The following is a 72,089-nucleotide window of genomic DNA, read 5'->3' as shown; positions in this document are numbered from 1 at the left end:
TTTCTTTGTTATTTGATTCTATGTCTTCTCTGTTACATTCCTTTTCTAAGTGAATGGTGAAAGAAGTAGAAAGAAAGAGAGACACATTCAAAATCTGTACACAAGCAAATAGAATTCATTGGGGTAGCTCATCAAACTGAGTATTCTACTTATTGTTTGACTCTGAATAGGGAAAAAATTGAATGTCATCATTGACTATGAGTTATATTTTATATTTTGACATAATACAAAATATGATATGATATAAAATAACCCAATTAATATAATGTAATGTAATAATATGATAATTTATAGGACAAGATTATTGCAATTTTAAGTCTATGAACACATTTAATGTTACGTGTGTGTAAAAATAAAACAAAACAACAATTAAACTAAATCTATATGACTAGACTACAGAGTGATGACTGGATATTATCTTGTGAGGGGCTTTAAATACCAAACAGAGGAGTTCTTGTTTGATCTTAGAATATGTAGTTATTCAAGAGCCCTTAGCAAAAAGCACAATGATACATGTTAATAATAGTTATACTAAAGGGAAGGCGAGGGTGTGCAGTGCAACTTTGGTAAAAGAGAAGAAAGGGGAAAAAAGTATGAAGAATGTGAACAGAGAGGTAAATGTTATAAAATCAAAGATTTTTGAAAATATGGATATTCTAAGATCAAATTTATCAACATTGTAGAAGGTAATTAAACTTGAATTGAAGGCAGTTACAATGAGAAAGGCACAATTTGAATAAGCTCATCAGAGAAAGTATGAAATTACCGATAACAAAGTAAATTCCAAGTGAAATTGGCCTAGTAGAGTATTGATGCTGATGTGATCAAAATGACTCATTCATCATTAAACAAATAAAAAGAAGAATATTCAATACCTTCCTTTAAATTTGTTTGCAATGGAAAGGATCAAAATAAGTTAAAATAAAGATTTCTTTTTTCCCTTAGAGTTTTGATTGACTTTGAACCATTTGATTTTTTAAGATAAATTTTGATTCATTTTTAAGCAAGATAAAGCTTAGATTATTTTGTTTAAGTTCATTTATTTTTTCTAATTCTCCTTAAAAGTCTCTATGTTAATGAGATTTTTGTCTTTCAAATTTTTTGTTGTCAATAAGAAGTCAATTTAATTGTTTATTCTTTGATTTTGCAAAGTTAATAAATTATGTAAATAACTGCTTCAGCAGAAAAGCTAGTACCTAAATTGTATCATTTGAGTCGTACAATTATTCTCAAGAACCAGAGTTTTCTTCAGGGGCACTCTCAATAACTAATATTTTATTTAGTGCTTTTTCCTTTTTTTTTTTTTTTTTTTTTGTTAAATTTCAGCTTGTATTTACTACTTTCCATTCAGGTTTTGTTCTATTAAATTGGAAGTTTTCATAGTGCTTGTCCCCACCTAGATTTCTCCTGAGACTATTCAAATTTATCCAATATATAAAAGATCCTTCAATTCTTATGAAAACATTCACAGTAAAGAAAAGGGATTATAGGAGAGGTTTTATTTAAAAGTAGACCGCATTGTGTAGTTTAAGAAGGATCAAATCTGATATCAGGTAAACTGATTACCTGAAATTTCTTGATTATGAGAAAGCCAAAATTTCTCATCTTTAGCTACATCAGCTGTCATCTCTTTTGTAATTTTTTGAACATCCAATAAAAATATAAACCTGTGTGTATATTATGTGTATATATATATAATACAATATATACATATATTATATGATACAATAAAACAATTATACTATATATATAATACATATTTACTCATATATGTGTGCATGTGTGCATGTATACATATACATGTGTGTATATATAACACAGAGAATACATTTGTTTGTATATATGCATATGTTTATATATACACACTGTATATATTTTATATGTATATGTATATTTATATATAATTTTTAAAATTGTATACAAATGTCAAACGATTCAACTCTGAAATCAGTCTCAAATCCAAGAATACCTCTTCATCTCTAGGAGGATCTTTATTGCTTTTTCCTCTGTTTCCTGTCAGATTTCTACCTGGAAATCAGCTTTCCCCCACCCTTTCATATCCTTAACTCTATCAGTTTTTATCACTATGCTCATTCTCTGTCCATAGCCTCCTACTTTGGGTAGCCATAGCATGTGTGTGTGTGTGTACATTTTCCCATCCATATTTATGTGACATTGGTGCCATTTTTCTCCAACACACAAGTCTATGTTCATTTGTAATTCCTTTCTCCCTTCTCAGAAATACCTCTTCTAAGCGCTCCCCGAGTAATTTTATATATGCTCAGGGGAATAGCTCAAGTGTGTAAATATATTCTTAATGTAAGTCAGTGCTAGATGAAAGACCCCATCAGTGGGGCAATGAGGACTCATGACAGAAGAAGCTGATTTACTGCCTGAGGCAGTTATACCTTGTCAAGGAGGCAGAATAAGGTAAGAAGAGTTTGCCCTGTGAGGGCAAGCTTAAGTTCACTTGCAACACATAGAAGCCATTTTCTAGTGATTCACTGCCATTAGAATGATGTTCTCCCATGGGCATATTATTGTGTAGCTAAAAATAAAAATATAATGGTGTGTTTCAATTTTTTTTTAATCCTCTAAGATTTCATGTATTTATTAATAGATCAGGGCAAATGGCCTGGGTCTTTATGTTTTTTGGAGAGCAGTGATCTATATCCAAATATATGACTTGCAATTAAGCTTAAGATGTTTGTGCCAGCCTAAAAAAAGCCACCATCATACCTGTTTCCTTGCAATAGAGCAAAAGTCTGAACCTGCAGAATCTAACAATTAAACCTAATAGTGCCATTAAAGTGAATGGGAGACTGGAGAAGCATATTACCTAAGAATAACACATGACAGGAAATAAATTATGTTGCACTAACTCATGCTTGATGGGTTAAGCAAATGGCACCGTGCCAACTGGGCAACCTTGGGTGCCCGAGAATGGAGTCTGCCTTCCACAGGGTCTGCTGATTTCACTAGCTTGAAAATTGAAAGGCACGCCGGAGCCCTCACTCCCCCAAATGACTCCCCTGAGACCACTGTGCCAAAGAAAAAGCATGGAAAATGAGTTTCCTCCCTGCTTCCCACATAAGAATGATGAATCTAGTAGAGAGGGAAGTAGAGAAGGTAAAGAGATGTGGGAAGTGATCTCACAGCCTCCCAGCTTTTTAGTGTTTCTACAAGGAACTCGGGGGAATATCTTGGTAGAAGCTCCAAAGTACCTTTATGCTTTAAATCCGTGGGGATAGCTGAATGGTTCTGAGGTCTGATAATGAGAATAGACTTTCATCTCCTTGTGTCATTTCAGCAGAGGGTTTAGAACATTTTTTGCCGGCTCTAAGTGCCAAGGACCATTGCTACGGATGGTAGATGAGGCCTCGGGAGCATGAACAAATTCAATGATGCTCAGGGACTGTGAACAATGTCACTGACAGGCAAGCATGAAAAAGGCACTATTAGGGGAAAGAAATTGAAAAATGTTAGAAGCAGGAAATGTATGAACTTAGTCTTTAGAAAAACAGTTTCTCAAAAAAGAATGAAGAAAAATGTCAAGATATCAGAGAAGAAAGTGAAAAGTAGGAAGAAGGGGAAAAAAGGGAAAAAAAAAAAAAAACTCTTTTAAATGGTACTGATAAAAAGTTTTTTTCCAGAATTTTTGCTCTCTACAAAAATCATATGTGTTGTTTTATTTAATTTGTTTCGCACTCCGTTGTCCTTCATGGATAGGTTGGATGTCCATTTAATCATCTGGTTCACAAATGTTTGAATTGTAGCATTGAACTGATTATCATGTGCTAGTGTCTAAACAAAACAAATGAACAAACAAAAAAGCTGACGTTGAATAAATATCCTGAAAATTTTGCTTTTTTTTTCTTTTTAAATCCTGTTTTATAACAATATGCTGCTTCCCAATAAGCCCATAGAAAACCCCCTTTTTTTCCACTACACAAAACAATAAACAAATATATCTAATCCAGTTGTTCTGACTGAGATATAAGCCACTTTCCATTGTTATTATTTAAGGAGGTATGGTATAGCATTGGTAATTTGGTACCAACGTTAGCCATTCACATGGGCTTATTTGTCTCAGTTTTCTCAAATGTAAAGAATAATAACACTTACCATCCAGGGTTTTTGGAACCATGAAATAGGATACTTGTGAAGAACTAAGCACAGTATCTAGAACATATTAAATGCTTAATCAATGTTTATTTTTTTCCTTCACTCTCCATCTTTATGGACATATACTCCCATGTTGTTATTTGTTATCTTTACCATGTATTTGAATTTGTTTTTTTTTTTCTGTCTCTATATTTTATTTCCTTATTATTCATTATGGATTTCTATTTTTTTATATTTGATCATAGAAATTTGTTAACTATTAGGATTTGAAATAAATTAGTTATAAATTTATTCGTTTTCTGTATTAATCACTTCAATATAATTTCTCTTCATTGTTTATCATTTGATTATCTTTTCCTTTAACTTTAGTTTATCTTCCTTTAGATTTTGAAAATGGAAGCTTTTGGACTTTTATAGAAGTATTAAATTTTTGGTTTTCTAAATTTTAAAATTCATTTGTCATACTTTGTTGCATCAGTTCTGGATATTTCTCTTCTTTTCTCAAACTCCGCAGCATTTATTCCTTTTATTAGGGGCTCCTTTTGTTTTATTCTCTATAAGTTTTTTAATCTTTTTTTTTTTTAGAAAGGATTTATTTTTTATCTTCCTATGTTGATGCTTTATTTTATTTTACTGTTTGTCATGGTGAAGGATAACTGGACTTAGAAATACGTACTTATTTATCTTCCAAAAAGAGGTATGATTAGCGATTCTATTCCAAACACATGTAGCCACTTATGCCCTTTACCTTCTCATCTACTAGGCTTTTATGTATAGATATAGATTTAAATGACTTAGAGATATAGGAGCTATAATTAGTTACATAAAGATTCTGCCTTTGTCTCCTATGATTCACTCCCATTTGAAGAAAAACATTTAAATACCCTAAGGGTTTAAATCTCAAATTTCTAATGACAAACTCATTATCACCCAAGACCCCCAATAAATTCTTCAGTATAGTCCAGGGTAACATGATATTCTCAACCATTCAGGTTCATATTGTAGATTTCATGTTTTAAATATTAACCCCCATATATAAATATATATTCATATATCAATTTGTAACTTATTTTTCTACTTCCATAACATTTCTCACATTCATTCCTTTCTCTATTCTCATATAGCTACTATACAAGTTCAGATTCTGATTATCTTTTAGTAGAGTAATTGAAGAGGCCTTTTTCTTGGTCTGCCCACCTCAAAACACTTTTCAATGCACGTTCCAGAGCTGCCAAAGCAATTTTCTTACAGAGCAGATCTGATGACGTCATTCTCCTGAATTCAATTAGTTCAGAGGCTCCCTAGTTACTTCTAGAGCACACAATAAATTCCTCTTTTTGGTGATCCAAATTCTTCAAAATCTGGATCCAACTGTTTCTTTTTTTTTGTTTTTTTCCTTGTAGCTTCATTATATACACAGAGCTCCTTTTATGTATTCTGTAGGTAAGACAACCAGGTCTTTTCCTAGTTCCTCACACTCACACAAGACACTTCTAATTCTGTACCCATATTTTGGCATTTGCCCATGTTTGGGATATACTGCCTTCTGAACTCTGCCTCTCAGAATCCCAACTTTTCTTCAAAAAAGATCAAGTGGCACCTTCTATATGAATGCTCTCCTGACCTCTCCAGCTACCAGTGTCCATCCCACTACCTCATATCTCTGTTGTATTTGCTTTCTGCATGTGTATTTTCATGTTTTTTCGCATTCTAAACAACACAAGTTCCTTGAGAATTGGTCCAAATTCACATTTTTGGCATTGTATTCAAAATACTATCAGAAAGTTTGGAGCATAGTAAATATTTAATAAAAGCCTGTTGAGTAATCTTTAGTTTTGAGTAAGGCTATCTGAAAGGATGTTTGTGTCCAGAAATCTTCCAAGACTGCACATCAGAGATTTTTAATCTAAGCTTCCTAGATGCCTCCATTTTATCAATTGGTAGACTTAAAGTGGTTTGTTCATTTGCACAAAAATCCATTTTTATTTTTACTATCCACCACCCAAAATTTAACATTTTTTGTAATAACGAAGCAACAAAATATTATGCTGAGGTGTCTATAGGCTTTACCAGACTGCAGTATATGAAGGATGTTATCCGTAGAAATCATTAAGAAGGGGAAAAGTATTTAAAAATACATAAGCATCGATTTAGGAATAGATCTACAAAATTCTTTAAAACTGGCCCCCTCCTTTTAAAGATAAGGACCCTGAAGCATAGAGAGATGAAGGATTGTTGTTCTCACACATGCCTCCCTCCCCATCCATAATTCAGGACTGAACATAAGGTGATCTTGGTTCAGTGTTGGGAAGAAATGAAGTACTTTCAGGTTAAGAATTAACAACAAAAAAGTTGATTTGCCTCAAAAGTGCAAGATTTGTAATAAAAATATAGTGTCACTCAGATTCTCTAGGTCCTCTCCTCCCATTCTCATTTTTACCTTGGATTACAAACAAAAAGATTCTCCAGGTCTTGATTGGTCTATATCTCATTGTACAGCTTCTTGGGCACCCAAGGTTATAAAAAAGTAGAATTGACATGAATTAGGTTGATTCTCCAATGACACATAATTTACTTTGCTATAGTTTGTATACTATATAAAGGCATATATAGTGTTTCCAGTTTTTCTTTTCCATTTTTTTCTCAATAGTATTTTATTTTTTCCAAATACATGTAAAGAAGGTTTTCAACGTTCATTTTTGTAATATTTAGTGTTTTAATTTTTTCTCCCTCCCTCCCTTAGTTCCTCTCTCCCTAAGAGCAAGCAATCTGACATAGGTTAATTATATGAAATCCTTTCAAACATATTTTAATATTTGTCATATTGTACAAGAAAAATCAGAACAAAAAATGAAAAATGCAAGAAAAACAAACAAACAAAAATGGTGAAAATACTATGTTTCTATCTTCATTCAGTCTCCATAATTTTCTCTCTGAATGTGATCAGCCTTTTTCATCCTAACTCCATTAGATTTGCCTTGAATCACCAAAATACCCAATTTCTCAAGAAGTAGAAAGTTAATTCTATAATTCTGTATAAAGAAATATAATTTAATCTCTAATGTATGAGCAAATCTCTCTATACAAACTCTAGAATTCTTTATGAAACAGATGACTGATCAAATCAATTAAGAAAATATAGCAATTTCCAAGTGGTAACATGGTTTTACTAAGGAGCTATGCTAAATTATCTTTATTTCCTTTTTTGATGCTATTCCCAAACTGGTAGGTCAGGAAAATATCAAATACATAAAATATCTTGAGTGGACCACAATGATTCACTAAAATTTCTCCTCATATTTTTTTTATTTTCTTAATTTTTTAAAATAACTTTTTTTATTGACAGAACCCATGCCAGGGTAATTTTTTACAACATTATCCCTTGCACTCACTTCTGTTCCGATTTTTCCCCTCCCTCCCTCTACCCCCTCCCCCAGATGGCAAGCAGTCCTATACATGTTAAATAGGTTACAGTATATCCTAGATACAATATATGTTTGCAGAACTGAACAGTTCTCTTGTTGCACAAGGAGAATTGGATTCAGAAGGTAGAAATAACCTGGGAAGAAAAACAAAAATGCAAGCAGTTTATATTCATTTCCCCGTGTTCTTTCTTTGGGTGTAGTTGCTTCTGTTCATCCTTGATCAATTGAAACTGAATTAGATCTTCTCTTTATCGAAGAGATCCACTTCCATCAGAATACATCCTCAAACAGTATCATTGTTGAAGTATATTATGATCTCCTGGTTCTGCTCATTTCATTCAGCATCAGTTCATGTAAATCTCGCCAGTCCTCTCTGTATTCATCCTGTTGGTCATTCCTTACAGAACAATAATATTCCATAACGTTCATATACCACAATTTACCCAGCCATTCTCCAATTGATGGGCATCCATTCAATTTCTAGCTTCTAGTCACTACAAACAGGGTTGCCACAAACATTTTGGCACATACAGGTCCCTTTCCCTTCTTTAGTATCTCTTTGGGGTTCATCATATTCTCTTAGACAAGATAGAGAAATTTGGGATGGATGGCAGAACAATTACATAGCTGCAATGTAGTTAGCTGAACATTCATAACCAAAATGTGTTGTTAAATTAATTCCAGGAAGGGGGTCTTTAATGACATGACACATAGTTCTTATTCTCGGCCCTGTCCTTTTCTGTATTGTATCAATTGTGTGGATGAGAACATAGAAGATGAAAATAATTTTTAAGATAATACAGTTTTATTCTCTCTCAGCTAGATCAAGTCCATATCTTTTTTATCTTTTTTTTTCCCCCGAGGTAATGGGAGTTAAGTGACTCGCCCAGGATCACACAGCTAGGAAGTATAAGTCCATATCTTTTTAAACCACCCTGGTTTGGTGTTGTATAGCATATTTAAACTGATTTTAAATATTATTGTTTCCTTCTTTTTTATTTTTTTATTAAATGTCTATTACATGTCAGTTACTATACTAAGCACTTTACAAATATCTCATTTCATCCTCACAATGACCATGGGAGATAATACTATTAAATTTCTCCATTTTATATTAAAAATACACACACACACATACACACACACACACACACACAGCACTTGATGAAGAATGTAGGAAGAGGAAAATCAGAACAAAAGGAAAAAAACATGGGAGAAAAAATAGAAGAAGAAAAAAAAAAAGAAGTGAACGTAGAATATGTTCTCCACAGTTCTTTTTCTGGATGCAGATGGCATTTTCTCTCCGAAGTCTATTGAGATTGACACTGAGAAGAACCAAAACATTTATAATTAATCATCACACATTCTTCTTGTTGTTGTGTATAATATATTCCTTGTTTCCTTCAGCATCAGTTTGTGTAAATCTTTCCAGCCTTTTTATATCATCAGCTTATTCATCATCTTTTATAAACCATAATATTTCTTTACCTTCATGTACCACAACTTGTTCAGCCATTTCCCATTTGATGGCCATCTATTCATTTTCCAATTTTTTGTTATCGCAAAAAGGGCTGCCACAAACATTTTTGCACATGTGGGAACTTTTCCCTCCTTTATGATTTCTTTGGGATGCAGACCCAATAATAGTACTGCTGGGTCAAAGGGTATGCACAATTTGATAGCCCTTCCAGCATAGTTCCAGATTACTCTCCAGAATGATTGGATCATTTCACAATTCCACCAATAATGCATTAGTGTCCCAGTTTTCCCACATCCTCTCCATCCTTCATCGTTATCTTTTCTTGTCATCTTTGCCAATTTGAGAGGTGTGAGGTGGTACCTCAGAGGGCTTTTAATTTACATTTCTCTAATCATTAGTGATTTAGAGCATGTTTTCATATCACTATAGATGAATTTCATCATCCGAAAATTGTCTGTTTATATCCTTTGACCATTTATCAATTAGGGATTGACTTGTAATCTTATAAATTTCATGGAATTGATTCTATATTTAAAAATGACTCCTTTATCAGAGACACTGCTGCAAAATTTTTCTCAAATTTATACTTTCCTTTTAATCTTGACTTTGTTGGTGTTGTTTGTGCAAAACTGTTTTAATTTTATGAAATCAAAGTTGTCCATTTCCCTTTCATAATATGCTCTAGTTCTTCTTTGATCATAAATTCTCTCCATCTCCAAAGATCTGATTGGTAAATTATCCATTGTTCTCCTAATTTGTTTATGGTATCAAACATTATGTGTAAATAGTGTGCCCATTTTGACCTTATTTTGGTATGGGATGTGAGCTGTAGGTCCATGCTGGGCTTCTGACATATTATTTTTCAGTTTTCCCAGCTATTTTTGCCAAATATTCTTATTCTAGTAGCTGAGTCTGAGGGTTTATCAAATATTAGATTGCTATAGACCTTGAATATTGTATCATGTGTATCCAATCTATTCCACTGATCCACCACTTTGTTTCTTAGCCAGTACCAAATGGTTTTAATAACTGCTGCTTTATAATATAGTTTTAGGTTTGGTATTGCTAAGTCATCATCCTTTGGATTTTTTTCATTAATTCCTTTGGTATTCTTGACCTTTTATTGTTCTAGATGAATTTTGTTATTATTTTTTTAGTTCTATAAAATAATGTTCTGGCAGTTCGATTGGTATGACACTGAACAAGTAGACCAATTTAAACAGAATTGTTGTTTTTATTCAGTCATTTCAGTTATGTGTTACTCTTTGCGATACCATTTGAGTTTTTCTTAGAAGAGACAGTGGAATGGTTTTGCCATTTCATTCTCCAGTTAATCTTACAGATGAGGGAATATGGCAGACAGAGTTAAGTGACTTTCACAGATAGTTAGTCTGAGGCTTGATTCGATTCAGGTCTTCCTAATCAGGTAAATAGTTGCTCTTTCTCTCCCACTTAATTTAAATAAAAAGCTCAGACAAGCTCAGATTTGTCTAATAAAATTGACATGAGGATATATTTAGACATTTGTTGTAGGTTAAAAATGCTACTTACAACTCAGTTTGGGTTCAAATCTTTTCTCTGCTATTTACTAGCTGGGTGACCCTGGAGATATCTCTTTAATTCTTAGGGTCTTCATTTTTTCATTTGTAAAATAAAAGAGTTCAAAGTAGATGTCCTCTAACATTTCTGCTTAATCAAAAACATTCTAGTATTCTATTTAATTCAAGTAATATAAATGAAACAGCTCAAAAATGAACAATTCATCCTCATAAGTATGTAACATTTGGATGGCTGGGCTCTGTCTTGACTCTTTTGACTCAGCAGAGAGCCTAAGTTATCACATTTTGTCACATTATTTCTGCTCTGTTATCTAGAGTTAGGTTAATATTGTGCTGTCCATTCTGTGATGCTCTTCCCCTGGATGAACTGAAATAGAACCAGGAGGGAGAAAAAAAGAGAGCTCAGGTAACCTGCACTCCAGTTTCATTAAGAAGGGCAAAGAATTGCTCAGCACTGCCCCTCTATGACCTTTCCAATAAGAAGGAGGAAAACTAATAAAAGAACATTTCATCTAATCCTCACACAAGTTAATATAGGCTCTTCCAAGTCTTTAATCCTGTGACCAGTAATAAGGAAAGCTAAACCAATAAAAAAAAGGCAGCAAAGACATGTTATCATTGTCTTTTGTTGAAAGTTCATTGTCCTTCTTTGGAAGTTCACCAATTATTCATGTTAATGTAAAGGCAGAGTTCTTTCAGTTACCTTTGCATAGATTTTCTCCTTCTACCAAAGAGCAGACTACAAAGGGAATCTATTCTAGTTTCTCTTTAATACCTGGCTCTAAGGATTCACTTTCTATAAGAAACTTTACTCCTCATGGTACAATGCAAAGAACACTGAACTCAAAGAAAAGGACAGATGTGGATCCAGATATTTTTTCTTAGATTTAGTAGTTTGTTTTTTTTTGTTTTTTTCATCAAAGGAACATAATTGAACTTCAGTTTATCTATCAGGAAATACCTTCATTTTCTTGCTGATTACTTTTTTTTTTAAGGATACACACATATACACACAGACACAATGAATATAAACATATAATACATTATATAGTATACTCAAAGATATACAAAATTTTCCTTTCCATTTCTTTCCAGGAAATGGAATCAATAGGAGAAGCAAGGAATTTGGTAAAGGCAGGAAGTCTCTTCTTCCCAGGACTCTTATCACTCATCTCTTTTCAGCATTTGTTGATACTAGATAAATGGTTCCTGAAGTATAGTATTGAAATGATGGATGAGACGATGAAAAGATTTATTGCTACATTTGAAAAATAAAATGACCAAGTTCAATATCAGTAATTTTACATCTTCCATAGAGACTTTCCTGAACTCAGAATATTGATTTGGTTCTTTGTCCTATTAGAAATGAGAATAGAAAGAAAATCTCAGAATTAAGTAGGATCTTTCTACTATTATTCTGTCCTCTTAAATATTCTTTGTTTGATCCATCCCTTCACCCTTTTCCCTTTAGTTCTAATCCCTAAAGTTCCCTAAAACTATGTCTTCAGTTGCCTTCATTTTTCTTTTTCTTTATACATATTCTCTTGAGACCACATCAGGTTGCAAGGATTCAAGTATCATTTCTACATAGATGACAACTAAATCTAATTTTCCTCCAGATTCTAGTCATAGAAATCAATTCCCTACTCAATATTTCCTACTCTCTCTTAGAGATGTCCAAAATACAGCTCATTTTATTATTTTCTTCCGATCTTCTTTAATCTGACTCTATTTTTGAAGATCTGTTTGTGTTCCTATTCAAGAAATCCGTTTTTCTTCAGCTTCCCTTACCCCAGATATGCTGTCATTTTCCAAGTCTACTGATTTTTCTTCCACAACATCATTCTTCTATAGTCATCCCTTTCGATAATAATCTCTTTCAGATTTCCTTAATTGTCAGTTGAACTTCCATAATAATCTCTTGACTGGTCTCTCTTTCCCCTCCAATCTTTCTTCTCTCCACACACTTGCAATATCATCTTTCTAAAGCATGATTTTGAATCACTCTCTTGTGATAGTTTTCATCAGCTTATCCAACTGGACAAGATGAAAACTCCATAGCTTCTCCTTCAAGGGCCTCCAAAATCTACTTCTTACCTATCTTTCCATTTATACAACTTCTTTTTATTTAACATTTTAGCCAGACTGGACTTTTATACCAACCCTTCCCTGGATTCAGTAGAAGTCATTCCACCATAACTGGAATAAAAAAAGCTTTCCCTTCCTATTTCTCAGAACCATTTTTTTTCTTCATGGATTACATTAGATTTTACTTCCTCCAGGAAGCATTCTCTCATACTTGAATTGATTAAAGCCTGCTGTCTTTATGTGTCTCCTTCAGTTCCACTTGTCTGCTTCCTTTTCTATGCTTGCCTTTTTCCAGGTACTAGAATGCACATATTAACATTTTGCCATAGATGAAAGAAGCACATATTTAAAGCTTTTAAGCATCACTCAGAAAACGTAAGTTGTCAACAGAAAGATCTAGTTGTTTTCAGCAATGTTTTCCATTCCTCACTAATTTCTCTTCCTCACTTCTTTTCACTTTCTCTCTCTCTCTGTCTCTCTCTGTGTCTCTGTCTCTATCCATATCCATATGTGTGTGTGTTTGCATATATATATACACATATATATTTCAGTGTGTCTCTATGTGTCTCTTTGTGTGTCCATTTGTCTATCTCTCTCCTTTCCCCCTTTCCTCCCATTCTCTTAGCACAAGTCCTTACACAATGTATTCTCTACATAAACAAGCTAACCTCAGAGCCTAGAAAAAACAGTCTTCCCACAAAAATGTTCTTTATGTCAGATACGATTCATGATGATACCCTTCCCTGGGAATCTTTGGCAAAGAAGAATCCAATCCCTGGCTTCTAAAAGAAGTGACTTTTTATATCTAGTTCCATTTTGCCACAGTGACAGAGTATAACATCCATAATGATGGGAAATTTGTTTTACTTATGTCTGTATTCCCAACCATTGGTGGCTAAAATAGTTCTCTGTGTGCACATAATAGGTGGTGAATAATTTGGTTTTGTTTATTTCTTTGTTTTCATTTTGTAATTAAATGAATGTATTTAAATATCAATACTTTCCTCAATATTGTATCAAATCTAAAATTAGTCAAAGTCCCTTCTAAGTAGATTTTTTAGAATTATTACATATAGTTTCATAAGGGTTCAATGGAGAAAACATAAAAGGGGACTCATAGAATTTCTACAAACTTCACAAATTTTTATATTCATCCAAATCAAATTTAAATTAAAAAATATCAGATATTTTACACTACAGAGTACAAATTGATAAATTCATCATAGCTCATCACAATTCTACGTAAGATGGGAGTCTATCAGGAATCCACAGCCACAGGGCCCATTTATGATTCCAAGAGACACCAAGAATTATAAGCTTTAGTTTGGCTCCTCAGAACTCAAATTAACTGTTCAAAATGTTCTGCTGTTGCTTTCCATTGTATAAAGCAGCATAAAAAGACAACGAGCTGTGCTTTGGAGTTGATTATAGCATATCTCTGGTGTAGTCCTAGGGATGAAACTAGAAGAAACCTGAATGCTACTGTTGAGGGGTGAGATTCCCTAGATGGGGGTCCCCAGGCACTCCTAGTCTCCAGGTGAGTTTGACAAAAATGGATTTATTTTCACTGAAAAGCGAAGCTTTTTCTCTTAGTGGGCCCCTTCCTGATTAGGAAGATAGCAAAGATTGGGGTACAGAGTTTGATTTTACTTAGCTTTCTATGGCTTGGGGCTGGGGAGCGATTTGAGGGATTAATTTCCAAATCAATCAAGTGTGGTGGCCCAGGCAAAACTGATTCCCAAATCAATTGAAAGTGGGAGTTTCCCTTGGGAACCAGGTAGGAGAGTGGGGATCATTTTAGGAATTTTCCCAGAGACTAAGAGGGTTGAGATTCAGGGTTTTTGCAACCCAGGCCCACTCCCCCCTGCCAAAGATAATGGGTACACAGTGTCCTATTACATCACTATCAGCCAAGAAGATGAATAATGAATCAGGGATATCCTTCCTGGGCTCGATTCTTGCTCTCACCATACAAAAAAGCAACTTTATGAATTTTCTAGGTGTTCCAGAGGACTGTGATTCTGGCATGCTCATGACTACTGAAAACCAATTATAAAGTTTCGATTGTTTATCTTGAGTTAAAAAATTAGTTTATATTTAAAATTTTTTTCCTATGTGCTGAATAGATGGGAAGAAGGAACTGACCAGTAGTTCAGGAGTCAGGCTCTTGACTTCATATTCACAAAAAGCCTTTCTTTACCCCTTCCTAAGTGTTTTTATCCCTTTTTATCTGAAACTAAAGGGAAGAAGGGGAAAATAACAATAATCAATTGATTATAATTCCCATTTGACCAAACAAAACTCTGGCCACCCAGAGGAAGGATGTGATCATGTAAAGGCTAACAGATTCATCTCCAGTTTAAGATAAACAGTGAGAGAAAATGGCCAGATGTTTGAAAAAGAAGGGAAGAAATAAGCTTACTTTATTGATATTGCCTAAGAATCTAAGAAGACAGAATACAATTAGCTACTTAGTCTATGTGGAATCTAGGACATTATTTTTAGCCTTGCTAATCCCAATAAAAGTTGTTATTGTACTTTCACCATGAATCACTAGAGTGTTTTGATTCAAACCAAGGGCAGATAGCATTATTACTACAATAACTGAGAATTCCTACTATTGTGTTTGATCTGTCATTTCTTAATCACTACAAATATGCCAGTGTCAAAGGAATGCAACAGTTAATAAGGGTGAAGAGGAAATAATCCTTCTTTTATGGTATATACATGGTCTTGGGAGAATCTTATCTAAATATTGCAATGCAAAGATTCAGATTAGCTAATAGAGTCATCATGGGGTCAATAACATTCTAAGTGAGAACAGGAGAGGAAAAAAAAGTGTGTTTTTTTTTTTTTTTAAGAATAATAAACTATTTCCTCAAATGCTCATTTTTTGAGAAATGTTTTAATTTTCTCCTATGGGCAAAGCATTTTTCTAGGTGCTTGTGGAAATATATAAACAAGGAAGCCATGATTCTTTTATATACATAAACCTTATATTCTAGTGCAGGGGGACACGACATCAAACTTTTGGAAATAAACCTCTAAATCTAAAGGCTGCATGGAACATTGGAATGATCACTGGCTTTCATTGGAATGAAACGTTTGGGGTAAAAATTTCTGGCTATGCTACTTTTCCTTACCCTTTTATTTTCTCATTTATTAAATGAGAAGATTAATTGGATGGGCCTAAGAGATCCTCTTAGTTCTAGATTTTACAAAGTTTGCAACATCATTGACTAAGGTAATGAAATATAATTTTTAGTACTGCTTAGACAACAATAAGAGCTTGTCAAAAAGGAAAATGGTATATGAAGTGGCAAATAAAGATCACATTTTGCCTTGTGAATTCAGTGATTTTTTTTTTTTTTTGACCTGGGGAGTAAGGGAAGGGAAAGGTATAATTTACATAGTCTTTACATGTTGGGCACTGTGCTAACTCCTTTAAAATATCATCTCAGGTATTATTATCATCCCTGTTTTATAGGTGTAGGAATTGATGCAAAGAGAGGAAAATAACTTGACATGGTGACAGAGCTAGTAAGAGTCTGAGACTGAATTTGAATTCAATTCTTACTCATTTGAGTATTTTAATCCACTGAGCCACTTACCTGCATGAATAGGATCATGTGAAATGGCTGAGAAATTGAAAGAACATATATGCAAAGCATAAGGTTTGCTGGAAGAACAGGCAAGATGACAAGAATGTATGAATGTTTATAAGAGAATGAATAGAACTGGTAAGACATATGAACTATACCAAGTTATGAGGAGTGGGCTAAAAAGTTTATAAATTATTAGGAATGCAATAAGTATCACAGCAATTTTAGAATTCCTTTCTGTGGGACAGATAACATCCCATCTGAATGACTCTCCGCCATGTCTGTCACTGGAGTTCACCTATTGAACTTTTTTAGATTTATATGTTGTCTTCCCATTCCCTAAAAAAGTGAGAACTGATTTTTGCCTTTATGTCCCCAGTATTTAGAACATTTCCTAGCACTTACTAAATAAGTATTCAAGAAATACTTATGTTCTCCTAATATCTAGATGATGCCATTGGAATCTGTAGGCTATCTGTTATTAAACTTGGCTCTCACAATATGATCAAATCCTCTTATTCTTTTTCACTCATGCTTTTCTTTAATTATATCCTTCATATCACTTTCCTGCGTAATTCCTTATTTGTAAGATTTTACAGCTTCTTTTCACTTATTCTAGCAATATTTAATTTCAGTTCTTTGGAAACGGTACAGTTCCATGACTTGTAGCCATACAACAAAACTATGCGGGTATAGATAATATAAAATTATATTTTTCTCATTTACAGAACTTTGTAATTTTCCAGTAACATTATCTTCCTTTTGTTGAGTTTTGGATACTACTCCTTGATCATTTGAAGTATATAAAATATGTGCACAATACATATGTTCACATATGTACAAGGCACGTAAACTCTGGGCTTAGACTCAGGAAAACCTGAGTTCAAATGTAAACTCAGTCACTTAGCTGTGCCACTTAATCCCATTTTCCTCAGTTTCCTCATATGTAAAATGAGCTAGAGAAGGAAATGGTAAAGCACTTCAGTCTCATTTCCAAGAAAGTCTCAAATAGGGTCATTCAATCGACACAACTGAATAACAATAATAAGAGATACAACTATGTATATTTGTGAATATATTTGTATGAGTTCTTTAGGTTTCCCATCAAATTGAATGCAACCTTTTTGATTATAGGCATTATGTAATATTATATCCACTTTTTCCTCTTAATACTAACTATATCTTGGCTTCATTAACAGGGTATGATTAATAGTCACTGGATCAGTAATAATGACTGCATGTTTTATTTTTCTACATTAAGGAGCATAGCAACTGACCCATTAGGGGTCTGTAATAAAGGCTTATTCTTGATTGATTAATTGATGAATGATTACTTGGCTTCCAATTTATCATGTACTTTTTTATCCTAGCTTCATTTTTTTAAGATATAGATTTAGATTAAAACATGCAGCCATTGAGTAGAAAAAAATATATTTGTTCAATCTCATGGTAGTCTTCTAATTTCAAATAGGAAAATAAATTGGCAAATATATAACTTATTAAATAGTGTTCCAGGCACCGTGCAAACCGTTGGAGATACAAGGGCAAGCTAGCAAAACATTTCCTATCCTCTGGGAGTTTCTATTCTAATGGGGGCAGACCTTGAAAAACTAAAAGTAAAAGGAATTCTGGGGATTTATTTCCTTTCATTGTGGGGTTTTGTTTTCACTCTCTGTGCTGAGATAGATTTCTTTGTGGCACCTCCATGCTTGCAGGGCTGATGAGCTAAGATAGCCTGCAAGACACAGATTCTTTTACATTCTAGTGAATCGATTTTCCTTTCAGAATAGAATGCCCCCTGTCCAGATGCTCTGTTGCCTTCAAGAAACCATAATATCATAATAGCTTTCTTATTTCTCTTCTTGTATTTCAATGAATTCTCCATAGAGAAATACATACAATATATTTTTATTCTGTCATTTTTCGATTGTGATTTTCCATTTCCTTCTGTACTCATTTTACAGATGAGGGAACTGAGGCAGTTAATTGACTTTACCAGGGTCACACAGTTAGTAAATGTCTGAAACCAGATTTGAGCTCAGGAAGGTGACTTGCCTTGTATCCTCTGTGCCCCTTAGCTGCCCTACACACAATGTATAGCACATACACTGACTCAGAAAGTCTATCTGTTAACTCTCATTGTCTCTTCAAAATCAGCCTATCTCCTTTTTTTCAGTCATAAATGGGATCGATGATGTATTTTATGTGACCTACAACACTAGGAGGAATATATATATTTTTAATTTAATACTATGGCTCCCTTCTGGTCTTCTCCATTTGTTTTATCTTTAATCTGATTCCAAAGAAGAGTCTTTTTTCTTTTCTTTTAATAAGAAAAACTTTCAAACCACAGACAATAAGGAGCAAAAATTCTTAATAAAAGGACAAATAAGTCCGCTGGCCAGCAATTCCATGTTCCATCTTCCAAAGATTTACAGTTATTAGCTAACCATTTGGGGAATTTATAGCAATAATGGTAAGCAGATTGTGGTATTGGTTTATTTTGTAATAATAAAATGATATGACATTGCCTTTGTAGATAGTATTTTATAATTTGCATAGCCATACAAAGTAAATTATCTCATTTAAGTCTCATAACAACCCTCTGGGTTACACAAGGAAAGCATTATCTTTATTTCAAAACCTAAGAAAAGATGCACAAAAAAAGTTTAGAAATTTGCCCTTATTTATATCTAAGAAGTAGCATCACTTGGGCTTCTACCTCCCAGTTCAACACACCTTTTTTCTGAGAGTGAAAATGAGTCACTTTGGTGACTGGACAAGTTTTACAAAAACAGCATGAAACATAACCTCACACCAATGCTTTGAAGATAAATTATGGGTTTCAAAGGGGAAGAGGGCAGGACTAATGGACAGAGAGGGAGACTGCAGGAAGGAAGCCTTTGCAGAGAGAGAAGTTGGACAAGGCAAAACTTCTGCTAAAGGGTCTTCTACTCAGAAACTTCCTTCTGGAGGAATCAGGACCATCCCACTTTCAGGCCAATATAAGAATAATGTCCTTTTCTCCATACAATTCCTCCTCCCTCCTCACCCTAACACACACACACATACACACACACACACACACAAATACATACAAATATACATACTCTGTGTCACACATATCTATGCTCAATAAAAAATGCTATTCGTTTCTTTCATTCCATAGGATACAGAGAATTATGCAAAGCTTTAAGACAATCTTAAGAAAAATCAAACAACTATATCAAGCCAAGAGACATTGTATTTGCTTACAGTCTTTAGATGATTTCAGAGTATTGTTTATTATGCTTTTTTACTAAAAACACATTTTAATTGAGTTGAGAGGGTATTTATATTTTTTGTTATTGTTTTATAAGCATGACTTAAAACCCCGTTAGCATGTCTATTTTATTAACTGAGCTTGCAAAAGTCTCAGCAGAAGAGAGATTGTTATACTAATGGCAAAAACAGACCTACAAGTCCTTATATTGATTTATTTGTTTTTGAGAACTGTACAAAAAACCAACCATTTTGCAGAACCCCTAGGGCAAGCTACTGGTATAAAATAAGTAAACATTTTGAGCCAAAATAAATGAAAGCCAGATTTGCACTTCCGAGTCATACTGAAAGTTTCCCCTATGTGTTTGAACAATTGAACTAAAGGCATGAGTTGCAACACCCCCAGAAGGAAAAAGCCATTATCTGCCAACAAATTGAGGAAACTTACAAGACCTGAGAAGTCTCCTTGATAAATGCTTCCTTAACTAGATGTTTGTCTATAAGCAGCTAATCGTATTTTAATCTCAGTTGGGTAAAGGATGGCAGCAAAGTGTACATATGGAATCGATGCTGGAGGGCCTTCGCTTTTTTATGGTCACATTTAAGGTTTATACTTTTCTTTAATCGGCTTACTCTCTCCATCTTATTCTATTTTCTGAATTTGTGTCTGTCTGTATATATTCACATATTTATGTCTATATCTATCTGCATATAGAATAAGTATTTTGTCCCTGAAAGAATACCTCAATAAACCTCTTAGTAAAGGAATAATTTAGTTAACAAGCCTTCTCCACCTCCCCTTGCTCTATGCCCTATACACACCATAAAATAATAAGACAAAATGGAGGAATTAATTTCACATATCCCTTCACAGTCCTTTCTCCTTCTCCGGGTGGAAAGTAAATTTCAAGGCTAAAGTGAACAATTACAGAGAATCAGAGGGTATGGATACGATGTACCTATACAAGTCCATTAGAAATGTTTGCTTGGCTCCTTCCCTTTCTAGGTCTCAATGGAAGAGGAAGGTGCAGAACTGTATTTTGGGGCATAATATAATTAGAGTATTCAAGGTCTGGCTCTCATTAGCATCTGCTGCCTCACAAAATGTACTATTGTGAATTACAGTTACCTACCTCTAAGAGACAGCTTGGGTATATTGCTAGAAAATTGGTCTGGAGGCCAAGAGAAATTTGGTTTCTTGTCTTGCCTGTGGTTCAATTAACTATGTGACAATGTGCGAATCATTTACCTTCTCAAAGCCCGATATAAGCTTCTTAGATGAAAGGTTGCAGAGCAGGTATTTATCTTCATGGCTTAGGAGAATGTCCTCCTTGAAAATTCTATATATTAATATATATTAATGAAATTTCTGGTTTGGTATATGTCAACTCCCTCCAAACAAATTAATAGATAAATACATGGATGAATAAAAGAGTAACCATTCTCTGTGTCTGTATCTGTGTCTGTGTCTGTCTGTCTGTCTCTCTCTCTCTCCCTTTATACTAGAGAAGTCTGAATTGTTTTGTTTTTTTTTTTCTTTCTTTTAAATGGTGTTTATACTATCTTATAAAATCAGACACACATCCGAGTGTCTAAACTTTTCCTTTGGCATCTTCTGGCCTTCACTTGTTCATTCACAGATTTTGCAAAACTCCCCCAAAATTCTAATTTAATTTCTTATGCTGACCTGAGTTATATTGAAACTTTAATGTGGAGAGCCACAATTTGGAAGGGATAACTACTTCTGTGCTTCATTTTCCTGAACAAGAGAATGAAGAAGTTGGTCACCACTGACATCTAAACTATTATCATATGACTATTCTTTGCATATGGCTGCGCTAGAATTGGGAAAGCTACAAAGATTAGGTAAGACAAGATCTCTTTCCTCATGGACTGCCTAAAAAGGGGGGGAAAAGAAAAAAACAAGAACAAAACCTAACTATAGATAGTTATTTGTGTGTCTGTGTTTCCTTGGAGTGATAGCAATTTGTGACTATTGATTTATAGGATCTGAACACAAAATCTCTCTCCTTTTCTAGAACCAAAAAAAAATCTGCTAGGAGTATTGTTAATTATCAGAAAAATCTCAATTCCAAGAAATCTATTGGAATTTCCCTTGTCATAACGCATGTTACTTTAATTCAAAATTGAGATTAAGTATAATATAATCTATATAAAATATCATTTTGAGTTATCAGATAAATGACAGGTTCTCCAGAAACAAAATCTTCCCATGATCAAGCTTTTGGTTAAAGTGTCGCTCTATGTAAAGTCAAAGCATGCTACTTTTATATAATATGTCCTGGATTAGTTAGAAGGACATAACAATAATATCTGAAGCTGTTCTGGTAATTTTTTAATGAGCCAAACAAAATAATATTCTCAACTAAATCACAGTTAAAATCGATGTTGAATATAAATTATTGCTTTAAAGTGAGTACATTTTTGGTCAAAATTTCAACAGTGAAGTTGTTGACCTTCACTGGGAAAAAATATTGAGGTCTTAAACCCCTGAATGTTAACTTTTCAACCAAATTAGTGTTTAGAATGATTATAATAATTTGCTGTTTCTGCTAATAGTTTTTGTATAACAGCAGCATATTTGACCTTTTTCAAATGTCAGAAATAATATTTAATATTAATATGCTCCTCAGCCACTTTAAACACTCAGGTAATATTTAATACTAAAATAATAATCTTGATATTTGTGCTCAAAATGTCATCGCATATTGCACGAATGGTGAATCAACGTCTCTCTAAAGTTGATAGATTCAAATATTTCTACCATGAAGTGGGTGATGAATTTGAAATGGATAAAAGTAATTTATTTCATTAAAAAATCAGATTATCTATATGAAATGAAGTTCGAGAAAACCCAATTACTTCAAGGAGTCAGCCACTAAAGTCCTGTTTACCACATGGCTTAGCAAAGTTTTATAAAGGAATTAGGGGGTTCACAATACCACATAAGTTGATATCTTTATGCAGGATCCAAATCTTTCCTGTGAATATTTCATGGATCTATCCATAACATAAAAATGGTAGTTTTAAATGAAGTCCTTATCCATTAGCTACATAAAAATCATACATTTTGAATGGTGTATGTCCTTTTAAAAGGACAAGTAGTCAAAGTTCTTAGTCATTGAAGGAAATCTGTCTATGAACTTGAACTAATCATGAAAGCTTTCATCAGTTTCTATCCCTCTCCCACTAATTGCTAAATGAATATAGCCTTCATTACAGGGGCAGCTAGTTCTGTTGCATCCAGGACCACCTCCCGTCATCCAGATATCTATCTGGCCACTGGACAATGCTGTGAAGGGGAAAGTGAGCCAGCCCTCCTCACTTAAATCCAATTCCCTTGCATGTCATGCATCCTCTCTCGGATATGAGGGTCTTCTTTGGGAATGAAGGGCAAACAACAGCCTCTGGTGTGTTGGATAGAGCAGAGGGCATGTAAGTCAGGAACTCTAGAGTTCAATTTTGACCTTGGAAATGTAATAGCTGATTAAGTCAGTTTTTGCCTCAGTTTCCTCATCTGTAAAATGAGCTGGAGAAGGAAATGGCTAGTTACTTCAGCAACTTTACCAAGAAAACTCCAAATGGTGAAGAATTGGACAGGACTGAAAAAAAAATTAAACAACAAATCTCTCTTTATTTGAACAGATTAGTCAGTTCATTCTTCTCTGTCCATGTTAATATTCTGACTTTTCATCAGCTACCTTTTTTACTCTAACAGATTGACATAACATTTGTTTAAGGAAGGGACCTGGATCTATGATTTATTTGCCATAGGAAATCCCAGGTAAAGGAATTCCCTCTCTCAAAGTAGGCCATCACCTTCTCAATCAATTTAAAAACTTAGAGATTCATCTATAGCCCTGACAACTTAAATTACATAAGGTCACACAGCTAACTGGTGCCAAAGGCAGGAATGAAATCAATGTATATTTAGTCTGAAGCCAGATTTTGAGTTACTACTACATCATGCTTTTAGAAAAGTTGGAGGGAGGTGGTAGTTTGGAACAATCAAGGCAGGGCTATTTAGAAGCTTTTATATACCTGATATACCTACCAATATGTCACAATAATTTTATGGAGGATAGAGAATTTAAATTGCTATATATATATGTTTACATTTGAAGATAGTCATCTACCTATTACTTTTTTTTGCTCCTACTCTAACAGCTTTGAAAGATGCAGAACAGAGGAGGAGAATGTCTTACTGTCTTAATAAAACTACAGATCTAGAGATAAAAAGGATGCTAGAGATCATCTAGTTCATTCCTTTCATTTTAAAGATTAGGAAAACTTGGGACTTGAGAAGTTAATTGGCTAAGGCAGGGTCATCTATGCAATAAAAGGGCAGAGACAGAACTGAAAACCAGGTTCTTGAATTCCACATTCAGGTCCCTCCTCTTCTCGGGCCTGAGCGACATTTGTCTCATTATTTCATAAGATCTCCAGTGTTTCTCGTCCTTTTATATTCTTCATTCATATTTATTGATGATTTCATTTCATCAACCTAAGGCTGTACTTACTGACACAGGTCTTATGCATCTAAAATTCATGTAACATCTGTACTTAGCAAATATGTAGTGTCAAGTAAACATTTAATTAATCCATTTAAAAGTTAAATACAAAATAGAAGAAGGAAATAAAAAATAAACAGCATTGCCATATACACAGCAGAACATGAGAGAGGATTCAAAATATAAAGGAATAAATTTCTATTTCAAGAAAGTCTATAAAATAAATACTACACATTGTGTTCAGAGCTGTCCATCTTTTCTTTGCTTCCTTTGAAAAAATTTTAAAGGTAAAACTGTTTCAGACAAAAAAAAGTATAACAAAATTGAAGCAGAGAATGAAATTTATTACTCTCCCTTAAGACTGATGAAGCTAGTAAACATATTTCAAGATTGGGAAGTAAACCAAGCCTTTCCCTCTCTGTTCTCATATATTGACCCTCAAAGCTTTATGCTACTCTCAAAATGAAATCTTAGCATATATTTGGGAAAAATGACTTTTCAACACATATACTTGTTTTAGGGTCATCTCTATAGCCTGCTCCATGAGAGTAGTCTTATCAAGTTAACATTACAAAAGCAGATCAAATTCTGAGCTTTTTTTGGGAACCAGCCATTTCAAGTATACTCCTCATGATCCAGAGAGGAAGCCATTATTCAATGTTTAATGTAATATTTTTTTCCTGGGACTCAGGACTAGGGATCAGAAAGGGGTTTTATTTTCCCACTCATTTGTAAAATCATACTAGTTCATCTTAGAGTGCCTTTAAATTCTCTCTCTTTTCCTCTCTCTCTTTTTTTTCTCTCTCTCTCCCTCTTTTTCTCCCTCCCTCTCTCCCTCTCTGTGTGTGTATATAAGAAAATAAGACTCAATAATTGTTTTCTAATACTGGGGATTTTTGTCTAACTCCCATATATTCCTTTGTTTTAAGATTTTACTATTGGTTAAAAACATATAAGTTGCCATGACAACAGCTATCTTATTTTTCTGACTAGATTATAAGCTGAATCTTGCTAGAATTTTCTGTAGTAATTTTGAGTTCAACAATAAAATAAACAGATTTTTTTTTTCAGGAAGAGACTACCTGGGTCAGGATATCTTATCAATAATTACAGATATGACTATGTAAATAATATTATTAAGAGATCTTCATTGTCTAGCATTGCAATAGGACACAGGAAGCTGCAAAAAGAGAGAGGATGAATCTCTCCAATGTATTTAAGGAGATATTCAGGAATAAATTGTTTTAGAAATAAATTTAACAAGAATATATTAAAATGGTCTACTAATGTTTTTCAGAGATAGACACAGGCAATCATGGTAAAAACAGGATGAAAAATATGGGATAGAGTGGAGAAGAGGAATACTTCAAAAGTGATAAAGAAATTCAGAGAAATTTTGGAAATTAGAAGAGTTGTACTTTGATCATAGCAAGTTCCCTCCCTCAAAATATATTATTCTATGAAACACATAACTAGAGAATAAGGGGAAGATTGACAGATTTTTAAGGAGAATAAGACAATCATTAATAAATAGAGGAAATAATTACCATTCCTATTCTTTTTTTTTTTGCATTCTCCCCTCCTAAAGTTTTTTTTTCTTTTATCAGCAGAAACTTCTATCATCAAAGTTGTTTTTTCTCTAGAGTTTGTTGAGAGAAATGAAATCCATTTACACAAAAAAATAACATTTAGAAGACATGAATTATATTAAACCTACAAATATATGTATTTGGTCCTGACCTTGTTTCCCAAGTAGGGTAGGTGGAGTCGTGCTGTTTTGGCCCACATAGATTGTATATTTCCACATGGGTCAGTCTGGATGTAGCTTATGGGAAATCAAGAATAGATACCTAGCATCAATCCTCCTATCCTCTCCCAGCAAGACTGATTTCTTCCAGCAGAGATCTCAGGAGAATGGGCTTCGAGTTTGTCCACTGATCTCTTTAGCTTCCCCCAACTTTGCTCCCATGCAGTTATCAGGCTCATATAATTGTCCCTTTTAGCCCAGGTTTACACATCAGCAGGGAAAACTGAGTATAGAAATGAAACCAAAGCCAGCTGACAGCTGAACTGCAGGTAGGAGTTTTAAGAGTTGCCTGATGTTGCTCATGGCTACAGTTTTAATATGTAGGTGGTTGTTGGACCTTGATCTTCCTAATTACACAGTCAGCTCTTTGACTGCATTGCCAGGATTCCTCTGTCTGAATTTAATAAAAGATAAATTGTGCAAAGTTTCAAAAGAAAAATATACCTCAAAAATATTTCCAATAATCAATAATGGATCCAGTAATGGTAGATATTCCAAAAGTTGGAGCAGTTTTATACTACAAAAACTTTAGCTATTAAAGTTTAAAGTGAACTAAAATTTTGGGGATACCTAATATTTCTCAATTACTTCAGGGAGGAGGAAATAAAAAATCAACAAGGTGGTAGCATATAATAGAACATAATCTTATTATACTATATCAAGATATAATATACATAAGGAATGAGTTTAATAGGGGAAGACATATCACATGATCAAGAAGGAAGGAAGAAGTACCTGGAGACAATATACATTATGATGATGATCTAAATGAAAAAAAATACACAATATGTTTTGGCAAGCTAATCATGATTTTATATATCTCTATCTCTATCCTTCTATCTATCTATATAAAACTGACAATATTTAAGTGACCCTAATTTATCATAATGACTAAAAGGAATAATTAGGTACAAGATGGATTCATATTGAATCTTTTCCAATTAGTTTGCTGTTAGATATATATGAAAGATATTATTGTGATTTTATTTAACTCAAAACAGGTTACCATGATCTAGGCTCTCAAGACAAATTTGCAATGCAGCAAAATACATTTATTTATCTTCAGGATTTCAATAAGGTTAGGAGAAATTCAGACACACACACATATCCATATGTAATTATTTTCTCCCTCAAATCCTAAAGTAGTCATAATGATGATTTTTTAAAACATAGAATGATAGCTAAAATATCGAGGACCAATAAATTTGCCTTATCAAGCTACCCCACTATTAATGATTACTTTTTATTTAATTTTAGAAAATAACTAAAGGAGATGGAGAACAGTGAGATATAGGGGACAGATGGCAAGTTATGATTAGATATGAAGTGTTGGCAAAGGTAGAGTACATATAGACTTGAGCATTATTCTTGCAAGCCTTAGGGGCAAGAAGAGTTATGCTTAAATTTGAAAAGGAAAGCAGGGAGAATACTGGTTACATTCAGATTCACTGACAGCAAAGGTTATATACAAACTTTAAAATTCTAAACAAAGTGCATGGAAACTGAAACACATTTGGGAGTGCATTTTGACTGTCTATTACAGATTTAATTTTTTTTTTTACTAGTTTCAGCTAACTTTCTCTTATGAAAATTATTCTGCAACTTAAAGTACAGTTATATAATCACTACCATCGTTTATTCATACAGTATTTATTACATGATTAATATGTATGTATTATTAAGTTAATTTCTATAGAGCATCTCTCTGTTTCTCTGTTTTTGTCTCTATCTTTCTGTCTCTCTTTGTCTGTCTCTGTCTCTTACTGTCAGTATCGTTCTCTGTATTTGTCTCTGTCTGTCTATCTTTATCTCTGTCTAGTAGGGTGGCTATATGGCACAGTAGATACACTGTTAGGCCTTGAGTTAGGAAGTTTCATCTATCCTCAGACCCTTACTGCTGTGTGACCCTGTGCAAAGCCTCAGTTTCCCCATCTATAAATGAGCAGAAGGAAATGGCAATCCACTCTGTTATCTTTGCCAAGAAGGTCTCAGATTGGATCACAGAGATGAATAGAACTAAAACAACTAAATAAGAACAACCACAAAAACTAACCGACCAACAACAAAGGACCACAATTAGTAAATCAGAATTAATCCATTTTTTGGTTATACTAAATCCTACAGCACTTGCATAGATTTAGTTTCATACCTGATTTATTCTCTCTTCCAGAAATGACTGTATTAATGAAAACCAACTGGGGAATTCTCACATGGATCGGAAGAGCTTTCCTTCCACAACATTAACAAGTAAAGGGAAGACAGAATTCTAGCCAAAGGAAACTCTAGCACTCGCAGCTGTGTACTAGACTCAGCTTCTGAAACTTTGGGAGGAGGTGCAAAGCTTTGCTCTGTGGGATCAGCCAAATGAAGAAGACATAGTCTTTGAAATTTGCCTGATAGGAACAAATGCAGAACACTGGAGTAGATGAATTAGGTGGTCTGTTTCATTCATAAGATTCTGGGATACTGTGGATACTAATGATGCTTTTCAAGAAAGTTGCTTCTCTACAGCTGATCTGAATTCTGAAGATACTTAAAAGCTCAATGAGTTTGATAAATCTTTTATACGGGTGAGTCTTCTGTCAATATGCTGACTCAGTTGGAATTGTTTGCCTTTTGTCTATTGACACATCATTTAATTATATGTATGTTTCCTTTATAACAGTGAAGTAGAGTGGAAAATGAATAGTTTTGGTCTTGAAGAAACTGGGGTCAAAAACTTGTGTTCCCCACTTACTACCTATTATGGTAGATCAGTATTTTACCTTTAGATCTTACTGCCCTTACCAAATGAAAAATTTATACTAGATCACTATTTTTGAAACTTTTTGGTCTGAAGACATCTTTAACTATAAAAAATTATTGAAGACCTGAATGACTTTTTTTTTTCCCTTGGGGAGTATATCAACTGATATTTACAATATTTTAAATGGATAATTTTATAATATTTATTAAAATAAATCAATTCATGTCAACAAAATGACACATCTTTATTAAAAACTATTTTTTCCAAAACAAAGAAAATAGACTGATATTTATGTATCTTTGCAAGTCTTCTTAATGTTTGGTACAATAGAAAATAGCTGGAATTGCACATCCCTAAGAAATGTTATGTTAGATGATGTCAGAGGTCTCTCCCTTAGATCTAAATCTGTAAATCTCTAATTTGAGGATTACATTTTAAGAGAAAATGAGGTAAATGAATGATTAAAAAAACAATTTTTATGGTTAGTCTGTGCCATGATAATTTAGAGGAAAAAAAAAAAACTTAAAAGAATAGGAAAGATGGAAATGCTCAGAATGCTAAACATGCATCACAAGGGAATATGGTAACGTCCATGGCTTTGGACTGTATAGTGGCAGAGACTGTAGGACAAGAAAAAAGAGTAATAGGAAAGAATGGAGCTGGGGATTCCCCTTACATCTAAGTGGCATAAGAAATCAAAGATGGAGCATGAAGATTGAAGCAAAAAGGAAGAATCCCTATGTGGTAGTGGTGGATTTTCCTGATGGGCATTTCCTAGGTGGCTCAGCTAGTTTGCAAAGGATCCATGCTAAAAAGTCTTAGGAGCTCATTGTAAGTCTGACAGAATAAGATAAAAATACAGGAAAATGAGTCAATGGAGAGGTAATACAATGCAAGAAAATGTGATTCGATATAATATAACATATCCTTATTTAGCACTTTCTAAGTCCCAGACATGCTGGGAGACAAACAGGAAAAGAAGAAAGATATGTCCTACCCTCAAGGAGCTTACAATTTAAAGGGAACCCGAATACCCCAAAGCTGCATGGTGAAAGGGTGAATAGAGAAGATACTTGGCACAGAGCATGATGATAGTGGAGTCCAAGGATGAAAATGAGTCCACATTTCTAAAAAGGTCATTTAGAAACAGGACAGTAGCACAGTCTGTACTCAGAACTTAAAATAGATGCTAATACTTAAGGAAGCTATAATTAGAATTAGCCAGAGGCTGATACAGACAGTAAAAGTGACTTGACTTTGTTTTTACAATTCAAGAATTTTATGACATAAAAATCTTGAGATTCCAATTAGAAGTCTTAAGGAAAAAAAAACATCTATTTCACTTGTTCCTCAATTCCTCTGAATAGTTCATTTATTTTATGCCTCTCCCCTATGTAAATAAAAGACAAACTTGATAATTTGCTTATTTTTAAGATAAAATAAAGGTTTGATTGCCATAACTTTCCATTTTTTCATTATCAAATGAGAACATTATTTTTCATAATATTTTATCTATTGTTAAGTCTGTATAGCTCTGAGAATGGATAGCATCCCCAAGAGCAGACAGTCTTCATCCAAGAACACTTACAGAAATTGGAGACAGAATAAACCAGCATTATTTAAGGAAAGTCCTAGCTTTGTAGTATGATAGAAATAAACAGACCAAATTAAAAACCAAATATTAGGGAGTAATTTAAGCAATAAAAAAGGGAGCCTTTTAAAATCTAAGTACATTTTGGCAGAAGAAAAGCATCATAGATTCAAAGTGGAAAATCATCTTTACATTTGCAATAAGTGCTTCATGTTATTGATTCATTTCTAAGGTGGAAAGTCACTTAACAGGATATAATGTAGCTCATTAATGGGGAAAAGTTATTTAATTATAGTGATTGAGTGACTATAAAAAAGAAGCTTTCCCTCTGAGAAAAGGCATTGATAATGAACAACCTGACCAAGGATGGTAGGACTGTTGAGTTGCTTAATATGAATGACATAGGGATATTGAAATACATTGAAAATTGGATTGTTTTAATTTTAATTTTATGTTAAAATATTACTCTTTAATAAGAAGAAATAGCTGATTAGCTCATAATGAAATTACCTGTGCAATTACCCCACATGCTGCATTTAGACTAGGGGAGAAGTGAACTTTCTTTCTCAATTTCTTTACCTAAATACACTATTTTCCAAAATAAAAGAAGATAATTTCTAGTAAAGATACATCGAGTATGTGGATTCATAGTGAGTATACACAAAGATTGATAATCAATATAATTTTCCAGATAATTCAGACAAAAAGATTTATAAATTTACCAAGTACTTGACTCATTTTCAGATCTTTGGCTTTATTGGAGTAAATGTATAATTTCCTATTTCATATAATAAATATGGTTAATAGCATAGTGAAGTTCTAGCAAATGATAAGGATTGTTTCATCCATCAGTTTTGAGTTGAGAAACCCAGGTCAAGAATTCAGAAACAAAGCAACAAACTATACTGATTATTTTTTTTTCCTCTCACAAGGATATATGTCCCCAATCCAACAAATACCTTTTAAGATTAGAGTTAAATAAAAATTCTAAGGTGATCCAAGCCTTTCCAGCTGCCACTTCAACCTTCACACAAAAATTCATAAGAATTGTAGAGAGAGTCAATTTTTGTTCAACTGGATGATCATGTCATTATCATTTAGTAAATGGAAGCCAAGTGCCTCTCATTTGTAAAAGCAAATCCTTAGGAATCTGGTTTGTTTTTCAATCACGAGGGAATAAATTTGATGTTGACATTCCCTTAATTATAATATTGTTCTTTCACTCTGTTATTCTAAATTCCTTGAAAATCAATGTATATTTTGTTCTCTATTAATGAGAGAGATACAGCATGGTTTAGTGCCCCTAGTTTTTCGCCCTGCCTGATTGTGACTCCGAGCAATTCATTTAATCTTTCATTGTTCTAGGCAACTCTTTTAGACAGTAAATTGCAGAGAAGGGGAACAACTACATTGGTAGAGGAAATTTCCTATAGTAATGAAATCACAGATTCAATCCTTCTGCTTTTCATTAGTTTTCTTATTAGGAGGAGCTCTTATAGCTATGGTATTCTTTCCATCATTCAATTGATAAGATAAATGCCCAGAGAGAGGAGACTATCTTTGCTTTTGTATTTATTCATGTTTACTCAAAGCCACTAGTTTGAGGCTCTAGAAACAAAGAGCTTTCAATGCTGTTTACTAACTAAAAAATCCCAAGACCAATATGAGCTTCTCTCCCTTTCCTTTTTATAGCCAATATCTAAAATGAAGAAAAGAAAAATGATTGAGGAAAACATGAAAACTCATCATCACATTTTCAAGCACAACTTGGAGGAAAGTCTACTTGGCAGTAGACCTTTTCTTAAATTCTCAGAGAAAAAGTACCAAACAACTTTCTTCTTCATCTTCTTTTTATTTTTTTTTTATAATTTCTTATTTTGTTGTGTAATAACTCTAATCTGTTGTGCTTTACATTCTCGGTTGTATAGTCACGATGAATGGCTTTATAATTGATTAAACACCTTAGCTGAGGTTTTGGTTTAATCAATTTCAGCCGCTATTCATGGCTTCATTCCAAACTTTATCTTAGCCTGAATAAATGTTTGTATTGTTTTATCAAACCTTATGGCTGAATAAGGAGAACCATATAAAAGATGACCTTATGTTTAGGTCTTTGGGTCCATTTCACAGCCATTTCCTACCAAAATTTATGTTAGTGTTATAATAATGATATTATTGAAAAATTATTGTTTTCTAGGTGCCACATTTTCCACATGATAAAAAACATGTCAAACATCGGGACATTTTTGTGAATATCAAAATCAGTAGTGAAATGGCCACATCTTTTCTCAGGGCCATTTTGTATATCAGATTTGCACATTTTTAAGGAATATCCATCAGAAAGAATGTCATGTTTATTTTCAAATTTTCATGGAAAAAAATGGTCTTAAAAGTTTTTCTCTTATTGACAAAGTACATGTTTCTCACTCCAACTCCTAACAATATATAATAACATGCCCCAAGCATTTTTGTCCATTGAATATATATCTCAGGGATATGCAAATATAATGAGAAAATCCCTGAAAGCAAAGTGGAAGCCAAAAAGCTTTCAAATCTGAATGTATCAACTTGTCTATATAGGGAATTATTTTAGTGTATTTATGATCTGGTACAAATCTTCTGTAAACTAGCTAACTTTTAAAGTTTGTGGATAACAAACTGTATTCTCAGCTATTTGAGATGATTCTTTTTTCTTGGTTTTCTTTTCTTTTCAGCTAAGCAAAAGTGTCATCTGGTATCTTTAAAACAAAACATCTCCCTTTTGTAATTAGATTCTTCAGCAACATCCCATTGAAAATGGGGAAACTAAAAGCTATTAATCCTGTTAAAATGTATGTCAACCAACCTCCCAATGAAATATTAGGTCCTATTGATAAATAGTTTAGTGTAAGCTTATCAAGGACTCACAATATATTAATATATCATATGCATATTTAATGTTCCCTGTGCCTTATCTTAACCTTGACTGAAGTTGAAAGTCTCCTTTTTTCTCTCCAGCACCCTCCAATCCTATCAAGAGGGTATTAGCACAGTGACATACTGTGTTGGAAAAGTCATACTTATTGTTGCTTTACAAAAGAGTTTTCAAGGCTTCTTATCCCTATTTCAAAATCTAAAAGCACTTTCAAGAAAGAAATGCAAATAGAAGGAATTTGAAATAATGGAGGTTCTTAAAGATGAGCCTGATCTCATGAAAGGATTTAACCAAGAGGAACTCTATATGGTTTAATCAGGTGGAAAGGCAGGCTACCTGGTTGATCCAAGTTACAATAACCTAGATGGCTTAACATAAAAAGAAATTAGCCTTAAATATAAGATGAATATATTAATTTTAACCCATAGATTTCCTTTACTCAAGCAAAAGAGTTTACTTTTCAAATTTTATTATATGGGAAGAATTAGTTTCTGTATACTAAAATTTCTTTAAGAAAGGAGTATTAACTGTTTAGGCTTAAAGTAAGAAGTCACAGTACTTTATCCTGTGGGGTGATCTTCAGAATCTGACTAAGACAATTCAAAAGATAGCAATTCAATTTCTGGTACAGAGATGTCATACTATTCATGTTTCACAGGCAAACAGCAAAGGGATCAATATAATAGCTGTGGAGACCTTCAGTTTGGTAGGTAGTCTAATATCATTTCTCTTTCACACTTTCCTTCAGAGGCTCCCAAATACTAAGCTAGCTACAGAAATGTATGTATAGAATTCATCATCTATATGGACATCACTGGAAAATATACAGCCAAGGGAAGTGACCTTATCAACAGCTTTCAAAATTTCTCATTTTCTTTAAGCAATGGTTCCACATATGGCTGGACTGTCTGGTAAGAACTGTTTTCTTGGTATTACCATTAGGCCAAAATTAGCACAAGCAATAGAAAATTGATCCCTACTTTCTTTCATCTTAGCCTGAGAGGCTGCATGGAGTGTATAATTATCTGAGAATAAAAAGTCACTCACCAGCTATCTCTCTCTGCTTTGGTTTTAGCTGGCAGCCTTTTCAAATTAAATAATTTATGGTCAGTGTGGTAGATGACCATGATCCCTTTTGCATCCTCAGGGAAGGAGTCCAACAATGTAGCTGATAGCATCATGCTAAAATGCCTGAAATCAAGTATGCAGCAATTGGTGACTGGAAAAGCCCACGGGCATTGTCCATTATCCAGAACCCCTGCAAACCTGCTGTCATGAAAATGACATGTAATACTGGGGAATTTCTCTGGACAATCAACTTTTGCCTTGATTTTCCACAAGCCCTCGTGACTAACAGTATGAAAGGCCTTGGTCTGATCAGCAAACATTGTATACAGATCTTGGTTCTGCTCCTGGTGTTTGTCCTGGATTTGTTGGGCAGCAACCACTATAGTAATTATCGTCAAACCTTTTGAAGTCACAGTGGCTGTTGGAAGATGATCATTGTCTTCCAGGTGAAGGACCAGCCTATTAAGGAGGACTTGGTGAGAATCTTGCCAGCATTGACAGAAGAGAAACCCATCACTTACCAGCCCTTTTCCCTGGGATTGTCATAGAAAAACCCATTTCCATTTGCTTTAGAGAAATGGTCAATAGGCATCCTGGAACTCCTGGTGGATGATCCCTTCTTGCAATACAAAGCAAAAGATTTCAGTCAGCTGTTGTATGAGCAGACCCCCATGTCTTGTAGATCTCTGCTGGAGTAGAATCGGCACCAGGTGTTTTGCAACCTAAGGGGGCTAAATGGTACCTCATATTCAGCTGGAATGTCTACTGGAGAAGGACTGACTTCCAACGTGGTGGACAGTCAATGGTTTCCATATTGACTAATGACAGTCGATTGAAGACAATACAGAAGCATTCATCCCTTCTCTCCAGGATCATGTCTTTATCATTAATAAATGTGGCTTCATTATCTTTGAACAGTTGATATGCCCCATAAATAGCATTCAGGGCATCATACAAATGTTTTAGTTTCTTACTGTCAGCATAAAACTGAATTTCATCTGCCTTTTTACTGAGCCAAGAATCCTGCATTTCTCTAAGCTTTGCTTATACATTCCTTTTGAGGGAGTTAAATGCTATCTTCTTAGAGATGGATGAAGCTCCCTGCTGATAAATCCTCATTAGGTTCTTGTTTGTTTGTTTGTTTAGCCACTTGAGTTTCTCTATTATTTTCATGGGTCTTCATGTTTGTGAGTGTTCTGGCCTAGGTGAGTAGATGTGACATTGTATACCAAATCTCTGAAAGCTGCCCATTTCTTTTTCTGTCAACCACGCTTTAGCTCAGTTTTCTCATCAAGTTGGCCACAAACTGTTCATAGTTGGAGAAATGCTTTAATTTATTGACATTAAGTCTTTGAGTAGTTGTCTTATCTTGGGGGGCCCTGCAAGTCTTCAGTAATAAATATTCAGTAATAAATTCTGACTCTATTTCTCCCCAAATCCCTGCCACATTTGATAGTCTGTGCCTATTCTGGCACTCGTCACCCAGGATTATAAGCTTGTCCACTTTTGGCACCTTGTAGAGAAAGGGTTCCAGGTCTTCATAAAATATTTATTTTACAATGTTACCAAAATGGAAATGTTTTGCATCACTACACATGTATATCCTATTTCAAATTACTTTTCTTAATGGCAAGGATGGAGAAAAAAGGAGAAAATTTGGAACTTTTTAAAATTTTTTTAAATGATGAAATTTTTAAATTTAAAATGATGAATTTAATGAATGTAGACAATCATTTTACATGAAACTGAGGAAAATAAAATATTAAATTTAGAAAAAGAAGTAGAAAATGCCAGAAGCAAAAAAAAAAAAGAAAAAAGAGTGACTTGATTTTGGAACAATCAGGAGCCCATTGTCACTGAATGGAAGAGTACATGTTGGAAGACTGCAAAGGTTGGAGGGATTGTTCTTAGCTAAAATCCCACATTATTCAAGAAACCTTTATCAGTTCTCTTAATCTTAGTGGCTTCTAGAGGCAAAAAGTTGATCTCTCATCTATCCTGTCTATATCTTATATATGTTTGCATATAGTCTCCGCTCCCTGAAAATGTGAGGTCCTTGAGAGCTTGTTATTGTTCAGTTTTCTCAGTTGTGTCCAACACTTCATAACCCAATTTAGGGTTGTCTTGGGAAAGCTAATGAAGTGACTGCCATTTCCTTCTCCAACTCTCTTCAGAGATAAGGAAACTGAAAGGAACAGTGTTAAGTGACTTCCCCAGGGTCACACAGCTAGTAAGTATCTGAGGCTAGATTTGATCTTAGCTCTTTTGGGCTCCATCCTCAGCACCATATCCAATGTGCTGCCCAGTTGCCCCAAGTAACCCCTTAAAAGCTATTAATTTTTTCCCCTGACTTTTCATGACACTTTTGAGGATTTTCTTAACAGAGATTTTAGAATGGTTTGCCGTTTCTTTCTCCAGCTCATTCTGCAAATCCTTTTTTTGGTATCACCACACTTAATAAAGTGACTAGCACTAAAGAGTGCTAAGCAATTGATTATTAGTTGTCTCCTTTGTCCTCTGACTATTTAAAAAAAAAACATAATCTAAAGGAGGATTAGAGTTTCTCTATTTCTTCCTATTCTTGTTTTTCTGTTCTTATTTCCAGCTTTCTCTATTTGTCTCTTTCTCTCATATACACACATACATACATATGTGTACATATATACATTTATAAATACATGCATATATATAAATATTTATATATATATATATAGATAGATAGATATATATACATTCATATGCAAAGAGAGAGACAAAGACAGAGAGAAAGAGAGATGGAGAGAGAGAGTCAGTTATTGGACATCGGTATCTCCTTTTGATAGGCTTTGAAGAAGAGTCCACAAGGACATACTAAATGCCCATTACAATGTGTGTTAATAGGCCAAATAGCAGGTATACTTGATCTTCTCTGGCTAAGGCACAGTCATGGAGTGCTGAAACTAAGTTTGGGTCACTTTAGTGAAGCCTTGTAGCTCAACATTATGTATATACATTCTCCTCTCAGAGCAAAGCATAAAAGGTTACCATCCTATTACCAGCACCGTTAATAACATTAACAATGGCTTTCTGTGGGTATTTTGACTTGTTCCTCAAATTCTGAATTATGTCAGAGGAGTGAAATCAGACTTTGAAAGATATAGAAGAGATGCTTGAAATGGCAGCTTGTCTTTAGCTATGCTGAGCTCTTCCTTCTTTTCCCTTCATTCAAAATGGAAAGTGGAAAGTGTGCTATAAAAACTATGCTATGAGGTCTTAACCTTGCTGATTGTAATTGGTACACTGTGATGCTTCTCTCTCCTCTCTGCTTGAACATTATAATTCATAGGATCAGATACAACCCTAATTGTGCCTGGGTTTCATGAGTAACATTGTACTAATATATGAAAACAATACCTTTCTTATAATAAAACCTCCCTTATTGGAATATAAAAATGAGCCATCCTGTCCTCTTCTCTACTCTCACTGCCACTGCCCTAATGTAGATCCTCAATGCTACTTATCTAGCCTAGGGCATTTATCCTCCCATCTTCACTCTCTCCCTCATGTCGCATCTTGTAACTTTCACATAAAAACCAGAAAAAGTTTTACTACTCATAGAAATCTTAAGTAGCTCCCTATCACTTAGTGATAAAATTGGCATTTGAAACTCCTTTGTTTGAGTTTCAGGAGTCACAACTGGGCATTTTACCTTGCCAATTGCAAAAATCTCCTAGTTTAATTGCTTTCAATCAAACTCCTGTTTTCTGCCACCCTCCCATGTTCCACACTTGAAGATCTTTGTGCTTTTTCCCTTGCTTTCTTTATATGAAATGATTTCTTTACCTCTTTTTCCTGTTGAATTCTTATCAATATTGTAAAGACTCACTGGAATGCTCCCTTGTCCATAAAGTTTCTTTTTGATAAAAACTAATTGATAAAGTTTCACAATTGAAGCTGACGTAGTAGTATTTTGCTTTGCAAAGTTACTCATACAGTATCATCTATTAAATTAGCAATGGTTGGTCTGCCTTCTCCCATAAGAATGAGACTCCAAGATATTAAGGAGCAGATAGGATATAATTGTGAATCACTCACAGTAACCAAAATGGCTTCATTCCTCATTTTGGGGGAAGGAGGAAGACAAACTTTGTTGAATGAATGAACACAGAAGCATGACAAAATCTTTATGTTGTGCTCCCTAAGGTTAAATTAATAGGAAACAGTGAAGAATTAACTCTTACAATGGATTTTTCTCAGTGGTTTTATAAAAAAAAGTTTGAAGCTTTATTTAAAACCATGTATTGAAAAAGGAGGCCATAGCAGGTTAGGATTAAAGAGCATATAGTCATGTTAATTTTCCAATACATTCACCGATTTATTTCTACTCCTCCTAAGTATTGGAATGTGGATATAATTATGCACATGTTCAATGTCTAACTTCATTATTTGCGGAAAAATATTTTAACTCTCAGAAAATCTAGAATAAGTGTTTTGTCTTGTTCCTGCCATTCCTATTAAGATTGCAATGTGTTACACGGGATAGAGAGTGAGACCTAAATTCAGGAAGATTTAAGTCCAAAATAAGTCTCAAATTTACCAGTTTAAACTTTAGGAAAACCATTTGATTCCTGTGTGCATCTGTTTCCTCATATGAAAAATGTGATACATATAGCCCCTCATTCTAAACATATCACAAAGTGTTTAGAATTATGCTTGACATAGAGTAAGCATTATATAAATGTTACTTAGTATTAGTAATTACAACAACAATTACATTATTATTAGAAACAGATCTTTTTAAAAATTTTATCAAAAGAGAATTAGAGTTAAAGAATTTAAAGGGAAGGATCATGGATTATTAAATTGTCAAGGAAATCTGTGTCTCCACTTCCACCAAGTTCTTAAAAATAAACTAGATTCTTCTCTATCTAGAATAATTTAATTTTAATATCTCATAAAGTTAGGAGTACAGATGTCTTCTAAAGTGTTTTACAAGATTTATTATTTGTTAATAAAAGAAGTCTTTCTTGTTGAATTATTTATTTTATAATTCCTTAATTTTTTATCCTTCCTGGTATTTTTTTGTTTATTTGTTTGTGTTTTATTAGAGAACAATGGGATGATGAAAAGACTGTTTACTACATCATCATGGTTTGGACCCATTAAAAACATTGTTGTTATTATTCAGTGTTTGAGTCATGTGTAATTCTTCCAGACCTATGTGGATCTTAGCATACCAGGACCTTTCTGCCCAAAAGGGATCTCTTTTAGCATTATAATGTTATCCATTGGATTACATTGACAAAGATATTGGAGTAGCTTGCCATTTCCACAGGTTAATTGAATTACACAAATCCCTCTATTATAGCAAGAGAATGATCCAGAAGGGACCTTAAAAAGATGGCATGATGTGAGTGTGTGTATGTTTCTATATATCTATATGTACACATAAAGATATCTTTTCTTAAATGTAGCTTGCTTGGAAGTGTTGGAGGGGGGGATGAAAAGGGAAAAAAAGAATAAAGTAAAAAAGAGCAGTGGAGAACTATGGAACAATTTACAGCAGACTAAAGAAAAAATGGTCATTTATGAATACAATTTCTTCTATTAAAATACATACCTTCTTGATTTGCTATTTTGTTATATATTTTGAATCCTCCCTGATGTTCTGCTGGACACATGATGATGTTCTCTTTTATTTTGCTTTATTTTGTTTTGTATTTCTCTTGTTTTCCTTTTTTTTCTTAATCTTTTTTCAAAACAAACAAACAAACAAACAAAGATAGCATGATCCAATTTGCTGGTGAAGTGAAGTGAACACACAGATAATACCTTCGAGTATAAAGATTCCTTTTCCCTTCAAGTAATGTGTAAGGTTAGGACTTATTTACCTATTCACATCTGGTGAAAACTTATTTGAATATGATGATCTGTTTTTAAGAGATTGTTTTTAAGACTCACTTGAAAGGCACAATCTGGGTTAATTTTCCTAATTATCTGATTCTTATTCCTAATTCTCTACTAATTTCTCATTCCTTATTAGCTAGTTTAGAAACACCACATTTTACCAATTCTTTCAGAAACCGGCAATCCCCCATTGGTATTTTGTTGATCCTTTGTCTCAAGCAATGAGTTTGTAGGGACTTTTGACTTTTGATTAGATCTTTGATACTCCTGTGGGACTTGAGGATTGAACATTGTCATTTTCTTTGCTGTCCTCCTCACTGTGGAGTAATAATGGTATGTTAAAGCTACCTCTGTGGACCTATGTTTCCTCTGAATTTCCCTCCATTGCACTTCTTCAGTAAAGGAGACAATTCTGTGAGCTCCAAAGAATGCAGAGAAATGAAAAAGTAGCAAAAATAAGTTCTTTAACCATATATAATGGAACAGAGATTAGAACTTTCTTAATCATTAAAAAGATCCCAGTTTTCAAAGACTAGCTAAACTCCCATAACCTACCAGAATTCATTCTTGACTAAGGTAGTCCATATTTCTCTTCTTGATCTTACTACCTAATGATATTTACATCTTCCTCATTGATTTAGTATTATGGGACAGGTCAATTCTCTGAGAGCCTCCACAGCTGTGGATCATAACATCTGAAGGAGTTGCAGGGCAGCCTTTGCTGACAGAGGTGTTGTGGACTGGGAATGAAACAAATTGGAGGCAGAGGGAAGAGGAGAGAAGTCAGACAAGTCTCTCAATCAGAGAGGTCAGAGAACAGCAACTGCTTCTCAGTCTCCTTGTATCATCCTCTCACACAAGGAGATCCATTCTGCATGTCTAGGTTGTATCTCCAGCATACACTTTCAGGTGGCTCCCATATATTCCAACAGCTCTCCTGTGAATTCCAACAATTTAGACATTGATTTTTACAATTTTATGAAATGATTTAAAGTTATTTGAAAGCCAGGATTACATGTTCAATTCCTTGCCCCCTTTCATATAATATCTACTTGGTGCAAGATTCAGATATAGTTGCAATATGAATAATCATGAGAAAAAAAAATCGCTGGTTCCTTCAGATAGAAGAACTTTCCAGGTCATTTCAAAACTCACTTTTTCATGTCTTGATCCATCGCAATATGAGAGCCCACTAAACACTGATATAGTAGAGAGTGGCCATTCATATTTGGCATGAATCAATCCTTCTGATTACATGAAGGATGGTAACTTATTACCTTCTTCTGACTTAATATATCATTTAGTAATCACTAGATTGTATCCACTCTAAGGCCATGTTTTTTAGAGGCCAGCCTACCCACTTAACCTCCTGCCATATGTATTGGACCTTTCTATCCACCTTAAAACTGATGTTCTTATATGAGTTTTCTCTTTCATTTAATGTGTGCTCACGTTAAAATCAGGGACTATAATTATTTTCTCTTTGTATTGTGGGTATTCAGATATCTCTTTATTCAATGTTTTCCCAGAGGAGATCTTTTTCATGAACTCCCCAATACTATCATCCTTATAAACACCCATAATTCCATTCTTTTTTTTTTAAATTGGTCATTCTATTCTTAAAAGGACTTAGTGGTGCTAAATGTATTCCAGAAACCCCCACCATGCCACAGCAACTCTTTCATCCTGAAAAATCTCTAAACTCCCAAAATCTCTCCTCTTATTGGATAGCTTCTTCTAGAAACTCTATGAAAGAGTTTCCCAGATAAGCCATCTGGTTATTTCTCATTAGAATGAACTCTACATTTCTCCATCATATTATATTATTCAGTTAATGCTTCAGTTTCCTTTTATATCATTAGAATGTAAACTCCAAGTAGCAGATTATATTATTTTTGCTTATACTTGTATTCTCAGTTTTTTTACACAATACCAGCATCACAGAGTGTTTATTAAATGCACTTTGAGTGATTGTATCAAACGCTTGATCAGAAAGTGAGATGTACAGTGAGGCATTCAAGCTCCAGCCTGGAGACAGGGTCTACATCATGCTATTCCGATGCAAGTATGGGTTCAAAACTTGATGTATGGTCTCAACCTGCACAGGTATTCAGATGATTCTGTTATGTACTCAGAGTCTCACCACCTGTCTACAGAACTCTCTACTCATTGTCATGATAATTCAAACTCAAACAGCTCCAAAGCATTAAGTGGCTACCATGACCTACAATGCTTTCCTCTTTTCCAGTTATGGGATTGAGAGTTATGAAACTTTGATCTCTGCCAGTTCCCATTCCTCCCTTTCACAGAACAATTCCCCCTTCCCACCCCTTCCACCAGTCCATGCTTACAGGAACACTCTCTCTTAGAATAAGTATTATGCCTTAAGGTATATAAAAGAAAACTGAGATTCACAAATTGAGCACAGCTCCCTCAATCTTGTGTTAATCATTAGATCACCAAGTAAGGGACATTCTCATCACAGTGCCCACCCCAAAAACCTTTCCACAAGACCATTCTGTCTGATAACATCTGTTCTGAGACTTCAAATGTGTCCTGATTTCAGAAATCAGCTTAGTCATTTAGGTCAAGGTATCTTATATAAACAGTCAGCTCTTGCAATGTTTCACCCCAATCTCCTTTTGACTGAAGCTTTCCCCATCCTTGTATTTTAAGCACATAAAATTTGCATGTAAACTCACTTTGGGGGAGGGAGATCCTAACCCTATGGGCATGGTTCTCTACCTGAGAAACTTCAATAAAATTCAATATAAATTGAATAATCTGGGGTCTCATCATTCCTGCATCATGCACACCTTCATTATATAGCCAAATTTCTTTCATATAAATCATCTATATTTATTCCTTTGTTTATTGAAAAATACAAAACTACTTGACTTAGTGTCCAAGAATCTTAGTTTTATAGTAGATCTACAAAGTATGTCCTATAGGATGTTAGATAAATCACATCATTCTATTGTGTTTCAAATGCTATAGCTCCTAGGATGTCTACCAAATCACCAAAGGAAATAGGAAATCAAATCAGATTAGTGGGTTTCTGAAGGGGTACACATAAATCCATCAATATGGGCCAGAACTTTGTAACAGATATACATGGTATACATAAATCCATCAATATGGGAGGCATTACACATAATTTACATAAGCACATAGCAATATAACACAGGCTAGTAGTAATGTAACAAATAACAAGAATCAACCTGAATATTTACACATGTACATAAGTCCTAGAAATAGTCCATAAGGAATCCATTGTCCATTAGTTCATGTGCCAGGAATCCAATAGTTCCTGTAAGCTCTGAAGTACTGCAAAAGGTCTCATCAACAATTTTTCATCTTAAGGAATCCAATAATTCTTGCTAGTTTTTCAAGAACTGAAACAGTCTCATCTTGTCTTAGGAAATCCAATGATTCCTGGGATTTGAAAAAGTTCTTTCAACAGTCTCATTGGCAGCTATGCTCTTTCAATGGTGAGCACAATCAGCAACAGAACCACCCGATATTTCTTGGGTCTTCTCCTTTGTTTCAAGGGTCTGTTCCATCTCTCTGCGATGGACAAGGCGAATGCGGCTCGTTGGCACCCATCTGATTTCTTCTCCACATGTAGAGATGCAAGCAAATCCTCTCCCCCAAGCAGTTAGCCTATCTGGTCCCTTCCATTCACCACTTTCTGGATCTCTCCACATCACCTGGCGATCTATCTATGATCCTCTCCTACTCCATGGAGTACTAAAATTGATACTCTAGGAATTACATTAGTGCATGGGAAAGAATGATTAACTTAAACAACATCTAGATGACCAAGTTACTCATTTGACACTTACCGAACTTAGGCCTAAAACATTTCTATAAAGGAACTATCTTGAAAACAGCACAACCAAGTTAAAAATTCTGTTTCTTCATCTATCCCTATGCCATTGAAATGTAAAAATCTTCAGTGGTATCATTTGTGCACATACATATCCACATATAAATACACGCATACCCCAAAACAATACCAGATGAAGCATTGCTTTCATTCAACATTTCCTCGTATTCAGACTAGTTTGGATAGGGAATTATCTAGTAAATCCAAAGGCAAAAAAAAAATCATATTTAAAAAATAATTTGTTCCAATGCATAAGTAGTAGTGGATTAGAATGTACTTCACATATTTTTAGTGGATAGTTGCATTTTTATGTATGTCTTGGGAATGATTTTATCAATTCATCTTTCTTTTAGTCAGTATATGATCGTGATTCTGTGAAGGAAAGGCCATATAAGTGAGGTACTGTCTTAATTTAGAAAGTTAAAAAATCCTATTTATCAGCAAATTTTTCTTTGCTTAGAGCAAGTGTTTTACCATCTAACTTAAAGAGATGTTATTTCATAATTAAATTGTTAAGTTCAGGAGGAAAAGTCAAGATGCCTGTATATGTATATGTGTGTATGCTATTTTTAAATTTTTATTTTTCATAAAATTCTTCTAAACTCCATATGTCTAAAGCACTGATGTTTCTTTTTGGGTTCATTCCAGCCAATGGTAAACAATCAATTGGACCTTCACTAGTGATTACTCTAGCCTCAAATAGGACATGGATTGTAGATAAAGATAAATTTTAAATGTCAGGGCTTAAACACATATTGTTTAAATAGCATTGTACCATGCCTGAAATCTTTGTTTTAATTTGTGGATCTGCTTCTGCGGTGACTATTTTCTATTTCAGAAATCAAAAAGCAGGGATCATTATATAGACAGAATAAAAGCAGAAATATATCAAATTCAAAATTCCACATTACAAAATCCATGTTCTTCTTGCTTCTCTGCTTATAATAAATATTTATTCTATCAAGATCCCAAAGAAGCCTTGCAAAAATCAGGTCTGCCTGCAAGTCCTGTCACAGCTATGCTAAAAGAGTCATTGTTAACACAATGGAGGCCATTTGTCCTCCCAGTATCTAGCAAATTAAGTGCTTTGTGCTTATAGAAAATGGATTGTCAATTTCTACCACATTTCATGGTGGTAGACATTTTAAATATTATTTCATTAAGTTCACAATAACCTTGTGAGGGAGATAGAGAAGACAGCAATTATTAACATTATTAATTTCATGTTTTAAAGCAGATAGAACACTGGGCATGGAGGCAGGAAGAGCTGTTTTCAAATTGTCCTTTTGAATTTCCCAGCCATATGACCCTGACAACCATTTATTTTTATGTCCTCCTTAGAAACATTCTCTAAATCTCACCTGCTAAGTTATAAATGGATTGCCACATACTCATAGGTAGAGATCTTCTGTGCAGACAAAATGATGAATTTTATCTCTTGTAAATTGTTTTCATTCTGAAAATAGAATTCTCCAATAGAGTTGTGATGGAAAGAGCCATCTGCATCCAGAGAGAGAAGTATGGAGACTAAATATGGATCAAAGTGTAGTATTTTTTGCCATATTTGTTGTTATTGTTTGTTGGCTTACTTTTTCCCTCATTTTTTTATCTTTTGATCTAATTTTTCTTGTGCAGCATGATGAATATGGAAACATGTTTAGAAGAATTGCACATGTTTAACCTATAATAGATTAACTGCTGTCTAGGGGAGGGGGTGGGTAGAGAAAGGGAAAAAAAAATTAAAGCATAAGGTTTGGCAAAGGTGAATGTTGAAAGCTATCTTTGCATGTATTTGGTAAAAAAAAAAAAATTAAAATAGGAAAATATTTTCATTTTATACAAGGAATTTGAATCCGTGGAACACTTTGACTTACCCAAAGTTTCATGGCCAATAAAAAGAAGCTTTGATTTGAACCCAGACCTACTTCCTCTTAGTAGAGAACTCTTCAGTTTTAACAACTTTCCACACTTGCCCTAGGATGGAATGACAGAATGCTAGACCTGGAATCTAAAACTTGAGTTCAAATTTTACCTCAGAAACTTACTTCTGTAACTCTACACAAGTCCCTTAAGTTCAGTGAAATTCAGGTTTCTTATATGTTTAAATGGCCATAGAAATAACACTTATCTCACAGGATTGTTATAAAGATGAAATAAAATTTAAAATGTAGCAAATTTTAAAATGCTATGGAAATCTTGGCTGATGTTATTTTTGTTTTTAATCAAGTACTTATTATGTGACAGAAATTATGTTAAATGCTAGGGGAATAAAATAAAAGGCAGAAAAAGAAGTCCTGTTCTCATACAGTTCACATTCTGTTGAGAAAGACAATAGTAAATAACTAGGAATCTCTCCAATATCAAAGAAATGGGAGACTGTCTCAGAGGGAAAAATACTAGCAGCTTGAAGGGCCCAGAAAAATCTTTTGAATGTGAATATATTTGAATTGATATTTGAAAGAAACCAGGAAAAATAAAAGGGGGAAAAAAGAGTATTCCAAACCTAGAAAAGTCTGTAGTGTAAAATCATGGGAGTGGGAAACAGAATGTCAGTGTGAGCATTAGCAAGCTGAGCAATGAAATTTAGTTGTAAAACAAGGAGATGAGGAAAATGTGAGAAGTTTGAAAAGGGAGAAAGGGTTGCTTTCGATGACTCACTGCATCATCTGAGTGGAGGAAAGACTGGAGAAACTCACAGAAAAGAAGAAAAGTAGGAAAATAACTGAATAACCCAAGTGAAATGGCGGAGGATCTGCACAAGAGTGGTTCCTGTATGGATAGATGGAAAGGAATAGAAATGTGAAATGTTATATGAAGGTCGAAATGGCCTGATCTGCCAACAGATGCTATATGTGGGATAAATGAAAGGGGAGAGTAGAGGATGACACCAAAATTGCAAAGCTAGGTGGTTGACACATTGATAGTGCTCCAGACAATAATAGGGATTTGGGGGGGAATCGTTTATTAATCACCTGCTATATGAAAAACAATCATCTCTCCATTCTCAGTAGATGGATGGATTAGATGTAGATTCTTGAATGGAGCTTTCTGATAGCTATGGTAACATGGCTGATAACACTCTGTTACAGAGATGACAAAGAAAGTAAAAAGCCCGGAACTATCAATCTTCAGGAAGTATGTTCGGAATATGTTCATAGATTTACCACTTTCATCAAATGGAAATATTGAATTGTGGAGCTTTTTGCAATGAGTGCATTTCAAGAAAAGGCACAAATCAGTACAAGCATGCTACCGTGGACACTAGCTTGAACAATTTGGAGTTAATCTGCCACTATCCCTTTTTTCACAATCCTCATGAATCCCATTGCTTTCGGTGATTAATAGATATAACAATCAATATACATGCTGTTATTGAAATATTCAATACACTAAAATGTAATTAGGGGTCACAGAAGCAAGGAGAGAGTAGATGAGCCCCGAAGAAAATATCCCCAATATAGCCTGTTTATAACATTTTATTGTTTACTCTTCCTCTCTGATATAATAGAAAGAGAAGTCAGGGAGGATAAAAGCCTGGTTTACTTCTCATAAAACTTGATATATGGATGCATTTATCACTAATATTCTGAGATTGGATGAGATACTATTCGGCTCAAAGGTTTAGTGACTGCAAAAATGTCAACATGGCTTTGGAGTTGCAAGACAGATTTTCTCTTAATTCTGATCTATTATATTGTGAGAATGTACTGATGGAGGAAGTCAGGCTGGCTAATTAAAACTTTATTCTGCACCCAACTTAAAAAGTGGAATCACTGTTCAGACTTTTATGTTATTTTTCTGACAGTGTGCAGATAACTTCAGAGACTAGCTTGAACTGTCAAAATAATTTATATATATATTAAATGCCAATGCAACTCAGGAGGAAGATAAAATTTTGCTTTCAATATGACATTTATATGCCAGCTCTTGATTTAGATATGCAGAGGTAGCAAGACATGTTCGCTGAAAGTAGCTATGCAGCATATTTCTAAACATGATGTCCCATTTATGTTCAAAATGATGTGGACTGAATCAATTAGGAGAAACAAGTGAGTTCCAAGAAGTCCTTTAAAAAAGCTGCGGAGTTGCTTAGTAACCTGATGCTATACTTCATTTCCCAATAGAGCTATAAAGCTGTCAGGCTTGGTAATGGAGGAGCTCCTGAAATGAATTGAATTTCATGTGTTCTGTCAAGAAGCTGACCATATTAAATATGTTAGATCCGACTGTCAGAAACTGTGCATCCATGCTTAGTGATCTGGGGAACAGGACAGAGATCAGGGGAGGTGAATTTAGTTGTGTTTTGACAGAATTTTTTTTTTTTAAGTATTCTTTAGGTACATTATGTTGTCACATAGTAGAGAGCACTGTATCCAGTCTTACTGCGAGGGAAACATTAATTCAAGTATTTTGTCATGCAATATTACTTGACACTCACTTTGTTCCTTGCTGAAAGTAGTCTATTGCAATCTACCATATGGATACTTTATATTTCAGTGTTTCCAGGCTAAAGCCAATAGTGGAATTGACTTACGGTTAAGTAGTCCTGACAAGCTATCCATCTAGTTACATCAGTTTCATATTTATAAGAAAGATTTGTTGTTTAGGTTGCTTTCCTACCCCTTCAGTCCCCGGCATTTGATGTGCATGTATGAGTATCTGCTATACCCTGCTTTCATCACTAAAGGAGCATTTAAAAGAAGATTCATTATGTATCTAGAGAGCATCAATGATAATAAGAGTCCTAATCTTATAGAAATTATATATATATATATATATATATATTTTCTAATTAAATTTATTTACTAAATAAAATATTTTCTAAGTGAAATTTAATTAAAAATATGAAATACATGCATAGTGATGACAAAGACCATAATTAGTCTGTGATGGTATAGTAATATCTTGGTATAATAGAAAGGTCACCTAATCAAGATGAAGAATCAGGAAATATTGCTTCTAGCCTGAGTTTTAAAATGAAAGTACTTTTTGACAATGGGAAAGATACCTCAGTTTCCTATCCCATAAAATATATTGAGCCATAAGATCTCTAATTTCTCTTACATATCCAAAAGTCTGTGAATGTCATTTTCCATCTTTATCCAAAACCATATTTACCTGCAAACCAATTTCTTTTACAATGGACCCAGTTTCTTTCTAGGCCTTATTTAATTTGTGGGTTTGAATTATTATTAACAACATATGAGAATACTGTATATTGTATTCAGTACCATTATCCCAAATGCTACAATATATGGGAGACCTTGTATCTTATTTCCTATCTTATTTTCATGAATATCATTATATTCAGTCAATCGAGAAAAACTTCATTATAATAAATAATACTTATTTTCTTGGGAACAAAATTGCTTATTTCATTTTTGTATACATAATTACTTGTAGGTAATGGCTTTTTTGTACAATTTTATTTAAGAATTTCAGTGGAAAATTCTAGAAGTATATCATATTTTAAATAATACAGATGTCATGCAATTAACAAAAATGCTGTTTACTCAATCCATTTCTTATACAAATTCAAATTTTTCTTAACATTTACAATTTTTATTCATTAATTTGAAATCAAGCTAAATATGATCTTGGCCTGGTCTCATGAAAGAAGTGATAAGAATTTTTTTGGTCTAAAATTCATCATATGCAAAGTTTTCTTAGAAAGATTTTGAGAACTAAATGACTCTAGAGAAGTATAAATGGAATAGTATTGACATAAGAACTTTGATATAGATATAATAACAATTCCCTTTGTTTCTAAATTTTTGGGTTTTTTGTTATTGTCTCATTAATTTTTTTCTGAGTATATGCTATACCTGATATAATTTGTTAAGTTTATTTTTAATACCCATTGCTTTAACAATCATGTTAAGAAAAAAAATCAAAGCAAAAGGAAAAACCTATGGGAGAGATTAAAAAAAAAGAAAAAAGAAGAAGTAAACATAGCATGTGTTGATTTATGTTCAGTCTCCTTAATTATTTTTCTAAATGCATATGCCATTTTCTATCCAAAATCTATTGAGATTAATTTGGATTATCGAAGCACTGTGAAGACTGTGAAGTCTTCCATAGTTGATCATAACACAATCTTGCCATTACTATGTACAATGTATTGCTGATTTTGCTTGTTTTACTCAGCATCAGTTCATGTAAATCTTTCCAGGCCTTTCTAGAAATCAGCTTGTTCATCATTTTTTTTTTTTATAAAACAATAATATCCCATTATCTTCACACACCATAACTTATTCAACCATTCCCCAAATGATGGAAGTCCACTCATTTTTCAATTCTTTGCTACCACAAAAAGCTGCTACAAACATTTTTGAACATATAGATCTTTTCCCCTCTTTCATGATCTCTTTTGAATAAAGACCCAGTAGAAATACTGCTGGGTCACAGGATTTCCTCACTTTCAAAGCCCTGTGGTTACAGTTTCAAATTGCTCTCTGGAATGGCTGGATCATTTCACAACTCCACCAACAATGCAGTAGCATCCCAATTTTCCTATATCCTCTGCAACATTTATCATTTTTTCTGTCATCTTAGCCAATGTTAGAGGTATAAAGTGGTATTTCAGAGTTACTTTAATTTTAATTTATCTAATAATTATCTAATTATCTATTCATATGACTAGAAATGCTTTAATTTCTGTGTGTGCTAATTGTCTGTTCATATCCTTTGTACTGTTTAGTTTTCACAGATTTACAACAATGAATTGAGCATTTTGACTTTGTAGACCTTCATTTTAGTAGATTGTCTAATACTTCTTTGCCACAATATTCTTTGGAACTCAATTTAAAACTTTAGCAAAGGTAATTTGAGCAATGTCATGATTCAAAAGGGCACTAAAATCTTCATGGAATAAAGTGAATTAAACTGTATGTTACATGTTTTGTAAGCACTCAAACCTATTTAAATAACTTTTAGTTTCTTGAATACTAGCTGGGCCTAGTTCCAAAAATCCTGTGTACTTGTGATATTTTATCACCACCATAGTATTACCTTGTACCTCTAGATCTTCAACCCTTTTCATCATTTTACTCCCAATATGGATAGGATTTAACGATAATTATTTATTCTATTAAACTGATAAAATTTTTACTTTGAATTCCTCATTAATGAGATACTGTTAATACTAGAGTAGGAAATAGCAAACCACTCCAGTATCTTTGCCAACAAAACCTTAATGAAGTCATGAAAAGTCAGATATGATTGAAATAACTGAACAATGACATATTAATATACCATAATGTTTATTTATTGCATACTTAATGAGAACCTGCTATTATTTTATTTTTCAGTAATTTCAAATTAATTTTCTCATTGGAAATATGTTGACATGCTGATAATTGATGTCAGTTTGTTTTATATCTTACAAATTTGACAAAGTTGTTAAATGTTTCAATCACTTTTTAGTTGATTTTCTATGATTCTCTAAGGACACCATCATATCATCTGTTGTTTTCTTTATATTAAATCAAGTAAACAGATTAGAGCAAATATATTTCTTCATATAAAGCAGTCGGGCTTAGAAGAAGCTGATTTAAAATCAATTAAGTTAGAATTTCAAATTCAAAGTCTGTTAAGTAAAGAAAAAAATTCAGAAAGAGAAGAAAAAAATGATAGAATACAGAAAAATATCCAATAATCTGTCACTGTTTTAAAAAAAATCTTGGAACAAGACAAGACACTGTAGGATGTCAAAATCACTAAGTTGTCCTGTAATGACCTTGTAAAAAGCCCCTATCTTTCACTGAAGTTATGTCAATCATGGAACTATTAGAAAACTGATTAATAAATATCACAGGACTTATTAAGGTACCAGTTTCTTTTGAGGGAGAGAGTAGATTTTAGGACTTCTTGCAATTTAATGGATCCAAATCATGTTAGTTGAATCATTAAATTATTAATAATATCACAGAGGCATGCATATATGTTTATATACACATGTGCATGTATATACGTAGGGGACAAGAAATATTCACACATGTATATGAATACACAAAGATACACATATGTACACATAGCTAACATTAGAAAACTATAATGGAAGAGACCTGAGAGGTTCATGAACTTATGGATGAGAGAGAAATGTGTGAGTTTAATACTATTCCCTGCGTGGGAGAGATAGCCAATTACTAGGTAACAAAGATTGATGGGTAGGCTATAAATATAAGTCTACATGTGTTATCACAGGATTTTAATAGCCTCATAAAAATCAAATTGAAGAACTTCATTTCTAATGTGAAAAGTCTAGGTGAATAAATTTAAATAAAATGGAGAACTAGAGTATTTACTGGGACCATTCAGTACCTTAAATTCATTCCATATATATTTTATTTTCCTGCAAATTGATGAAAATAGGTTGAATTCTTTCTTTTTTCCTAAGATTATTCAGGGAGATTTTTTTTAAATTTTCCATCTTATATTGATAAAAAATATTTTGGTTTAAAGAAGATAAACATATTTTCTCTTAAATGAAATCTTAATTTATTTTTTATACCAAGTATCTGATTAGAAGAGCACTAAATAAAAATCAATTTAATAAATAAATCTTTTTTTGGTGAAACTTCTTAAATAACAATCCAGATTTTTAGAGAAAAAGAATATAGAGGGAAAATTATTTTTATCCCAAATTCCATTATTTCCTGCATAATCATTAACTTATTAATCCTCATAGAATCTTTACTAGATGAACAACCATTGTTATTCCCATTTTCTTTGTAAGTGGAGGATTTTAGAAAAGTTAAAAGGCCTGCAGATGTCATGCTGAGTAACAACTGCAGTGAATCTAAGAGAAGCCAGAAAGTCTCAATAGCTTAAATTTGGTAGAAATTTCCTACTGTGTAAATGTGCCCAGATATGATAGTAAATCATTTAGGTAAAAACTATGACTGGCATTAGGAAAAAAATCATAGCCTATGTGAAAAATATTTCAGTTCAATGGACTCTGTTCTTGTAGGCAAAGGTTAAAGTTCAGTGGTAATAGACTTTAAATATAAAATCCTACTCCTGTACTGGAAACATACATGCACACACACACACACACGCACACACACACACACTTTTCTGAAATGGAAGTGACATGGCATGCTTTTGGTAATGATAACTGAATTTCTTTTAACAAAAAAATAAAAGGCCTGTATTTCATACAATTCTGTTCTAAAGACTGGAAGAGATTAATAATAATAATAATAAATTCAGTGGTTACCAGATTCCAATGAGGAAAATATAAAGCTATTTGAATAATTTGAAAATATTACTCATCTCATAAGTTAAAGCACATACTTTGCTGATGAAAATTCTAATTCTTTCTTACCTTTGTATCTGGCTCTATCCTCATCTATGTCTTTCAAAAAACTCACTGGAGGAGATAAGATGGAGCCAAGATGGCTGAAAAAAGTCATGTAAGGACCTGAGCTGTCCCTCGTGCCTTACTGAACAACTTTAATTCATTCATCAGAATAAATTATGGAGCAGTAGAATCCACAAAAGAACAAAATGAAATAATTTTCTAGCCCAAGGAAACTTAGAAGTTCAACAGGAAAGGTCTGTTGAACCTGGGTGAGAATGGAACAGTAAAACAAAAACAATCCCTAGAGGTACCTGAATCAATGTTGGTACGGGTTGTTCACAGTCCTCTCAGTTCATATTCTGTAAACAACTTGTGAGAAACAAATTACAGAGTAATCCTCTGCTGCCACTGAGGAAAGAGTGCTGGGTCTGAGTCACAATCCCAAATGTAACCCCAAAATGAGAAGGGGCACTAGCAAACCAGAACTTGCAGTTCAGGGGAATAGGGATCCTGTGTACAATTCCAGGGTAGAAAAGAATACTTCTGGTTGCTCACAAACTAGAACACAAGCCTGAAGAATAGTAAACAAATCTTTCCCTAGATCCTACTATCCAGAATTATATCCAAATTTTAGAACTCCTGGGATAAGGAAAATATTGCAAACAGTCAAACAGAAACAATTCAAAAATCATTGGGCTAGATGTGAAAAATACAAGATTTTAAAAATTCTATGTTAAAGAATAGGTGAGATTGTAATACAATATTATGGAAGCAAAAGGGATACAATTATAACCAAGTATCATTTATCCAGTAAAACAATATAATCCATCAGAGGAAAAATGGATATTCAGTGAAATAGAGGACTCTGCAGTTTTCCTTATGAAAATATCAGATCTAACTGGAAAATTTGACTTTCAATTGCAAAATTCAATAAAAGGATAATATGGTAAATAGAAAAGAGAAATTACAAGTGATTCAATAAACTCAACTGTTTACTTACTACATGGGAAAATGATATTTGTCACTCTTAAGAACTTTCTTATTCTTAGGGCAGTTCAACAGAGTACACATAGAAAGAGGGCATTGGACTGGAGCTGAATATGATGCCATAATCTAAAAAATAACACTAAGGGGTAAGAAAGAGTAGAAAGGGAACTGAGAGATAAAATGGAACAAATGATGTGACATAAAAGAGGCATGAAAGATATTTTACATTCAGTGGAGGAGAGGTGGGAGATAAGAATCAAAATGGGCTTAAAGAAGGAATGATATACATATTTCATTGAGTATAGAAAGCTAACTTACCCTACACATGCAAAGAGGAGATGGAAGCTGTGTTTGTAGAAGTAAGAGTAGATTGGGAAAAGGTAAAAGTCAGATAACACTTTTCAATGGCTACTTTACCTTCTGGTTTTAGGAGATCAGGGTTTCTTTGATGGTGTCCTGAAAGATGATGTATAGGCTCTTTTTTTTTTTTTTTTTTTCATTATGGCTTTCAGAAAGTCTAGCAATGGTTAGATTGTATCTCCTAGGTCTATTTTCCAGGTCAGATGTTTTTCTTAGGAGGTATTTCATGTTTTCTTCTGTTTAATTTTTTTTTTTTTTTGGTTTTGTTTGATTGATTCTTGAAGTCTTATTGACTCATTCACTTCCATTTGTTCAATTCTAATTTTTGATGTATTATTTTTTTTCACACCATTTTTAGCTCCTTTTGTACTTGGCCAATTGAATTGTTTTGTTCATTGCATTTTTTTTCCCATTTCACCAATTATGTTTTTCAGTGAATTAGTAACTTTTTCATATCTATTTTGTAAAGAATTATATGTTTTTTCCATTTAATCTAATCTATTTTATAGGGAGTTATATGCTTTTCCCATTTCATCAATGTATTTTTTAAAGTTTTCTTAAAATGATTTCTGTTTTTTTTTTCCTTCTCCATACCCTCTTGCAAAGAGATTGCAAAGATACTTTCCCCATTTTTCTTCTAATTCTCTTTTAAGAGACTTTTTGAAATCTTTCAAGAAAGCCTTGTAAAATAGGGACCAGCTCATATCTCTTTTGGGGCTTCATCTGGAGCTGATTTGCCTTTAAGAACTTTAGCATTTGAGGTCTGTTTTCTCTATCCATAAAAGTTGTCTATGGTCAGAGTTCTTTTTCAAGGGTTGAGATCTGCTCTTAAGGAAAAGGGGCAATAGCCACCTTAGTTTGCCCTGGAACTGGTGTTTCTGACTGACTGCCAGTGCTGGCTAATTGTGGCCAGGTCCTGAGTTTTCCAGGACTCTGTGGCTTACAATTTGCCTTTTATATTTGTTCTTGGGTGTTTTTATAGCAAATCTGCTAATCCACCTGCTTAAGAACTTCTCTGTAGATTCCTGGTTCTGGCTCTCTGCCCCAACTCCTTAACCCAGCTTCCCTATGGTATGATCTGGGCTTTGCAGACTTCCCCTCTTTGACTGAAACAGACCTGTTCTGAAATTCTTGAAAGTATCTTCTTCCTGAAATTTGTTGTATTCCAAATATTTGTGGGTTCTGTTACTCCAAAATCAGTTCAGAGGTTAAATCTGCTACTGGTTGGAGAGAAACTCAGAGGAGGTAACTGAAAGTCATGTCTCTTCTCCACCATCTTGGTTCCACTGTATAATGTCCAGACAAAAACACTTTTGAGAATGGACAAAAAAAAAAAAAAAAAAAAGAGGAGAATAAGATAAATAGGTTCAAAAGGGATGAAGAAAAATACATATTCATCATAAAGTGTGAAAATAATTAGAGCCAGTTTCTCTGATAAAGGTCTCACTTCTCAAATATGTAGAGAATTAAATCAAATTTAGAGAAATGAGTCAAAGAAGAAGGAAAATACAGTTTTCAGATAAAGCAATTAAAGCTATCTCTAGTCACATGAAAAAATACTATGAAGCATAATTGGTTAGAGGAATAAAAATCAAAACACTGAAGTACCACTCCACATCAAATTTATTAATATTATTGAAAAGGAAAATCATTAATATTGAATAGTATGTGGAAAATTGAGATAGCAATGCCTGTTGGTGAATTGCTTTCCCGAATCAAGCGTTCTATAGACAAAATTGGAACTATGCCCAAATGAGTATACAATCAATCAGGCTCCTTAATCAATAATACCATTATTAGGCCTGTATACTAAAACTATTTTTAGAAGGAAAGGGACCAATATGTACAAAAATATTTATAGCAGCTATTTTAGTAGTCTAAAGAATTAGAACTCTAGAGAACATCTATTAGTTGGAAATTAGCTATACAAGTTGTTATATATGATTGTGGTGGAATACTACTGTGCCATATGAAATAATGAGCTTTATGCTCTCAGAAAAACCTTAAAAGACTTGCATGACTTTATACATAGTGAAATATAGTGGAATCAGAAGAATATTGAATACAGCAACAGTGATATCATATGATCAATTGTTAATTATTTAGCTACTTTCAGCAATACCTGAGATATTAATCTATGCCCAGTTTCTGGCAAACTACTTTCCAGTTTGCCCAGGATTTTTTTTTCATTCCTCATAATCATGATATTTTGCTCTTTCAGATTGATTTTATTATTTTTTCTTGTCCTGTAAAAATACTTTAACTCATTTGCTTGTAATGTCATCAATTAAGTAAATTAATTTAGGTGGAATTATCATATTTATTATATTGGCTCAATCTACCCCATGAGCAATTGGCACAGTTTAGATGTCTTCATTTCTGTGGAAAACATTAGATTACATTTATATATTCCCTGGATTCGTCTTGCCAGATAGCCCCCAAAGTATTTTATATTGTCTGTAGGCATTTTAAATGGGATTTTCCTATCTCTTGCTGCTGGGTTATGTTGATAGTATATAATAATGTTGATGATTTTGTTGTCCTTACTTTATATCCCTGTAGCTTTGCTGAAGTTGTTAATTAGTCCAACTAGGTTTTTTTTTTTTAGTTGATTCTCTAACATATTCCAACAAACCATCATATAAACTTAAAAAAGTAATAGTTTTAGTTCTTCATTGCCTATTTCTATTACTTTATTTTTTTTTCTGGTCCTATTGCTATACTGAACAACTCTGGTACAATTCTGATAGATAGTGAAAATAATGAACATGCTTGTTTTACAGCTTACTTCAAATTTGCCCCATTATTGATAATGCTTGCTCTTGGTTTTAGATACATACTACTTATTTTAAGAAAAGAATATGTCTGTTCTTATGATTTCTGGTGTTTTAAAATAGGAATGAGTTTTGTAATTTATCAAAGGTTTTGCTGCATTTATTGATGTATTTTTTGTTATTGCCATTGATGCAATCAATTATCTGATAGGTTTCCTAATATTGAACTATCAGATATCAATATGACCAGGTCATAATGAATAATCTTTGTGAATACATTCCTATATTCTTTTTTGAAGTATTTTATTTTTTTTTTCATCAATATGCATTGAAGAAATAAGTCATAGCTTTCATTATTTTTGCTCTCCTTTGTTTAGGTATTGAAAACATACTTATGTTATGAAAAAGGATTTTGGTAAGGATCATCCTTTACTTAATTTTTTCAAAGACTTTATATATTATTAGGACTAATGATTCCTTAAATATTTGATAGCATTATTTTGTCACTCCATCTAGACCTGGAGTTTTGTTCCTGTAGAATTTTTTGATCAATATACTTTTGAAAGATAGGGTCATCAAATTATTCTATTTCTTCTGTTACCTTGAACAGTTTATATTTTCACTTATATTCATGCATTCCACTTATTTTATTGTTATATAATTGGGCAAAATAACTCTTAATGAGTGTTTTAATTTCAATTTTATTGGTGGTGCATTTACCTTTTTCATTTTTTTAAATTTTAGTAAGCTAGTTTTTGTCTTTCTTTTTTAAATCAAATTGATCCATGGTTTATAAATTTTATCATTTTTTCATAAAATTAGCTGACTTTTTAAAAGTTTTTTCAAAACATACAATTTTATCTCTCCTTTGATTTTTCAAATTTTGCATTTTGATATCAATTTGTTTTTTTTTTCTGTTTTGTTTTAACTGTATGACCATTTCATAGATCTGCATTTTCTCTCTTCTATTAATGATTGCATTTAGCAATATATAATTTTCCCCTAAACATACTTTGGCTACATCCTATAAATTTTGTAAATCTTGCCTTTGATGAAATTATTGATTGTGTCTATGATTTGTTCCTTGGATCCCTCATTTGTTATGATTAATTTAGTTTCCAATTAATTCCTATTATGTGCTTCCATTGTCCATCATTGAAAATAATTTCTGTTTCTAGATATCTTAATGTAATGTAAATTCTCTAAAGAAAAATAATTATCTTCAAATTATTTTTTCTTCCAATTCTAATGAGAATATAATGGAGAAAATGAACAACCATTTCAGTCATTTATCAATTTGTAACTGTGCCAAAATAGAATCTTAAGACAAATAATTTTGTTAGGACATTTAAGTACTATATGGTTATTAGCACCCTCTTTTATATTTTCTGACATTATTATTGTGAAAACAAGGGTTTATAGCCTGACAATGAGAGCAGTTTTACATTTTCATCCATTTCATGAGTTACCATATGGAGACACACCAAAATTGACCTAGTAGTTCTGTTGACATTGCTCTCCAAAATTGCTTTTGCTAGATCCTTAACAAGAAATCAAAGTCTGACATTAAAAAATATACTCAATGTTGTTTTAATCTGCTACAAATTAAATTCCCATAGAATGCTTGCCAATAAACGTGATTTGATTATCTAAACCATGTGCTCCATTGATAAAACTTTTGAAAACAGGGACCAAAATGAAAACTCAGAATAGGACTCATCTATCAAATAATTAGGTTTAATGACTATTTGCTGTGCTATTTGTGAAAGTATTCTCCAATATGTCTATTCTCTGAATGTCCTGTTTACAGATGTATGTACAAGTCTTCCAGTGGGATTCAAGAGCCCCTAAGAAGCCTTACTTAGGGATCTATCTGCCACCTTTTGGCATGAAGAAGGGGACAGAAAATGTGCTCTAATTTTTTTTTTCTATTTCATCCAATCTTGGCCTGATTATCATACTATGTGGGCATCCCAATCTACGGTAAAAATATATTTTTTAAAAAGCATGAAATTTTTTGTAAAATGATCCCACTCACCCCTGGTACATAAAATGTGTACAACAAGGAATCCAACAGTCATAAAAGACAAACAGCTCTAGTTGTGAGATCATCAGTGCAGGAAATACTGCATTGAAATAGGAACCTTGAATGAACCAATGCTGGCAAATTAATGCCAACTTCTGAAGTTGATTCTGTATACACATTTCTTGTAAAGGGCTGAAACTCTTGAGTTCATGCAATGAGGTCAGACAACCGAGCACTTAAGGCTAACTACCGATTGGACAATACTCTATTAGCATATGCTTGGAAAATGGCTCTTCCCACTATTCTGTGGTTGCTCGATAATAGGTGTATGCAGAGAATTGTAGGAGGTGGAGTAAGACTAGCCAGAGTCACTTCTGGGCCAGAGATGAAGAAGGAAGGTCATGGAAATTCTGCATCCATTGAATTCACTCCTACCTCTAAAGACCAAGAATAAAGATCAAGGACTTTTGCTTAACCTGGGGCCGGCTGATTCTAAGGTATCCAAGGTGCTAACACAGTCATCACATTTTTCTGGAATAGCCACAGTGATGGGGAATGCCTGAAGCCTGTGTAGTTTCCCAATCAGAATTAATCTAGTCAACAAGCTTATAGAGCTTGCAAAAATAGTAAACAATAGACTCATGATAATGTATTTGCCACTTGCATAAAAGCACCATCCCACAATCATCACTACATATGCTCCCAACATAATGAATCCTGATGAAAAGAAAAATGATGAAGAAAAATTTTAGAGACCTTCATCATCAATGTGCCAAAAGAGGTTAAGTTTATTATTCTGGATGAATAATGTTAGAGTAGATAGACTTCTAGACATGGGAGGAAGTCTTGAGGAGGAATTGAATAGGAAACAATAATAAAAGTCATTTACTACTGAAGTTTTGTGCATCTCATGACTTTCTTATTAATACTGTGTTCTTTTTACCTAAATGTAATGAAGCTTTGTGGATTTACCCTCACAGCACTTTGGCATGAGATAGACTGTATCACCATAAAGAGAAGAGACAAAATTTGAAAGTCAAAAAGCATATGTATAGCACAGAGTGCTGGACCAATCACAGAGTTATCCACTTCAAGATAAACTGTCACATTTAATAAAAATTGTGTTCCACATGCAAGAGTTCTATCAGAAGACAACAGATTAGAATGCTTCTCCAAGAGTAAACAATTTGTTGCTAATTTGAAAAAAAAAAAACTGAGCTAACAAACACTTGGCAACAGTAGAAAAGAAAAATGAGTGAATAATTTCTAGAGATTTGGTGTATACCATCACATTTATTCATCTTGGGTAGTATGTTTGCAAACATCAAGATTGAATTGGGAAAAAAAAAAGATGAGAAATTTTAGAAATTGATAAATAGAAAACAAGAACTCTACAGGATTTACCACTATGATCAGTTGTTTTTAAAATGTAGTGTTTATTTTGATCAAAAGTAAAGTACAAGTGAAATTTAGCAAAGTACAGGATTTTTGATTCATTAAGAAAGCAAATGAAATTCAGTCATATGTTGATATTAACAATCCAAAGTGCTTTCATAATGAATTGAAAGATATTTATGGGCCAGAGAACTATGGCTCAATTCAACTAGTCAATGCTCATGGAATCCCCTTGATTAATGATAAGGGTATGATCCTGGAGAGATGGGATTAAAGCTTCCATAATGTTCTCAACATATTTTCATTAATCAATGCTAAAGCCATTGACTATATACATCAGGTAGATATTGATTAATTTGATTAAGATTTTAATACTGTCAGTAATTAGAGTTTGTACAGAATCATAGCTTTTATTCTTTTTTTTTCCCCTGAAGAAATTCATCAGTATTGTACATCAGTTTCAAGACAGCTTGCTTGAACTGGTTCAGTAAAATGGATGATGCTTTTGCATTTTCCCAGTATAAAGTAAAACAACCACCACAAGAACACTAACAACAACAATAATAAAAGTAAAAGAAGTCTGTGTGCTTGCTTTCATGCTTTTTAGTCTAATGTTTTCAGCAATGATATTGGACAAAAATGGCATCAAGATCAGCTTCCACATTGACAGTAAATTAAATAACCTGAAAAGCATATAAGACAAGACTGAAGTGAAAGGAGAATGGTACATGATTTTTTTTGTTCATATCTAAATATATACATATATGTGTGTATGTGTGCACACACACACACACACACACACAAACACAACACAGCCTTGCAAGAAAGAATGAATTGATTTTCTCCTGCTTGTGTTAAATTTGGCCTACTAAGTAAAACCAAGAAAACAGAGGTTCTCTACCAGCCAGCATAATAGAGTACAATATGTGGAATGATCAGTTACAACAAATAGAGAAATTGTTAAAATGCTGTGGACAAGTTTGTTAAATTGGCAGTAAAGTAAACTTTCCAGGAACGTGCACATAGTTGATGAGATTGACTACACATTGATAGATCTAGCTCAATATTTGGGATGCTCTGAAGAAAGTCTAGGAAAGAAGAAATATTAGCTTGTTTACCAAACTAAAGGTCTTGTTGTTGTGCTGACCTCATTGTGGTATGCTTTGAAATCTGGGCAATATATCAATTCCATGCCAGGAAACCGAATTATTTCTATTTGAATTGTCTTAAGGAAATTATGATTATTAGCTGGTGAGATAAGCTATTGGACACTGAGGTACTTTCTGAAGGTAAACTGCTATGCATCCAAACTCCATTGCAGAGAGGGCAGCTCTGATGGACTGATCAAGTCGTATGAATGCAAAAAGTACATTTTCAAGACAAAAAAATAAATAAATGAACACATAAATAATAAACAAAGATAATTAAATAAACAAGATATTTTATGGAGAACTAATCTAAGGTGAATGCTTACATGCAGATAGCAGCAATACCAGGATACTCTCAAGGTCCCTCTGAAAAAAGTTGGAATCTATTGTGAGACAGGGGTGGCAATGGCATTAGACCACCTAGCATGGTTTGCTCTTTTCAAGAAGATCCTGTGTTCTATGAGCAGAATTGTAATAACTCTAAAGAAATGTAAGTTATGCAAATATTGATATTTCTCTACTTCCAATGTTCATATGAATTATCTGTGCTCCACTTGAGGTAGAGATTTCTGAGCTTATATTGGTCCGATAAGATTCAGTCAGATGTGTGCTTTGACTCCATCATAGTGACATAATTTTGGTCCTCTTCAATAATGAACTTCTTCTACATATTACTACTATATACTACAACTTCAACATATTACACATAATGCATGCATGTAGGTGTTATATACATATACTTATGAATATATATATATATATATATATATGCTTAGAAGAAATTACTTTATTACAATGTCCATATATTGATGTAAGGTATATTTCATGATACTATGCATAATATCTAATGTCTTTTTTCACTTGATATCACTTTGAATATCTCAAGGAAGCAATCTTTCACCCATAAATTAATTAGTTATATATTTCTTATTACTATAGCTGATTCTTACATTGTGATTTCAAACTTCCTCATCACCTTTCTCATTTACATCAATATAGATTGTCATATATTCAAGTATAACTTAAAATATAACATCTTTAAAATAATTTCTGTTGTGCAACTTTCATAGGACATAATTTTATCAATAATGTCCAAGGCTATCTTCTTATTTTTATAAGTCAAAATTCTAAATTTATCTAAAACTCTTAGCATAAATTACTTTGTTACCATAACTTTCCTAATTCTTTATTTGTACAATTGGACTTACATATAAGATTTTCTATATATCCCAATTTTCTTTCACCTATTTAGATTATGCTCCTTTTTCCATCTTATAATGATTTTTAAAAATCTTTATAGATCCACATCTGTTGAAAAATTTATGGGAATGAAATATATGTCTTCTTTCAGTCAGTTTACAGTTACTGATCTGTAAAGGGCAGAGAGCAAAGTGCTGTGATATATCCATGGAAAAGTTCCTTATTAGAGATATTGATCAATTAATCAACACTCTTTCTGTATAGCTATACCAATGGAAGGAAATTACACTTAACTGTAATAATATCGTCTACGATTCTACATCATCCTTAAAAATTTAGAGACTTAATTAAATCTCCTGCTAAAATACAAGTATGACATATGTATACCATTCTCTTGTCCTTCCATTCTAACCTAGTAACACTTTGAAAAATATAAATGACTTTAATTGGACTTATTCTTTGGTGAAAAATACAAATGAGTACAGTGGGACTTATTTTTGATGAAAAATATGAGTTTAGTGTAACATTCTTTATGAATCCACGGTGACTCAATAATCTGTGGCTACGTTATGTGTTCACAAATCATTTTAATAACCTTTTATAGCATTTTCCAATCAATAATCTAGTGTGTAATAATAATGTAAGGTTCTAGATTCTGTATTATTCATCTAGTTAGCAACAGGAACATTTTAAAATACTTCCTAATTTACTATGATTAGTCAAAGATGACTTCAGGTACTTCAGTGATCACATCTGCAAAATAATTGAACACTATTAAGTGACAGACAAGATAGTGACAAATGGATGGACTGGAACTAAAGATAAAGTCTCCTTAATTTTAGCCCAGGTCTATTTGTAGCCTCTTAGAATGTAATATTTTTTTCTTATTAAATGCTTTTTAAATATTGCTTGTCTCTTTCAGAATGGAGTCAGGAATACCAAAAATAATTTACAAGAAATATCATATAAATATAACAACACACAATTCACATAAGAGAGCTTTCATAGGGAATTGTTGTGGTTATTTGGATGAGTGTCCAGTAAGAAATACAGTAAAAGAGAGAATTGAACATTTATTTTCTCTAGTGAAATTTAACTGAACAACTAGCACCGATGTCAAATATTTCTCACTTTAAAATATGATATAGGAATTGACAATACAAGGCAAAAGTGTGCATGCACATGCATATTTACTTAACTCAGAGAATTTACATCCAATTGAGGAATGATATAAGATCTGTGAAATAGTGCAAGATATGTGATGTTCAAAAATACAAATGTCTAATCCATAACAAACTCTTATTATAGAAAATCTGACAAAAAAGAGCAGTCAAGGTTTGATGGAGAACAGATGTATATACTGGCCTTACAAAATGGAAGACTATAATTTCCTTTGAGATCTTTATTTTTTATGCTAAGTTTTTTTTCATTCCCTATTTTCTTTTTTAAAAAAATGACAAGTATTAAGTATAGAGGAATAGTTGTTCAATAAACACTTTCTCATATTAAAGTATCTTGGAAGTAAAAACAAAAAGGTATAGAAGCCCCAAATGTTATTTACACTGTACTTCTAACAAAGCATATTACTAATCAATTTGTTTGAGTAGAAAGAACATAAATGTAATCATATTTAATGATCACTGTCATAGTTTATTGAGAAACAAATTCTTATATATACATATATATGCCTTTTGTTGGCCATCATAAATGCATGTGTGACATTTATTTGAGACTAAAAAATATTTTGAGAGTTAAAAGATATTATTATATGAAATAGATAAAAATCTTGCACAAAACAGTTTACAGTCATTTTATATCTAAAAAAGGGCTCGCAATATCTTTTATGATTATAGCCCTCTATGGTCATCAAAAAGAGATATTCAAGCTCTTGTAGAGTAAACCTTCACTGTATCAATGCATATTTCTTATCTCTGGTTCATATCCATGTTTCATCTGTTTAATCATATTTTTACTTCTCTAAATACAAACATGGAAATAAGAGCATCTAGCTTGTTTACAGCCATATCTAAAAACACAGATGTATGTTTATTTTCTATTTTTACATATCCAATCAGGAGCTCTTCAAAGAGTGGGACCAGCCTGTTTATAGATGGATCTATTTATTACATTCTTTTTGCTAGACCAGGAGGAAAGGCTTGCTGCTGGTGGGGTACAGAAAGAAAAGATTTTCCTAACCACCCACCCTTTTCCGGATACTGAGGAGGTTTGCCCTGAGTAAAACTACTACTCAGTCAGTCACAGATGGTGGAATTTTTGTATTTGTTCTGTTTTCTTGTTGTATCTTGAAGTAAAGGGAGAAAATGTCAAAGGAGTTCTTTACTGTAGTTTCTCACTGAGGAAAGAAAGATGATATGAGAGAGTACAGAGATCCCTGGCAATAGGAACAATGATTTGTCAATCTTGGAGTTCCATTTAGCTCAGAAATAGGTAGGTAAGCAACACATGTAGATCGAGAGAAGCAATTTTTAAGAAGAGACAAAAAAAAATTTCCCATGCTGAAAGCTTCTACCTACAGATCCTGGTTACAGGGTGAGATCAACTATGATCTTGGAGAAGATACAAATTGGAGATTGATTACTTCCCATAGGAGATTTCGTTTAGGGGCATTTGAGAGCTAAACTGCCGTAAGAGAATGATACTCAGTTTTTGGAGAATGTGTTGGTGCTGTTTTCATTGCCTTCCTGTTTTTGTTATGTTCTACAATGTCCAGATCACTCCATGATTTAATTTGTTGTCATTATGAAAAACTGAATACTTAACTAAAATCAACTTCATATATTACTATTTTTTTTTACATAGAAGATATAGCCAATTAGAAAGTAAGAAAAATAAATCACTATCAAAAATATTTATGATTTCAATGGTTCTTTGAAATAATTCAGTGCTGAAGGAGTTCGAAACTGGTTTTAAATTTCATACTCTCAGTTGGTCTTAGTCTTCCTGTGTACGTCTATTTTGGAATACTGAAAGCAATAATTTTATTTTTTGTAAATCTATGCATCACAATAACCAATGAAAATGAATACACTCACACACACACATAATTTGTAGGGTATAATTCACTCTGAGATCTGGAAACTACAACTGGGGACCGGCTTTGGTGGACCAGAGGGAAAATTTGTATTCTTAAAGAGAATTCTATTCACTTTTGAAATGCAGTCAAGAAGCCATATTTGATGAACCTTCAGATAGTTTCAATACCATGTAGTGCCATGGTAATTTGTGACCATCATGTAAAGGTGTTGGATTGGAAGCATGATTCCCAGGGAACAGCGAGAAAGAGGACAATATGGCCTAGAGACCTTTACCAAACAGAGCCCATAGTTCTCAGGACTCCTGTTTTTATATAAGAAAATAAGAAAAGAAAAGGAAGAATGATGTTAGCATTCCTGGTACCCAATAATCAATGACATTCATGGATGTAGCCATGAACATTGGTCAGTAGGAATGGGACAGCTGAAGCCTGTTCAGAGGGACCTGCACAAGGATGATGCTGGACGACTATAAAAATCTCTTCTCTATGGGATTTTCCATATCTAAATTTGATGTGATCTTCCAAATTGAACAAGGCAAAGAATTGTGGTTTCTTGATCTGCCATGAGCTGAAAAAATAATTGCCAATTATTTTTTGGAAATCAAAACAGAAAATTTCAGGAGTAGAATCAATAAGAAAAACAATGGTTCCAATAAATTCTAAATATAGAGGAGTTTGTGTACCTGGTAGCACATTGAATGGGAAGAAGGAAATCTGAAGGGAAGATATGAGAACATCAGATTACAATGAGAGAGATTCTAGGCAATGTTAATTATATCCCATCTCCAGAAAACAAAGAAAAAGCAAATGACAAAAGCAAAAAGAAAAAGAAAAAGAAAAGCACTGAGGAGGAAGGCTAGGAATATAATCAATATTGGGAAAAAAACAGGCACACTGTAACACTGCTAATGAGTCATAAATAAGACCCTCCTTTTGAAAACATGACATAATATCTACTTTATACTTTATATCTTTTAATAGAGTCATTCTAGTATTAGAACTAAAACCAAAGAATATTATATATGGTGGACAAGATGGGACAGGAAGGAAAGAAGGGCCTATATCTACAAAATGATGCATGGTACACTGAGAAATTTAGTATTTAGTACATTGGACTATTATTTCAGTATATGAAGTGATGATATGGAGAATATAATGAACTATAAGAAGACATATAAAGTGCTGCTTAGGAAAAAAGAACCAAAAAATATTTAGATTCTCTGTCTATAACAATAATTAGAAAATTCATAAAATATGTAAAAGGGGAAATGGAAACAAAATTATTTAATATCTTTTTAATATGTACATTTTTAATATTTTAAATTACCTGCAAATTCAATGTTTCACAGGTACTCATTTAAAATATTTATTTGTTTCAATGTTTTTGTTGATGATCAAATTTATATGGGTTAGTATTTTTTAAATAAATCTCTTATAACATTAATGTGAGTACTTTAACAATACAGACTATCACCCCTGTTTAAAAAAAAAAAGTACTAAATAATTTACAAACGTTAGCAATATAGCAATGTCTACAAGTAAAATACATGATTCTACAAGTTTGATCATTAAAGAAGGAAAGAATGGGATAGTAATTTCAAGGATAGGAGAGTTAAGGAAAGTGGTGTGATATGAAACATTTAACAATTAACTCAAAAAAATTACACATGATATACTTTAAATTTAATTTGAATGAATAATATTTACTTCAAATAAGCTTAGAAAATCATCAAAATAAAGAATCAAATACTAAGTCGTAATATTTGTTAATTGCTGAAATGTAAATGAAAACATTGAAAATTTAACAGTTGGCTTTGCTGAACAGAGTAGAGCTCTACCAGAACAGCCCTGGTAAGGGAAAATATTTTGCTTTATTTCTTGTATTTTTTAGGAATAGAAACATAAGCACATTTTCTATAACATTGGAATGTGAGAGATTAAAGAGACAAGAGAATTAATGAGGGATCAAGGGATGGAAATCTCTAGGTGACTGATAGAAGAAAAGAAAGGCTCTGGAATATCATGTCTCATGAGAAATAAAAGGTGAGACTAAATTGTAAAAATATATTTGGATCCTGTGAAATATAATAAAACAAAAGTATCTTTAAATAAAAAAGTACTAACCCTGGAGACAATGTAGTAAAATATATAAATAAATGGAGGAAATGCAGAGATAGACATCCATTTGGCATTTAAAATGTTTCATTTCATTAAATTCAAATAAAAATTTACCATTCTCTTAAATAATTGAAAAAAAATGTTAATCTATGAAGAGATCTATGGATTTCACCAGACTGATAAAAGGGTCCATAACACACAGGGGGTGGAGGGGAGAAAAGGGAAAAGGGGAAGCGAGAGAAAAGGTGAAAAGAGGAGAAGAAAAAAGAGGAGAAAGGGGAGGAAGGAAGAGGAGGGGAGAGGAGAGGAAAGAGAACAGGGGAGAGCAGGAGAGGGAAAGGAAGGAGGGAAAGGGAGGCAAAGGTAGACAAAGAGACAGAGAATGTTACGTATCAGTAGTATAAAACAAGTACCTGATTTATTATTTTCTTCTATTTCTCATTTTCAAACTTTTGTTGTTATGTATTTAAATGTTATATATACATATTTGTTTACATATGTATATATATTCGTTTACTAAAGGGAATAAATTTTAATTAATTAAATTTTAAAATTTTCATTTGAGTAGGCTCAATAAGATATAGTTTTTCTTCCTCTGTTCCTTCCTTTCCCCCTTTCTTTCTTCCTTCCTTGATGCCTTCATTCCTTCTTTCATTTCTTCAACTATTTGTGAAATCCTCCTCACATGCTAAGAATAATCACTAGGTATAGTGAGAGAAAAGAATGACACAATTGCTGTCCCCAAGGAGCTCAGTGAGTGGAATCAACAGTGATGTCAATAAAGCAATAGAATCCACAAGAAAATGTATGATCACAGACACTTCGAACTAGAAGGAATCTCAAAACTCATGGCAAGTTGGTTTGCTTGAGGACATTTTTTCCTCCCATTCCTTTATATATTCTGTCATCGAGTGTGAATTAATTGGCTATATCAGTATTCTTTTTACCATTCTTGATGCATAAAAACTTAAAACCAGTTCATTCCCAGTATTTTTCATATGATTAAACACAAATACATAGTGTCAGCAGAAGAATTACAACTTGGGTTATCTGACTCCAGAAACTCTGATCTATGCTATCGTCATTATAAATAGAGGGAACCTTTTTTAAAATTTATTTTTGTTCTTTTTTTGAGTAGAGAGGAACTTGAGCTCAAACTTAAAGAAAAATAGGGATTCTCAGAGTCAGCAAGGAGGAAGGAAGTTCCTTTCAACCCGAGGATCCTTCTGTGCAAAGAATTGACAGAGGAGACGAGTTGTCTTGTATAGCAGGGATGGCAAACTCAAATGGAACCAGGGACCACTAAACCAAACATAAGGGTCGCTTGTAGGCTGCATGTTGACTTAGAAATCACCTTTTAACATTATATTTATGGTATTTCTATTTATTTGGCTTTACATTTTGCTTTACAGTTCAGGTTACATTGGGAGTAATCTGGGATCCAATGTGGCTTAGGGGTCCTGTTTTTGCTAACCTTCAGTAGGGGAGTCAGAAACCTAATGTGGTGGGTTTCAAAGGAGCAAAAAGCCATATTTTGTTAAATTTGTTGAGAAGCAAACTGAAAACAGTGGTGCGTATGCATCTCATCAATGTAGATTAGCACAGTTCATGAGTCAATAAGATAACAATGATATTGTTAGTAATATAATAAATAGCTATAATAAATATTGATAGTATTATTAGAGTATAATTAAAGAACATGTATAATAATAAATATACTATGTAATAGTCATAATAATAATAGATAATAAAAAGCAAGGTAAACAAGCCTTATTTTATTATACTTCCCTTTATTGTGCTTCATAGAAATTGCAGTTTTAATTATTTATTTTAATAATTGAAGGTTTGTGGTAATACTGCACAAAGTAAATCTACCAGCACCATTTTTCTCTTTTCTTTTCTTTTCTTTCTTTCTTTCTTTCTTTTTTTTTTGCTGAGGCAATTGGGGTTAAGTGACTTGCCCAGGGTCACACAGCTAGGAAGTGTTAAGTGTCTGAGGCCAGATTTGATCCTCCTGATTTCAGGGCTGGTGCTCTATCCACTCACTGCACCACCTAGCTGCCCCAGTGTCATTTTTTTTCAACAGTGTGTGATCATGTCATGTCTCTGTGATGCATTTTAGTAATTTTTGCAATATTTTGGACTTTTTTCATAACTGTTATGACGACCTGTGATCAATGATATTTGATATTATTATTCTCATAATTTTGGAGCACTATTAACTAGGCTCATATAAGACAGAAAACATAATTAATAATGCTATATCTGATCTCACTGCTCCAGCAAATAGTCAACTGTCTTTTTCCCTCTCCTCAGACTCCTTGTTCCCTGAGACACAACAATATTTAAATTAGACCAATTAATAACCCTGAAAAGGCCTCCAAGTGTTCAAGTGAAAGGAAGAGTCAAATTATATGGCAGACTTCATTATTATCATTTAAAATTATTGCCACAGCCACCCCAGCCTTCAGCAATCATCACCCTGATCAGTCAGCAGTCGTCACCAACATGGAAGGATGCTTCTCCAGCAAAAAAAGATCACACTTAGCTGAAGGCTCAGATAATGGTTAGCCTTTTGGCAATCTTTTTAATAAAGGCATGAACTTTTGTAAACATAACACTATGGCACAGTGAACAGACTACATTATAGTGGAACCATAGCTTCTATATGAACTATGAAACAAACAAACAAAAAAAATCATGTGATTCACTTTATTACAATATCTGTTATTTTTTTTTTCTTTTTTTGTGATAGTCTGGAACCAAACCTGCAGTATCTCCAAGGTATGCTTGTTTAAAGATTTATAACCAATACTCTGTCTTTTCAATTACATTGATCCACTTTTTGTAAATTTATTTTTGAAGATAAATTCATGTTTGCTGCTATGAAAAAATAACCAATATGTGTATATTTCACTTGCTTAATAAGTTTAAATTAAATTAGCTGATCAATGATCTATATGAAATCTTTTCAGACAAATTAAATATTTATAGTTTCAAAAATTTTGTGCAGATCCTAAGATGAGACAGTATATAATATAGGAGATATGGATGAGTTCTGTAACCTTCTTTTTACCAGTCTCCTCTAATGTCCTTTCCTCTGCAGTGACCGACTGTGACGAGATGGCATTGCATAAAAAAGGCTTCTGAGTGACTGGTGGGATGTAGTGTGATTGTTTCTGGATTGTTATTTGTGAATCAACTCATGATTTCTTGCTAAATGAAGGGATGGATATGCAAGGAATATGTTTTTTTTTTTTTTCTTGGCTCCATGATTCTGCTTATGAAGCAGTAACTAAAAGTGAAAACTTCAGGATAAAATTCATGTTCATATCTGATCAAAAATAAACACCTCTCTTAAATGGGAACATAAACCAATTTTATATTTTAGCACCTTTTCTGTTATAACTAATTTGATGAGATGTAATAGTAAATTGAATCGAGTAGTTGATATCATTTTGTCTATGTCTATTTCCAAAGAGCTCAAATAAACTCAAATAAACTTGTTTCATAGAATATCTGATGGATGCACATATGTTTCTTAAAAATAAATAGTTAAGATAACTAATCATCACTCTCACTGAGTTTTCATTGCATTTTCAATGGTATTTCCCAGGTGAGCAGTATTCTTTGGTATCTTTTGTTGGAAAGGGTCATAATCAATTCATCCCTGAGTAATAAGGAGTGATGTTAGCAATGACAAAGCAATAGCTGGGGTGACCCCTGACATCTGTTATACTCCTGACATG

General features: G+C 33.2%; 1 long non-coding RNA gene across 1 annotated transcript; it reads left to right on the top strand.

Annotated features, from left to right (window-relative positions):
* The first annotated feature begins 28,226 nt into the window (after nt 1–28,226).
* On the top strand, nt 28,227–71,858 carry LOC127540824 (uncharacterized). The gene is made up of 4 exons (XR_007948292.1): nt 28,227–28,449; nt 68,114–68,265; nt 71,096–71,124; nt 71,447–71,858. It is a non-coding gene; the product is annotated as an uncharacterized LOC127540824 (long non-coding RNA).
* Nucleotides 71,859–72,089: the final 231 nt, after the last annotated feature.

Source organism: Antechinus flavipes, chromosome 6, assembly GCF_016432865.1.
Source record: "Antechinus flavipes isolate AdamAnt ecotype Samford, QLD, Australia chromosome 6, AdamAnt_v2, whole genome shotgun sequence".
Taxonomy (NCBI): Eukaryota; Metazoa; Chordata; class Mammalia; order Dasyuromorphia; family Dasyuridae; genus Antechinus; species Antechinus flavipes.
Note: the sequence above shows the minus strand (reverse complement) of the source record. Positions and strands in the feature narration are given on the sequence as shown.